This window comes from Nelumbo nucifera, chromosome 1, assembly GCF_055504915.1.
Source record: "Nelumbo nucifera cultivar China Antique chromosome 1, China Antique-T2T, whole genome shotgun sequence".
Classification (NCBI taxonomy): Eukaryota; Viridiplantae; Streptophyta; class Magnoliopsida; order Proteales; family Nelumbonaceae; genus Nelumbo; species Nelumbo nucifera.
In genome coordinates, this window is record NC_142649.1 from 166028583 (window position 1) to 166100671 (window position 72089).

At 38.9% G+C, this 72089-nt stretch overlaps 4 protein-coding genes across 13 annotated transcripts in view; 2 read left to right on the plus strand and 2 right to left on the minus strand.

Moving 5' to 3' along the window:
* LOC104613263 (putative histone H2A variant 3) overlaps positions 1–384 on the plus strand; it is an 8997-nt gene extending 8613 nt beyond the window's left edge. Inside the window, exon 3 of the mRNA XM_010281004.3 lies at positions 1–384. This exon is cut by the window's left edge and continues 150 nt beyond it. Coding sequence (XP_010279306.1) covers positions 1–147 — 147 coding nt within the window. The 3' untranslated portion in view covers positions 148–384.
* A 6449-nt stretch (positions 385–6833) lies between these two features.
* LOC104613262 (calcium-binding EF hand family protein) lies at positions 6834–10018 on the minus strand. The gene is made up of 4 exons (XM_010281003.3): positions 9569–10018; positions 9263–9457; positions 7569–7750; positions 6834–7392 (listed from the first exon to the last, which is right to left on the minus strand). Exons 1-4 carry the CDS (start codon positions 9852–9854, stop codon positions 7075–7077), a joined length of 981 nt encoding a protein of 326 aa, XP_010279305.1. The 5' UTR covers positions 9855–10018; the 3' UTR covers positions 6834–7074.
* An 8794-nt stretch (positions 10019–18812) lies between these two features.
* LOC104613261 (uncharacterized) lies at positions 18813–40291 on the plus strand. 10 transcript variants are annotated; one of them, XR_016080561.1, is made up of 9 exons: positions 18815–20092; positions 34385–34864; positions 34949–35156; positions 35241–35333; positions 35427–35528; positions 35608–35907; positions 36004–36108; positions 36222–36310; positions 36480–36816. XR_016080561.1 is itself a non-coding variant. In XM_088895102.1 (8 exons), the coding sequence occupies exons 5-8, from the start codon at positions 35526–35528 to the stop codon at positions 36546–36548; spliced, it is 477 nt and encodes a 158-aa protein (XP_088751228.1). In that variant the 5' UTR covers positions 18816–20092; positions 34385–34864; positions 34949–35156; positions 35241–35333; positions 35427–35525; the 3' UTR covers positions 36549–36816. The 10 variants fall into 10 exon arrangements, 5 of the variants coding, with proteins under 5 accessions (XP_088751232.1, XP_088751228.1, XP_088751229.1 ...); XR_016080560.1 differs by having other exon boundaries at positions 36004–36310; XR_016080559.1 differs by having other exon boundaries at positions 18816–20092; positions 36222–36816.
* Positions 40292–43822: 3531 nt separating this feature from the next.
* Positions 43823–47479, minus strand: LOC104613260 (protein LONGIFOLIA 1-like). Its single transcript, XM_010280996.3, has 4 exons — positions 47133–47479; positions 45469–46998; positions 45194–45386; positions 43823–44653 (listed from the first exon to the last, which is right to left on the minus strand). The coding sequence occupies exons 1-4, from the start codon at positions 47280–47282 to the stop codon at positions 44079–44081; spliced, it is 2448 nt and encodes an 815-aa protein (XP_010279298.1). The 5' UTR covers positions 47283–47479; the 3' UTR covers positions 43823–44078.
* Positions 47480–72089: the final 24610 nt, after the last annotated feature.

Sequence of the window (72089 nt, forward strand, 5' to 3'; positions counted from 1 at the left end):
AAGGTGAAGCGTATCACTCCAAGGCATCTTCAGCTGGCCATTAGAGGGGATGAGGAGCTGGACACATTGATCAAGGGCACAATTGCAGGAGGTGGTGTGATCCCTCACATCCACAAGTCCCTCATCAACAAGTCATCCAAGGATTGAAATCTTGTTGGGTTCTTCTGTATTTTATTCCTTTACTGAACCATGGTTTATGATGTATGCTTGTATGTTGATGGGGTTGGATGGACTTTGCTCATTGTTAATTTAGTGTTTGTGCATGTCTCTATTGGCTAGAATCTAGTGAGGGTCCTCAACTGTACTTTAATTTTAGTTTTACTGGTAAATTCTAATTTGAACTAATGGATTGTTTAATTAGGGAATGGGAGAATTTATTTGTTATATGGTTTTCCCATTTGCTATTGATGTATTGGGTGGGTTATGCATTTGATACGATAATAGCTAGTTATTTTTTCATTTCTGCTCAAGTTGACAGGAAAAGTTGTCCTTTAGAGAGAAGTATGGTGGGTTTGGGAGAACTGAGAAGGAAAGAGTGTCAAATAGGTTAGTGTGGGGGTGAACTGAATCGAATTTCTTATTTGCTTGTTTTGGTCAGAAATCTTTATTTTTTTTTGTTAATTGAATTTTCAAATGTGAAAACTGAAGCCGATAATTGAAATTCCTAAAAACAAAAATAATCAAACAAAAAAAATTCAATTTTAACCAAATGGTGCTCAACTGCTCATCCTTAGTGAGTGGACTTGATTAGGGACATAAAGGCTCAAAGTATCGGTGTCACAAGTTTTAAGAGATATAATAGGATATAAGAAAAATTGAAAATAGTGAAGAAGTTAAGATGGAAAAATCTATGATGCGGAAAAGATACGATGGAAAGAATTTTGACCAATATAAACACACTCATGAATTTTGATAAATAACACCTTATTTGCTACCACCTTTGTGATTCCAGTTTACTGGTTAGTTGTTTTTTAGATATCATATCTTTTCCATATCATGATTGAATCCAATTAAGATATATGTAAATAAGGTTGGTATAAACACTAAACATAACGCTGGCTTTCATGATTAAGAATAACACTAACCATATGAGAAATATATATTTTGAATTTATGTAAGCTATGAAGGATTGGGATGTGGCATTAAAGTAAAATATGCATGTATGCCTTAACGGTGCCAATATAAATTTCATTACTATCTGAAGAAAATATTTAATTTTAATTTTTAAAAGGTTATTTTTAAAGCATTTATTAATAAAAGGTGGATTAGGAGTTAAAATTTTCTTCATTTTTTTTTAAACTAGTTGTTATGAGGTATAGTAGCAAGAACTCATTTCTCTCGTAGGGGTGGCTTAGGTTTAACTCTGTTTACCAACTTATATCTATCGTAAAAATAATACATGCAGTCATGCACAATTGCTCATATGCAAGGCAGGGTCAGGCCTAAAGCTGAGGCTCAACACTGAAATTTTTGGGCTTTATGTGAGCCTGGGCCTTGACGGTAAACCTAGGCCATACTTGGAAATTCTTGGGCTGGGCTAAAAATGATCACCGCTAGTAATTGGTATCAATATAAATGAAACTAGTTAATGGGGGTGTGAGTGGAATGGAACCCCCTATAGGTGTGGGCAAGATAAACGTGGATGCTGCAATGAGACTTGACTTTGCTTCAATTGGGCTCATTGCTAGAGATTATTTTGGTTGTTTCGTATACCTTTTTGTGGTCCAGTGCAAATTGGAACTAGAGTTTTTTATTTTTTTGGTCAAGGGCTTTCTTTTGCCTGACATATACGTGCACCCATGGTGCATTGGACGTGTCAGCATTTCAAAATTGATCCTAAAGTTAACGGGATTTCATCCGTTATCGGCTCAAACCCAGTCGAACCGGACACAAAAGGAATAACTTCTTTCGGGGGATTTCATTCAAACTCCATTTCATTTCCTCCTCTCCTTCGAGCCCTAATAATGTGAAATCCACCGGCCGACGAGAAATCCGGCAGTAAGCAAAATATATATATATATATATTCTCACTCTCATGAATTTCCTCTTCTTTCAACCACCGCAATAAGTTTTTGCATCACAGTTTCTACAATAAGTTTTAGAGTCAACTTGTGTTGGTTGTGATGATGGATCGACTGAATTTTTACTTGCTTCAAGTTGGTGGGTCAGATTTTGGTGGTTTTATAGGCATAGGGTATTTTCTGGCAGTGGTCCTGCAGGTTCTACAACTGGGGCTTGTTCATCTGATAATGTAATCGTTGTTTGCTGTTTCATCGGGCTTTACAGCCTCAGGTGGAGGATCTGCTAGCAGGTGGGTCAGTTTCGGCTAGCTTCTCAGTTGCTATTTCAACGTTGACGGCATCTGCTGCTGTTGCCTTTGCAGAGGTAGGTGCTTCAACCTTTGGTAGCGGTTTCAATCTTTCAAAGGCACTACAGGCAGCTGGAACTCAGGGCAATTGCAGAGGTAGGTGCTTCCCATTTTCTTAATTTCCGTTTTTTGTGGTTGATTTTACAATTCTATTTAAATGTGTAACACCAAAATGGACCCTCTTCCTTCCCTTGTATATTTCCTCTCATTCAGGGCAAATATCACGTCCTTTTATATTTTGCCTTCTGGTTGGTTGTATTGAAGAAGAAGAAGAAGGGAAGAAGGGGAATTCTTACCTCTAGAATTCTTTCCGCCATCGGTGGCTACTACGTTCATGGATGCCGGTGGGTGGTAAGTGGCCGGTGGGATGCTTCCCTGTGTTAGGTTTCGGAGGAGAGGAAGAAACGGGAGGGAGTTCTAATGAAATCCATTGAAAGTAGGCTTGTAAATGGTATTCGAAAATCCGAATTTGAATCCGAGATTCAGTATAATTGAATCGAATATTCAGTTGAATTAGGATATATATTGATCCAATCTGATAAATATCCGAACCGATTATATAATATAATATAATATAAAGGTTAAAACAAGAAAATGAGAAATGAGTTTTTCAGTCTTTTGAGTTTGAAGTTTGAACCTTACCCTCTCTCCGAAGATTCAACTTTCAAAACCCTAAAACCCTAACCCTCCGTCACTCCCTTCGTTGTCGTCGGATGCCACCCGAGCAACCACCATTAGTCCATCACTGGTCACCGCCCCTCATCGTTCCAGCAACCACCAGCCCTTCTTCGAACGCCATTGTCACTCATCTAGTCATCTTTCCTCTCACCTTTATCTCTCTTCTCTCAGAGTCTCAGTGAGACAGTGACTCGCTGCCCAAGCAACCACCATCATCGACAGCAACGTCAGTGATAGTGGTCGAGCACCGGTCACCAGCCATAGCTCAAGCTCAAAGCGTCGTCTCCTTCGCTGTTGCTCAAGCTCAAGCAACCCTCAACTGTCAAGCATCACAAGTCTTATGTTGCAGCCCACGACTGCTGCCGGGAACCCATTGCATTCGCACCGCCAGGAACCCATGCCGTCACACACTCACACTTGGCCCACTGTCGGGAACCCATGCCTGCCGCCGTTAATCATATATAAAAATAAAATATATATAATGCATATTTATTAATCTATAATATATAAAAATACTAATGAGCAGAAATTTTTTACTTCAACCGTCAGAAGAATGCATATTTATTAATCTATAATATATAAAAAATAAAAAATATATATTATATACATTAATATAATATATATATATATATATATATATATATATACCAATTGATTCTATTAATCATTTGTTTTTTATATTGATTAACGGAAACTGAACTGATACTTTCGATTTTTTAAAAATATCGAGCAAAAATCAAACCAATCAATTCGGTTAACTGAATTTTTAGTTTGATTTCGATAGATTTTCCAATTTTTCTTACTCACCCCTAGTCAGTACATATTACCCCATGAGGAGGTTGAAAAGTTGATTGCATCCTCCCTAGAGTTTCTTTGATATTGCTGATAAGGATATGGAGCGGGTGAATAATCTTTTGACTTGAAATGCGTCTAGGGTTCAATGTACATTAATTAAGTGATGAGCGGATATTTTTGACTTCAACCGTCAGAAGAATGCATTATTAATTTGGTTGATATCAGGAGGTCCGGGGACAGTGGAAAAAGAATGAACTTACATTTGCTGGGTTGAAACATCTTTTAATGGGTGCTCGTGGGCAGATTATTGCATTAAATTATTAGCAAATTTTGATAGGGAGTGAGCCGCTTGGGGCCTGTTTGGCAAGTTCTCACATGTTTCTACTTTTTTAGAAATTTCTGTATTAGAATAAGAATTTTATTTTTTATTCTTCGAAAATAACAGAAGCATTTGACAAATTGTTGTTTGAAAATGGATTTTTATTCTATATAAATAGAAATAACATTTAGATAATGAAACTATTTCTTACCATCGGTTTTGCAAATCCATCCATTTAAGCCTAAAATTAAAAAAAAAAAAAAAAATACATGTGTCACATGGCGGGAGGACACGACAACTAGAAGAATGCTCTGCGATTGATGGGGGAGAGGGACACATGTCAAGGATTGTCTTGCGACGACAACAACAGGCTTTGGGTGGTTAGCGGGTACGGCACTGAGAGCCAAGGGTGATTCAAATCAGACGCCAAAGTGCTACGACCTTGCTCTTGGGTCTTGGTCCAAGCTAGAGGCGGTGTGGCCCTTACCCAATGCCAGCCCAAGGGCTATCGCTGCTACTCCTAGCAGATGCAGATGGTGGTGCTTTGTGAGTGACGGTAATGGAGGAGAGCAGAGAGGGGTTATGGAATATGACGTGAAAGAGAAATATTGGAAGGTAGTGACCTCCATTCCTGATAGCGGCTTGAAATCACCCCCGTGGGTAGCAACTCTTCGAGGTAGAGGAGGAAACTAAGATCGGATCTTTATGATGGGTTCCGACATTGATGGGTTGAACGGTGGCAACAGCTGCTGACTTGTTGATGGCCGACAGTTGAGAGAGACTCAATGGTTATTGAACATGCGAAACCAATGATGGCCGACAGCTGAGATTCAACGTCTGCTGCTGACCTACTGCGCGTTCTCAGGCAACCTCACCAACTTAGCTCCCGCGATGTGTTCTGGTCGATCACCATCTAGTTCTTGACGCAGCAGGAGTTCAGCTCTCTTCTGGGTTGTGCAGCCGCAGTGAGGTTGAACGAATGAGGACTGCTGCATAGGGCTTGAGTTTATATTTTTGCACGAAATTACAATAGCATCCATTCCTTCACGTGGGAACGTCTCACACGTGTTCGTTATTAGACATGAACGTTGTGGGAACTATGCATTTTTAAAGAACGTGTTCTTTGAGAGCATCGATTTGTCACTCCCAAAGAACGTATTGTTCTCTAGTGGGAATGACTTGTTTCTTTCATTTTTTTTTGTCAAATGCGTTTTTATTCTGCGAGAATTCTGAGAACAGTAAAAACACTTTCGTGGAACGTTGCCAAACGGGACTTTGTTTCCAGAACGTGGAACAAAGGAGATATATACGTGGATTGAAAACTCCGTAAGAGGTTCTTGCAATCAGCGATTAGAGTTCTATTTCGCCAAGGGATGTCTTGTAGCTACATCCAACAGGAGGGAAATCACCCTTTGTGTGTCGCCTTCAATGCAGATATGGGACAGGTTCAGGTCCAAGGCCATTTGTGAACTAGCTTTGAGTGCGCTAGCTTATGTTGTCTCAAGATCGCCTGTTTTCCAATAACAAGTTTACATCTTGCTTTCGAACAGTGCCACAGGAGAAGAGAAAATTTGCTGAATGAAGAGATTTCATCCTCGGGGGGTGTCCTTGATCTGATCCCACCAGAAAGAAAGCCATCCATCAAGGTTTTGGTAAATGGAATTATCCATTCTAATGGCCAAGCAAGAGCCAAACCATACTGGCCGAATGAGATTGCAGTGAAGAAAGAGATGATTGTTTCATTTCCTTTCGTGCCTTCAACATTTCTTTTCCTGATTTCCAATGAATAAATACAATGGACGCGCATCACCTAAGTGGCACGAATAGGGACATGAAAGTGGTTTGTTTTTTTTCTGTAAAAGTAAAACTAATATTACAATAGTTAAGGAAGTCAAGAATTCCAAATATGCAATTAAGCATTTGGCAAAATGATAAAACTTCAAATTACAAAAATCTGATGAATTGATTGAATATAAAGAGTCTGGGAACACATCAAAGCGGTGCTAAGAGGTGAAAATGGATATTAGGAGGGTTTGTTGAGATAGATGGACGCTGTTGAAAAGGTAAAAGATGAGCCTGGCCCAATATATGAATTACCAACAAAATCTCCCAACTCCATTTCAAATTGATGATCTAAAAAATATCATTTTCTTTTCCGCCATTCCAAAAACAAGGGAAATGGTAAACAAAGTTTAAATACTCTGTTTTCCTCATCTGATAAGGTGGTTGCATTTTGAGAATACCTCAGAAAAGAAAATATGACAAACTAAAAGTTGTAGTTTTGACTCTCAGTGCATATGTCACGTGTCATGGTATAATGTGGGACATGTATCGTTTGCCAACAAAACTAAATTCATTGCAATAGCAACTCCATGGGCATGATCCATGGAGTTTGCTCAACAAGCAAGGTATATTGCAAAATGATCCAAAATCTACGATGGAGGCCAATTGAGACAATCATGTTTGACAAAGCAGTGATAAAAGAGAAGGAAATCTGAGGACTTGAAAAAATGTGGTTTTTTTAGTAAAAAAGAAACACAACCTAAGACATTTGGCATAATTTATACATCAGGGGAAAAACACATCCTAAGACATTTTTTCTATATTTATCTTCATCATGTAAGGAGCTGCATATAAATAATAATAATAAAAAGGAAAAAGGACAAAATGGCATACTCCAAAATGTCTCCACGTATTGTTTATATCATGTAAAAACCGTCTCCCTGGGTAACAAAGGCAATGCCTTACAATTCTCATTAGATCTAGAGGAATGTGTTGGAATGGTCAAAAGTAACTATAATGAACATATGAACACAAAGTTTTAAATTGTTGTATGATATACTGTAGAAATTATAACAATCTTTGCCAACCAAATGGAGGATATCCTATACAGGAGATCATATGATGACTTGTTTCAACTGTCAAGATCAATAGTGATGGGGTTTCCTTCAAGATGCTCTGCAAATTTCTCAAGAATGTCCTTCACAACTTCCCCAAACTCATTTCTCCCAAATTCAATGCTACTTCTCCCATTATCTACATCGGCAAATACTTGATCATAAAGAAGAATCACTGCTTCATTGGTTTCTGATGATGGTAGCCCCAAATCTGGCCCATTTTTCTGAAGAAAAGCCCGAATTTTTTCAGTGCTCCCTTTTCCATCTTTGCTTGCACATTGATCCTGGAACATTTTCTCTATCACATTGTTCAATTGCTCCTGATCGGCCAACAACTGCATTATTTTTCTCAAGTCCATCAATAATATTTTTAACTTAACCCTTCAATCAGAGCCATGGACAATGTTTCATTGTAAATTAAATCATTACCTTTATTTCTTTAAAAGATCAGATAGAAAATCAAGAATGCCATTTATGACGAAAGAAAGAAAGTAATGATAATAAACCTAACCTTTCTCAGCTTAGAACCATTGATGATCTTGATATTCTGGATGACAACGACATGCTTTTCAGCCAGGGCATCTGCTAGTTGTCGTAAAACAAGATGGAGCAATTCTGCAAATTGTGCCTGACCCACCATGTTGTCGCCCTCTGCTCCATTCTCTTTAAGGAAGTCGTTGAGAAGAGGGAACTCTGTTCAAAAACAGATGGCAATGTTACAGAATTTCTGTACCCAATTGTTTATTGCTTGAGAGTGGATTTTGTTTCATTCGTTTTTTTTTTTGGGGGGGGGGGGGCGGGGGAGGGGGGTATGAGATGTAGCTGACTGTAAATAGTGTGAAGGTATAATTATCAATTGGCAAGCTGAAGATCTGGCCCGGAACCAGGATTATGGGTATTTACAGATCTCTCTTTTTGTGGGGGCTGGAACAGGCAGCTTTTTAGCTTGGGAGTCAGCACCGTGCTAGAATGCTGAGGCAGTGTTACCCTGTAAACTAGCGATTTGAACTTCAGGCTCCATTTATTTCACTATAGGAGGGCTGGAAAACTTTAAAATCCAAAATATTTTAATCATATTCTGCCCCTCTTAAAATAAAATTGTCTCTTCTATATGGAATCAAATGCAGCTTCATCAGATGGTAAACTTGGCAATACATATCTTTATGACTCCCAAATAAGAATTTGACTTTTAATTTGATAAATACTTTGCAGGAACTTAAGTGCCACCAGAAACTTTATATAAATGTTGACATGAGATGCTCATAAGAGCAAACCATAGATGTTCATATTAAAAATTTAATAATTAATTACCACAGAGAGAATAGATAGCAGCAAGAGCAAAAAAGTTGATCTATCACAAAGGTCTACAGTATGGATGCATTGCTTGATATGATGGTAAAATCTTTAGATAATCAGGACCTCCCCTCCCAAATGTTAGAACATACAATCAAGCTTGAGAGTGGCCACTCCTCCTTAGACCCCAGATAACGCGCGGAGCAGGGAATTAGCCTTATTTTTGTAAAACTTTAACTGTGAAATGTGCAAATACAGGTGCAACTGATCTGATGTATTAATCTCTTATTGCATCAACCTGTAGATGGGTGTGGAAACCCCATAACTTGCCACCAGTCCCATGTTTCAAAAATCACTGAAACAGGACTCATTGTCGAATAGGTCCCAATTAAAATAATAGCTGTACCATAAATCAACATAACCGGATGTGTTTAACTATCTTAATTGGAGATCATTTGTAGAACTTCTTTGTAAATTTAAAAAAAAAAAATATTCCCACCATCCATCTTAAGTTTAAGAACTTTTGTTGGCCTTCTTGTTCGATACGGGAAACCCTAACATGGATATGCTAGAATACTGATATTATGTTCCTTCTTACTCACCTGATTCATGCAAATGCAAGAATACTGACACCAATTCTAAGTTCCTAACACATGGCTTTTCATTGAACTTAACACCCCAGGGATCATATCCCATCATTCCGTGTCAACAATTAGAAACATTTGATCCACTGATATATATGACGCAAGCAATTTAAGAACCAAAATACAAACAAAGTCAAGCAGACTAACTTGTGTTATGCAGAAATCGAAGAATCCGTATTCGCTTGCAGATGATTAAATCCTAAGTTGCATAATTAGGGAAAAAAAGATTCACCATTTCTACAGAAAACACGAGAAGGTGAAGGTCAACCTGAAAAAGGAGGAACTCCCATTTCCACTCCCATACGGACAAGACCATTTCTAATTTCACTTTTTCTGATCATCCCCTTATCCTCTTCATCTAATTCAGTGAAGAGATCCTCTGCCAGCATCGCAAAATCATCTTCATCCTCCATGAATAGTTTAAGTATAACTCCGTCCAAAACGGACACAACAAGTGGATCATCTGTGCAAGAGATTCAAACATAAGCAAAACCTTTTTCTGCATTTCGGTGTTATCTGGATTGAAGGAACACAATTTACAAGAAGAAAGAGTAAATAGAAAATTTTAAATTACCTATCAGTTCATCGGCAATGGCGATCACGTACTCTTTCAGCTTCGAAGAAGATTGTTCTCTGTCGAGTTCCGTAGAACGGAAGCTAACGGGATCAATGTTTATCCGTTTAAGTGCGGCGGCCTTTAAATGCTCCGGCAAGGCGATGCCAAACAACGAGGAAGAAGCTTTGGCTTCTGCTATTTCAAGAACCTGAGCTCCAGTAATGGCGCCATCAATTTCTGGGAGTAGGACATCGACGGATCTGAGACTTGCTCCGTCAAGAATCTTCATACCTCCGTCGTTCATTTCAAAGGAGTAGATAAAAGACGAATTAGATTTGCAGAGGAGAAGGACGAAGACGTCGAAGGGGTGTCTCTCAGCTTCGCTTCCGTCGCTTCAGTTTCCGTTCCTTGGCGTTGGAGCGGCAAGACAAGGTAGTCCGTCAGGACTCAAGTGGTCAGGTGGTGTAAACGGTAAAGCAAGCCACGAATATGACCCCTTTAACATTTGGAAATTGCGAAAATGCCATTGCCTTTCATGCAATAATTATAATATTGCTAGAAAGTAGAGTAGAGAGGATCGGGTTGGGCAGATTCCAAGTTTCCAACCCAACCATCCGGGTTGGCACACCATGTCTCTTCGAAACCTGGATTTACTAGGATTGATTTGATTATTCAGTAATCCATATTTTTTGTATTTGACTTGACCCGACCTTAACCAAAATGGTAGGAGTAGGATGTTAAGAAAGTATCGTAGAGGAAGTGGTAAATAGGTAATTTAAATAAGACAGAGAAAGGTAAAACCCAAAGAAAGAAAAAAGGTGGGGACCAGTACCATTGGGAGCGGGGGCCATGTTACAGGTGCACCTACTGGGGACTGGGGACTATAATTTTGGTGCTTTGATTGCCGTTGATGACTCTTCCCACGCGTTTTCTTTCCATAATCTATATATTCAAACTTCTAGGTCTCTTCCTTGCCACTTGCCAGCGTTCGTTTCACCTACTCTTTTCCTTTCTTTTTTACATATAAGGCAATACAACGAACAAATTAAAGGGCAAAACACGTCAGACATATGTGGGGCCACCCTTTAATGTTAGATTATCTCTCATTGGGCGGTCTACCCACCAGATTGCCCCCCCTCAACGTTTTACAATACATCCCCGCCCTCTATTGTGAACATCTCCCAATGACGACATTATCAAGAGATGTGCTATGGAACGTTTCTGGAGGACAATCTTGTGGGGCCAGATTAATGTTTTTAAAAGTTTGGTTTCGGTCCGTTCGAGCAGCTTTTACTGATTTGTACTGAAAATATCTCCATACTTTTTATGGGGAGATATTTTCGATGCAAGGTTGTAAGAAGGCTGTTAGAACTGTGTGGGTGAACACGCGTTTGCCCTGACGGAAGCGGATCTCTGTTAGAACGGTGTGGTTGATCCCGATGGTCAAATTGTTCGAACTATCATCGTTCGATATGATTTTCTAGGTCCGAATTTTTATTTTTAAATTCGAGATTTCAAAAAAAAATGTTGACTTAGATGAAAATCCAATTTGGCTCCGTCAATTGAATCATTGGCCTGTTGTATGAAATCGCATCCAGAAAATTTTGTGTACTCGCCAATAGAAAAATGCAACTTCAAGAAAACTTTTCAAATTCTAACTTAACGGAGTTAATATTGAAGTCTCTGGATTCCAAAAAAAAAAAATTATTTTTAAAGACCCGCTCACTGTCCAGAGATCGGCTTTGCTCTGACTGAATCCGGACTGTCCATCACTTCAGTCCCCTGCTTCTCTCTTCCCCCTCCATTCTTCACATTGCCACTCAAACCACTGCAATTTCCGTCGGCCATTTTTCCACCCACGTTCCTCACTCTCTCCACTCCATTCTTCTTCAACTGAACACTGTCACCGTTGAACCACTGCAATCTCCGCTGACCGTTTTTTCCACCCACGTTCCTTTCCTTCCCCTGTTTTTCTCTCACAAGCTTCTCTCTCTCTCTCTCTCTCTTCTCCATGGCGGTACAGACTTGCTTAAGGGTATCATAGTTCAAAAGTATCCAGATGGAAGGGTGTCGTGGATCCACCAAATCAACCAAGAGGATTGTTGTTGATGACAAGATTGAATTCAACAAAGTATGCCGGAGGACCCTCTCTCCACGTGTTGACCTGGTATACAATCAAAGAAGTGGGGTAGAAAAGAAGAAAGAAGGAGAGAGAGCGAGAGAGCAGTTCGAGGGAGTAAAAGCAGGGGAGAGAGAAGAACGTGGGTGAACACATGTAGCCGGTGGAGGAAGAGCGAAATTGGCAGGGGGGAGAGAGAGAAACCAGTGGACAGTGGAGGAACAAAGCTGGAGAGAGAGAGAGGGAGATGCAACCTGGCGGCGGTGAGGGAAGTGTTAGGTGGAAGAAAGAAGAAAGGGGTGAGACAGCGAGAGAGAAGAGTCAGACAACCAAGACAAGATTGAGCGGGCGGGTTTTACCTTTTAACAAATTTTAAAAGACTTTGGAGTCCAGACGTCCGTTAAATCTGGTCCGTTAGTCTTAAAACTCATACGTGACATGGCATTCTCTCATTCACGTAAGCAGAAGGTTTTCTACAGACTATGTGAACTGCTGTTTTATTTATATGTGTATTCGGTTATCTAATTGAGGTGATCCTTTATGTGTTGGGTAAATTTTTAGATCCATGTCTTAAGGTGTTGAAGGTGCCTTTGTCTAGACCCTGACCTGAATGATGGATCCACGAATCAGTCCAGGGAAAAAAATGTTGAGGAAACAGCGTGCATAATCCTAAACATCTCTTAAAGCATTGGTATTTAGTAGAGCTGTACTTTGTTGCTATTGTTGAATGTTGATACAATTTCTAGTAAAAACCAGTTTGGTAAAGACAACAATACAGATTTGTTATTAAAAAACAAAAGACAAACCAGTAAGATTAAAGGATTTCATATGGTTCAATTAACCAGGATCTGAACCAGAAATGATAACCTAGGGTTCAGTTTAGGAGGAATACAAATACAAATACATATGTACGGTGCAAAATTTTATTTTTTTTTTATATTATTTTACATGTATTTGTACTGTACATATTTGCGTTTGTACTCTTTCTAAATTTAGCCTAAAAAAAAAAACAAAATTACCTTAAACAATATTATAATGGTGCAAGTGCAACATAACCACCATTGACATTAATGGGTGAATACCTACGAATTTCCAAAAGCATGAAACAGGAAAGGTGATTCCAATAATATATGCAAAACCAGTGGTTTACTTTTTATGATAAATTTCAAGGATTCTACAAGGGTGACCAATAGGTTTGACTTGTTCCAGGAATAATGACAGCAATACACACTATGCTCTGTTTGTTTGGAGTGCAATTTCATCTGTTACAAAGTATAAATCACAATAGTGTAAATTTTGGTTCGTTTTTATTTGGATTTTATTTTGTTTTGCTTTGACTTTTACTTGTTTACACTGTAAGCAACAAAACAAAGTATAGTTTAAAGCAAAAAAAAAAAACATATTTTGCATTCAACTCGTTTTAACTCTTATACTATTACACCAATGCAAATGAAATTGCATCACAAATAAGCCAGGACTTAATGAAATAAACTAAAGGAAAAGAGAAAGGGTAGCGTAACAAAGAATTCAGCACCTTGTGCGTCAAGGGTAGAAAAAATAAACATTAAAAACCGGCTTTTCAAATAAAAAAATCAGCAACGAATTTATGGGTCATGGTCCATGTAATAAAAAATACCGCCAAAAGGAAAAAGGTAATAAGGGTGGCAAAGTTGCGATTGGGTAAGTTTGGGCGGGTTGGCTTCAACCCGCCAACCCATTAATTTGTTAAGTCATTAAAAACAGTAAAAATGTTGAAATTATAAAAAAATACATAAATGCAAAAAAAAATACAAATTATAAGAAATATAAAAAAAATATCATAAACATAGAAAAAATAATAATAGAAATTGTAGAATTATAGAATATATAGAAAATGAAAAAATTTAACAAATAAATACAGAAAATTGTATATACATATTAAATACATTCAATTTACCTCTCATTAAATCACACATTTAAGTCATTAAATAAATCACATTCCCTCTCATTGAATCCAACATTTATACTTTTCTTTATCATCATTAAATTTCACTAATAAATCCATACACAATAATTATTAATAGAATGAAATTTTATATTTTAAAATAAACATAGAAATGAAATCATACTTTTCATCTAGGTGGTGGGTAAATAGTTCAACCATTTGGGTCAAATGGATAATTTCATGATGTCATAAATAAATAATACAAGTTTAGAAATATAAAAAATACTTTTGTTTATCATCATTAAATTCTATTAATAAATCCATACACAATAATTATTAATAGAATGAAGTTTTATATTTTTAAAATAAACCTAAAAATGAAATCATATTTTCTATTTAGATCATGAGTAAGTACTTCAACCATTTGGGTCAAATGGATAATTTCATGATGTAATAAATAAATAATACAAATTTAAAAATATAAGAAATACGAAAAAATATAGAAAAAAAAAGAAATTTTGAAAAATATTGGACATATTTATATTATTATTATATATGTCATATTAAAAAATAACTATGATAAAATAGATACAATTTTATTAATGATGGACATCAAATATACAACTTAAAACCGATGGAAAATTAAACCATCTTCCTAATAATAATGGATTGTCATTTAAACAATTATGAAACAGTTTCTAATAGATTAATTTCCTAATTTAATTTTCCTAAATTTTTAATAATTATTTAGTTGAATAATAATAACGGATTATTATATAAATAGTTTTGGAGAACATTTTTCATAGATTAATTTCTTATTTTTTTAATTCTATTAACCATTATTAAAAATGAGAATGATCATTGGCTCTTCATTGAACACCCTAATTTTTATTTCCAATTTTATCCCTATTAATAATACAAACAACCAAACTAACCCCCTGGTTTTTATTTCCAATTTTACCCCTATTAATAATACAAAAAGCCAAACTAACATATACCTATTATATCTACTAACCATTATTAAATATTTAAATAAAAAATTAAAAATTTAAAAATGAAAATGATCAATTCTCTTGGTAGATCACCTTGATTTTTATTTACAAATCTACCCCTATTAATAATACAACTTTGAATGGATTGACAGCCAATCTAGAAAATTCACAAGTTTCTATTTTACCCTTATATACAATAGAGACAAGTACCCTAAAAAGATGAATACATGGACATCCAAATTCTCCACGTAATGGTTACCCTATTAAGGTAGTCATGATGTTGGTTAAATTTTTATCAACCCTGATTTTTATTTCCAATTTTACCCTTATTAATAATACAAAAATTCAAACTAACACATACCCCATTATTTTAAAAATTTTAAAAATAGAATGATCAATGGCTCTTCACCGAACAACCAAACTAACATATACCCCATTATATATTTAAATAAAAATTTTAAAAATGAAAATGATCAATTCTCTTGGTAGAACACCCTGATTTTTATTTACAAATCTACCCCTATTAATAATACAACTTTGAATGGGTTGACAACCAATCTAACAAATTCACAGGTTTCTATTTTACCCTCATATACAAGAGAGGCAAGTGCCTTAAAAAGATGAATACGTGGACATCCAAATTCTCCACGTAATGGTTACCCTATTAAGGTAGTCATGATGTTGGTTAAAGTTTTATCAAATATATCAATGTGGTTGAACAACTCTCATATTACTTTGGATTGTTTTCATGATATTAAATGGAATCAAATCATCATGATAAGTTCAAAATTTCTCCTTCAAGGATAAACTTAATTGATAAGATGAATGGATGTATCTCCTCATTTTTAATAAAAATGTGATCATATTTTCAAAAATCCTCCAAATTTGAACCTAAATTGGGGTGTAGTGTGTTATAGCACTTGAATGTTATTTCATTTTCTTTGGATGCACAATCAATTTAGAATCCAAAATAAGAGTTCACTCAACAAAGTAGTTAGTTTAGTATTTTTTTATTTTGTCTAAAGTTCTAAATTGATTTAACTTGCATTCTCTTTTGGATTCTCTTTTATGGTTAATTTGTTTTAGGTGTATAGCAGTTTATATGAAGAGAGGTGATTATACAACCCTATAACTTGCAACTGAGATAGTGGTTTGATTGTTCACTTTTAAACAGCTTTGGGAAGACTAATATTTCTGTTTTGACATGATCGTTTTGGGCTAGTTTATATAAGGAATGCTTTTGGATGGAAGGAACACCACTATTAAATTCATAGATCAAACAAGAAAACAAGAAGAGGAGTTTTTTTTTGGTAATGAAGAGGTGCTTAAATTGGAGAATGATCGAAGATATTTGAACTTACATTTTCCATATGCGTTATTTTTTCATGCTCAATTGTTAGATGGTGCTGCTGAGTCATTTTCATCATGTTCACCTGCTAGCTTAGTAGCTTTGATTAATTACTGTTCAAATAATGACTATAACACTAAAGTTGGATTATAAATTCATAGTGAATCCAATCACTATTATCATTGCCGGTTGGTACTTGAAAATCAATTATATTTTTTTAAATCACTTCAATTCAAATATGGTATTTTGACTAGGGGTGTTCATTATATGGTTTAAATCGCAAAACTGAACCGAATCAAACTGAATTTGTGGTTTGGTTTGGTTTATACTTATAAATGGTTTGGTTCGGTTTGAGAATTTTCTAAATTATGATTTATAATTTTGGTTTGGTTTGTTGAATTTTATAAACTGAACCAAACTATAAATTAAAATTATATATATATATATATATATATAATGAATATATGATATATATAAATATTATATATAATATATGTAAATAGGATACGTAAAATTATAAATATATAATGAACTCTTTATTTTATAATAAAATAACAAATTAAAGTTTTTAAGTTTTAATTTTTAGGGGAGCTATTTTGGCTTCCTAATTGGGTTAAGCCCAAAAGAACATAAAATGGTCCAAAGTCCCCAAACCGTATTAGAAACCACACCAAACCGTTTTATGGTTTTGTTTCCATACCAAAATGGTTTGGTTCAGTTTTGAAATTTCTCAAACCGTAATTTACCGGTTTGGTTTGATAACTTCTCCAAATTGCACCAAACCGGACCGTGAACACCCTAATTTTGACAACAGAAACATACACGTGCAACACACGTGCACCCCCACTAGTACTTATTTAAAAATAATCATGGATTATTAGTTAAAGAGTTTCCCTAAATTATTTGATAATTGTTAACTATAATTATTGATTTTATGGAAACTAGTAAATTATGCTAATTAGTAATATCTTTTATCAATAAATTGTTATTGTAAAAAATTAACGAAAGTTTATTAAATTACATTAAAAGTTGAAATTTTGAACATTTATTAATAACCAAAAAATATTAAATAATTGATTGTTTATTAATTTTGGTAGATTATTAAATTATTTAATATTTGTTAGATAACGGATTATTTCTGAAATAATTATTTCATAATTTTTGGTAGAATATTTTCCAGAAATTTTAATAATTTTCATAACTAATAGGTTATTTAACAATAGTTTATTATTTAAGAATAGATTATTTAACAATAATGGAAGATGCCATAAATATATAGGAAACATCAAATTCCCCTTATTCCTTTTTCTTTAATTTGCTTGAAATCATGTCTCTAGATATAAATATTGTTTGATTTGGAAAACCAAATATTATTAAATTGTGGCCCTGTTTTTACGGAAAAATAGAGAGAATAGAGGAGAATTAGAGATAGAAGTGAAGGAAAGGATAAAACATATATTGGGATAATTAAGAAGAGAAGAGAAGTTAGGTTGTTATAGAAAGTGAGAGAATGACTTGTAGGGGGGGGGGACCCAATGGGAAGAGAGAGGATTGAAGAGAGAGGGTGTTAAGATGGAAAATTGGGAGTGGTGAGAAGGGGGAGAGGAGAGATAGTCGAGGAGAATGCAAGGTTAGGGTAATGGAGCAAGGAGAAGCAAGGCGATGTGGACCGTCTTGCTATATGTGTGCGTGTGTAGTTGGGCTGGGCTTGGGTTTCCTAAGGGCTACGCCCGGGCATGACCTGAAAATAAAAGAGCCCAATTTCTTGGGCTTGAGGACCAAAAATCCAAGTCCAGCCCATATAAAATTTCGGGCTGAGCCCCCACCCAAATTGCACCCCTATGAATCCATCTTGCCTTAGTTTGTTACTTTTTGGGGGGTAAAGGACTTAAACCTCCCCTAAAGTTTCTTATAAATACTAAAACTTCCCCTTTATTTTCTACAAGGACTTATACCTTCCCTGTTAGAGAGACACGATATTATATCTAACAGAATTAATAAAAGGACTCGTTTACCCTTAAATATTCTTTAAATTTTCAAACATGTTAAATTAACACGGACAGAAACCTATTGGACAATTGCTTGTGTTGGTGTCCCTCGACAGGTTAGTTTATAAGCCTCCAGATAAACATTTCACTAATTGAATTAATTTTGCTAGGCAACTATCATCCACCGTTTTGTATCTTGGTATTGAAGATATTATCAATGGCCGATTTCTTGGTCATAACAAATTAGACCGACCTTTTTCTGTTGACATGGTGAGTCTTTTCTTTTATCCATCTCTTGTCCTGTTGTATATAGTTTAGGATGTATATTGTTTTTTCTGTTGGTCCATACTTCTTCTACTGTATTTGTGGTTTTGAGCAGTCTTTGATACCGAAGAACCTATCCAAACTCAAATTACATAAAGTCCCAAACAAAAAAGATCAGACTGGAACCTACATTATCCACTCCACTATACAAAGCTGCCGGACCTTGGCGACCGATATCTTTTCAAGCTTACCTTTTCTCAGTGAGGGAAGATTCTTGTTATAAGACATAACAAACCAAGCAAGAAAGTAATAGAGGGCAAAATTGGGATTTTCAGAAAGCTTAAACCACACAAACTGTCACATGCTAACAGATATGAATGGAAAGTTAACAGGTGGGGTTTTTGTCTGCTGATGTCACTTGACAGGGAGGTATAAGTCTATTTTAAAAAATCAGGGAATGTTTCAATATCCAGGTGAGATATCAGGGGAAGTTTAAGTCTTTCTTTTACTTTTTGCTAAAAAAAGTTATAATTGAAAATTTCATTTAATTACTATTTAAAATATATATTTATTTTTGTTGGTTAACTAATTAATAATGTCATAACCAAAAAATGATGATTTTGGACTTAGATCGGGTTGGCTCAGTTGAAAGTGTAGAGAGGTGATTCTGCTTCAATTTCAATTAACAAACCCCGTGCATTACATGGTCCCAACTAGTTTGTTCATATTTTAGGTATTTTGCAAATTGGGCATGTGCATATTCTTGCAAATGGGAAGATGAGAAATAGGAGATTGTCAAAACTCAAAAGCTTGCAGTTATTGCAAGGGGAGGCATAGAATTTGAAGACGGAGAGTTTCCAGTTATTGCATCCCATAGTCCTACGGCAGTTCATGTGAGGAAGATGAGGTTTTACTTCCACATTATTCCACAACATTTATCATCGTTGTTACTTTTACATGAGGATCAGAAAAACAAAGCATCTTTCTATGCTGTTATTGAGTTTCACAGGTATTATCAACTTTATTGGCGAAGGCATCTCAGGCCCCGTTTGGTTTGCGGGAATATGTTTGATTGGGCAGAAAGAATGATAGGAATCTTATTCTCATTCATTCATTCCTGGTGGGTGGAGTGGCATTTCCCCATTTGAGGGAATGGTTATTCCCCATCCTTCTCCCTTGAAAATGAAATCCCATTCCTACTGGTTTTAATTCCCATTCTCGTTCCTGTCTGAACCAAACAAATTATGGGAATATGGGAATAGACCATTCTGATTCCAATTCCCATTCTCATTTTAGATACTTCTTACCTATTCTTATTCTGGCCTTTTAAGGTTTAGGAGGTCTACCTTCTTATCTCTTATCATCGATAGTGTTGCTCATGAAAAATACACGCACTTTCAGTTAGAATAGTCCCGGCCGGGTAGGAGAAGTTCCTTACTTTACAAAGCACGGTACAATTCCTCCACAGGATCCATGGTGTAGCTAAAGATGATATACACTTGAGGGCTTGAAGGCCCATTCTTTGTAGACTCCAGTGGAATCATTACTTAACTAGAGGTGAATCTCTTCAGAAGATTGTCCTTTCATGATGTCATGGACTAACAGTACTGTGTACGTGCCATTAGGAAGATTGGCTGTTATCTATACACAAGATCAAGGTCTTGGTAATTTACGTTGGTCCTCAGATCTTATAATTGGAAACTCCATTTGAGATAAATTGTTATCTCTGTTACAAAGGTTCAGATTGACTGCATCAGTGGAATAGATGGAGAATCCCATGTTGTAATAGAAAAAAGGTGGATCGATGAGGGACGAGGGATTAGGACGACCTACATTCCATATGGAAGGAAAGCTAGATCATTTGCTTCCAGTTCCAGCAAGAACACCTTGTTCTGCTGAATTCAGAGGTAATCTAACCAACTCTTTAGCATGTTTCCTATCTAGCAAGGAGCCAATAGAGCTGATCTGTATTTCTTTTGGGGATATGCTAGCTTCAGCTTTAAGTTGGGCCATGTCGATCAGGCTAGCAAGCTTGGTTTCACTTTCTCTCGTAGACCTCTTACTTCTCAGCAAGAAAGTTCATATTGTTTTTTTACCAATTAAAACAAAAAAAAAAAATGGACTAAGCAGTGACCATATCATGCATATGTATCAGAATCTGACATGACATGAATTCTGGTGTGGTACCTTAGCATGCAGCTTTTTTATTTACTTGTTTATGAGTTCCTAGTAGGTTGCAAATTAAAAGATAAATATTTTTGCATATACATGTCTACTTGTTTATGAGTACGCAGGAGAAACAATCACAAGGCATCCTTTACTTTATCTGATAGAATTAATGTTTGCTATTGCATAAAGGTTTATAGTAGTAATAATCTATACCAGTTAGATGTGTTCCCTGTTCATAAATCCAATTGGTTAGATTAATTATGGTCAATTTGACACTTCTCACCTGTGTCAGTTTGTGACAGTATTGTTGTATCAGTGAGACATAGTTAGTTCATAGGGGGCATCACTCGCAATACACACAGAGCAATGCACTTTGCTGTCAGAGAAATTAAGGTTGGGGTAGATTAGAAATACAAATGCAGTTTGATCGAATCAGTGTTTAAATTTTTCCATGGAGGATGAATAGGGTTGATTCTACATATTCCATTGTAAAAGAATTGGATGCATGAGTAGTTCGATAAATATTTCTCCATCTCACTCTCTACAGGCTTTATGCTTTTATTTGCCTTTTTTGTATAAGGTTTGTAGATTGTGACAAAACAGATTTGGGGTTCTTTTTTTTTTAACTTTCCAGTTGCTACTATTTTTTAAGTTTCCACTGTAAACCTTCAAAATGGTCCATTCCTTCAGAGACAGAACTCCTGATCGATGGATGATATGAACTTTAGGTTGATGGCAATATAAAACAGACTTCAGAAATCAGTTGGTGTTCAAGGGTTCTACTCAAGGCGAGGATATATTTTAGCTAATGGTAGCCCTAGAGTAGATCTGATCTCCATGAGAGAAAAACAGTAGGCCCTTCTTATGGGTACTCAAACAGTAGCTAAGCAATCCTGTCGCCTGTATAGGGCTCTTTGGTGTCTTGAATACTTTTTGAATGAGATTTGCAAGAATCTAGTGAGTATAGATGTCCAAACAGATGGATTCTTATAGAATTTAATACTGTAGGTTATAGAAGATGACCCCAACCCTGTGTCTAAAGCTTCTTATTGAGCCATTATATGAACTCTCCTACATGCCTTTGTAGGCTTTCTTTCAAAATGTTTGCTTGTAATGAATTAGTGGGTAAGATTCTTTCTTAAAATTTCCATAGAATCTCATCATTAAAAATTTTTCTTTATCTAAGAAAAAGGAAAGGGAATGTGTTTGGGGTCATCCACCAATATATGCATATAGGATGAAATCAAATAATCAATTGGTTTGGTGCATTTGTTCTTGATTGGGAATGGGTTTGTTTAAAAGTAACTATTAAAACTAATTCTTATTCTGAAGTTGGTTATTGAAGAAAGGATGGAATCAGACGTTAGATAAAAGATGTTTGGTCTTTATATAGTCCACCTCCTTAGGTTAGTACTTAGTAGGGTGGTAAAATGAGTAATGGTACATTCTATCCCAGGAGAAACCAATAACTTCAACCGATGAACTGCTGAACATTTATCAGAACATCTTAATCTTACAAGAATCAAGACAAAAATAAAAGGATCTGGTGAGTCTTTATACAGAAATGTTCACCTCTACAAGAAGCTGGCCTATTCATAGAACATAAAGAACCATTTATCCTTTTTTCATTGAAGAATACAATTTTGTTACACAAATTGGAGAAAGAACTTGTTCACCCTAAAATCATCTGTACAAAGCAAATTTGATAGAAAGTTCAAGACAGGGAAACAAACCCAATTCTACCTGTACCAAGAGTTCAAACTTCCCCATGCGTAAAAGCTACCCCCCCCCAACACACACATGAATAATGAATTTTCATCTACAACATGTACATCACAGAGAGAACACGAGTCATTTTGTGTTGAATGCACTCTCTTCTCAGGATTCACAGAACCAGCTACCCAACCAGTCAGGAGTTGAAAATTTGCATTCTCCTTCAATGGAGTTTTGGCATAATCCTCATCTGAACACTGAACCTCCATATTGAAAAGACATCCAGATCTTCCCACAAGATTTTTGAATGTTAATGATGGGTAGGTAGCATGATTGAAGCTGTTTCTTGGACTTGGGACAGACAGGTACATATCAACCTACATTGCAGAAAATAGAAAGTCAAGTTAGTAACTACAATCAAGAACGTTAACATGTCAAAATACAGTAAACCTAAGCATTTGATTCCTGCAGATAGCAATACAATGTGCAAAGGACAGAGCCATATCCAGTAGATACATCCAGAAACAGGATTGAGCAAAACCTCTGTTTTCAGGGTCCATCACAACTGCCGTGTCCATGCACAATTAAACCATGTACAAGCAAGTCATATACATATATTTGAAATCATTACCTTACTGAAGCAAAAACACACCCAAGCATGTCATCATTCTCCCCTTCCTCCTCAGGTTTCTCCCTCTCACAGTGGCTGCTGCTGCTCTCAGTGATTGTTAGTGCAATCACGGCATTCATCAAGCTCTTTTACTTTACAGTACCCCTCATGAAAGTACTGCTCAAATTCAAGTGGTTCTTGCAACTCCACATGTTCAGGCCCCTTCACAAGAGTGTTAATACTAGAAGCTGAACAATCAGAACTAGCATTCAGGAGTTTACTGGTCCCAGTTTCCATTGAGGGAGCACCATCAATGACATGAGTATCATTGCCCATAGAATGTTCAGAAGGAAATATTTCAACTTGTTCAGAAGCGTTTTGGCTTAGCAAGGGCAATGTGTAGAGAACACTGATGTGGGCCCCACAGCTATGGTCCCACTGTGTTTGTAGGGTAGAATGTGTTCTAGTCATCCTAGGGTTAGCTGGTGGTTAGTTGGTTATTTCAGTTGTTATTTATTTCAGTTTTATTTTGTTCTATTTGTTATGTAAATACTAAGGGCAGATCTGTCCTTTCCATGTAATGAGCATAACCTATAAATACTAAATAGAAGTGACGGCGGCAGAACATTCAGATTCTGTCCCTCCTTTCAACCCTTTGTCTTCTACAGTTCTCTCTTCTCTACACTTTCCTTCTATTTTCGAACCTGAAATCTATTAGGGTTCAAGGCTGATAGCAGTCTTGAACTTCTACTTGATATCAGAGCAAGGTTAGGGTTTCTCATGTGAGTCTAGTCCAGCCGACCACATGAGAACCATCTAGGGCTGGAAGCTGAGAAAGTAGAGTTCGTTGACTGATTCTTGGAGATCGCTAGAGGGTTTAGCAACTGTTGAAGACTTGCCACGGTTGCAAAGTGTTGGTGATTAGGAAGAATCAGAGAAGGCTAGGGTTCGGGTAACCTTGGAAGGTAGCGAACAACATTCTCTTGTAAGTTGTTTTATTTTCTAGGAGAAGTACTATCGGAGAAGATAGGTTGGACCTATCTAGAAAGGGCGGCCGAACCATTCTAGGGTCTTCTTCTTTCTATTCTCTAGGGCTTGATATTGATCTTGCGGCAAACCCTACTAATCTTGCTGCAAACCCTACTGCTGGGCCAAGCCTTGTGATCTACCTGTGAAGCTCTTCTTAAGTTTTTTTTTTTCTCAGCATTGATCAGTTTAGGGTTTCATATTAACCCTACTACAAGTCTTATCTGTACGGTATTGCTTGGAATGTGCGGCTGAGAATTTTTTTTAAGGATTGATCAAAACCCTAATTCTGGTTCAGCATATCAGATCTTTTAAGGGGTGAGAACTGTACGGACTGTGCTGTTGTGTTTGCTAATTGGTTTCAGATCAGACTTATACTGGTTTCATGCACATATACCGTGAATACAGATTAGTTCTATACTGATTTTTGATTGTGATTGATAGTCCAAGTGTTGTTCTTCGACTGTAGTAACCCTAATTTTTTGAGACTACTGGTTCTTGAACGAAATGGAGTTTAAAAATCAGGCAGAAGGCAGTTTTGGGAACAACAGTTCAGGTAGTGTTTCTGAGACGGGTTTTCAGATTACAACCGTAAGATTTGATGGATCAAACTATTTGGAATGGGCCCAATCAGCCATGATGGCTATTGGGGGAAGGGGTAAATTAGGGTATCTCTTGGGAGATGTGAAAGAACCTTCCAAGGGAGACCCCATGTATACCAAGTGGGTCCAAGAAAACTACTTGGTTATGACATGGCTGTGTAATTCTATGCAGTCTCATATCAACCGAAATTACCTGTGGGCAAAGACAGCCAAGGAGATATGGGATGTTATGAAAGAAACTTATTCCCAACCCCTTAATGTTGCCAGAGCTTATGAATTGAAATGTGAAGTGAACACTCTTAAACAAGGAGAGAAATCGGTTTCGGTCTACTTCTCTACCTTGAAGTCCCTGTAGCATGAGATTGATCACTTAGAGACTCTTGAGTGGGAGAGTCCCAAAGATGCACAGACCCATAGAAAGCAAATCGAGACAAATAGGGTGTTTGAGTTTCTGGCAGGTCCTAATTCAGAGTATGATATTGTGCGGCAACAGATATTGACTAGAGATAGTGTGACTCTCTCCCAGGCATACTCCTTAGTGCATAGTGAAGAGACCAGGAGGAAAGTCATGATGCAACCTCAGCCTCTTACACCAGCCCTTGTAGCTATTAAACCCAAATCAGGAGGTGATTCAGAAAGGGACAGGAAGAAGGAAGATAAAAGAGATGTGGTATGTGAGCATTGTAAGAAACCCAAACACACAAAAGAAACATGTTGGAAACTACATCCTCATTTGGTCCCAACAAAGTTGAGAAGCAAGAAGGGTAATGCTCATGTGGCCGTGAACACTGATTCAACATCCTCGTCTGGCACAAGAGGCACACCTTTAGAGACCTTAGCTGCAGTTCGGGCTGCTTTAATACAGTTGGAAAAGGAAGTTGGGAACTCAGCTACCATGCCACCGCAGTCACCATCAGCCCCTGCCACATCTGCTTTCGCACATTCAGGTACACGAGCCTCAGCCTACCATGTCTCAGCTCCAGGTACTACTGCACCCTGTTGGGTAATAGATTCAGGTGCATCCGACCATATGACTAGCTTACCTTCATTGTTTATCACTTATCATTTGTCTTCTGGTAGGGATAAAGTATCTATTGCTGATGGTTCTCTTGTCCCCATTTCTGGCAAGGGTGACATCAAGCTATCGGATACTATCTCCTTGTCCTCTGTCTTGCATGTTCCTAAGCTTGATACTAACCTTCTTTCAGTCAGTAGTATTACCAAACAACATATGAACTGCTCAGTAACTTTCTTCCCTGACCGATGTGTTTTTTCAGGACTTGGAGATGAAGAAGGTGATTGGGATTGGCTGTGAGATGAATGGGATCTATCTGCTCGGGGAGAGTTCTCGTCGGGAAGAGTTAATGGATAAGAAGTCACTTGTTTCTCAGATTGTGAGTCCGGTTATGCTTTGGCATAACCGATTGGGTCATTTGTCTTTCCGATCCTTAAAGAGTTTGTTTCCTACTTTGTTTGAGTCTGTTGAGTTGTCCCAGTTGAAATGTCAAAAGTTGCGAGTTTGCTAAGCATTGTAGAAAATGTTATTCATTGAGTAATAAAAGGAGTAATAGTTCTTTTGATAATGTGCATACTGATGTTTGGGGGCCATTATCACATCCTTTCTATGGGTGGGTACAGATATTTTTTGTTATTTGTTGATGACCATACTCGGTTTTCTTGGGTTTATTTTATGCGTTCACGAGATGAGGTTCCCGCCCTGACCCAAAACTTCCACCAAATGATCCTAACCCAGTTTGATGCCAAGATCAAAGTTTTTAGATCTGATAATGCAAAGGAATACTTTGCTAAGCCATTGGCATCTTACCTTCTTAATCATGGGGTTATCCACCAGAGCACGTGCCCTCATACACCTCAGCAGAATGGGGTTGCAGAAAGGAAGAATAGGCATATCTTGGAGGTGGCTAGAAGTATTATGTTTACCTCCAATGTCCCGATTCGCTTCTGGGGTGATGCTATCCTCACGGCGGTATATCTTATTGATAGGGTTCATTCCCGGGCTCTTGATATGAAATCTCCTTTTTCCCTTCTATACCCAAATGAGGAGTTGTTTACTGTTCCCCTTAAAACATTTGGTTGTACCTGTTTTGTTCAGCTTCTCGGACCCCATCACTCCAAGTTCGAACCAAAGGCTTCCAAATGCATCTTTCTTGGTTATGCACAAACTCAAAAGGGTTATTGCTGCTATGATCCTGTCTCAGGGAAGAAGTTTGTCTCCATGGATGTCACTTTCTTTGAGGAGACACCCTACTATTCTCGGGTTTCTCCCCAGGGGGAGAGCAGTGAGAGTGGGGATTTGGGTCCTTTTCTTCAGGGGGAGCGTAGTGAGGGTAGAGTTAATACTTTTGGGGCTGTTCCCTTACCTATTCCATTGGGTGATGAGGGGTGCAATAGTGAGGGTGGTCAGAGGGATCAGGAGTTGAGAGTCTATCACAGGCGATGCAGGCAGGTTGATTCCGGTCATCAACAGTCCAGGCTAGCTCCAACCTCTTATGCGGCTCCAAGTCCAGGTATTACAGTCCCAGGGCCCACAGAGACTCCTTCCACTGTTGCCACTTCACCTCCTGCAGACGACCTTGACCTTTCCATTGCCGTCCGTAAAGGGAAACGACATTTCACCACATCTACAGCCCACTGCATTTCCCAGTTTTTATCCTATGATCGCCTATCTCCCTCTTACAGGTCCTATCTTACTTTCGTTGCCAATGTCCCTATTCCAAGAACAATGCAAGAATCCCTATCAGTCCCAGAGTGGAAAGGTGCAATGCAAGTTGAAATGGATGCCCTGTTGAAAAATAATACCTGGGAGCTAGTTGATCTGCCCAAAGGAAAGAAACCAGTTGGATGCAGATGGGTATTTATTGTGAAGCACAATGCGGATGGCTCCATTGAGAGGTAAAAAGCTCGACTAGTTGCAAAAGGGTTCACCCAGACTTATGGTATAGATTACTTGGAGACCTTTGCCCCGGTAGCCAAGATGACCACCATTCGAGTTCTATTATCTCTTGCAGCAAGCCACACTTGGCCTTTGTATCAAATGGACGTTAAAAATGCTTTTCTGAATGGAGACCTGCAGGAAGAGGTTTACATGCGGTTGCCTCCTGGATTCTATGATACAGAGACAGGTAAGAAGGTTTGCCGGCTCAATAAGGCATTGTATGGTTTGAAGCAGTCACCTAGAGCTTGGTTTGATAGATTCAGACTAGCCCTTGGGAAGTTCGGTTATGTACAGGCCCAGTCAGATCATACACTATTCATCAAGAGGGTGGATTCCTCTTTGACACTACTTGCAGTATATGTTGATGATATTGTGGTGACAGGAAATGATAGCCATGAGATTGAGTCCCTCAAACAGCTCCTTCATCAAGAGTTTGAGGTGAAAGATCTTGGTGCACTACTGTATTTTTTGGGTATTGAGGTTGCTAGATCTAAACAGGGGATCTTTGTCTCTCAGAGGAAATATGTTCTAGATCTGTTGGCGGAAACTGGAAAGTTAGGTGTCAAGCCTGCGGATACACCCATTGAACAGAACCACAGGATTAGTGCAGAGAGTGGGGAGCCTCTTGAAGACAAAGTTATGTTCCAGCGATTAGTGGGAAAGCTCTTATATCTTTGCCTCACTCGGCCAGATATCAGTTATGCAGTTAGTGTTGTCAGCCAGTACATGCATTCTCCTAGAACCACACACCTTGCAGCAGAAAGAATATTAGCATACTTGAAGAGATGCCCGGGTAGAGGTATACTGTTCAAGAATAATGACCACATGAAGGTGGAGGTCTATACGGATGCCGATTGGGCTGGGAGTGTTGATGACAGAAGGTCTACCTCTGGATATTGTGCCCTTGTGGGAGGTAACTTTGTCTCTTGGAGGAGTAAAAAACAGAGTGTTGTCTCCCGATCTAGTGCTGAAGCTGAATACAGGTCAATGGCTAACGGAGTGGCTGAAATTCTATGGCTGAGATCACTACTTGAGGAGTTGGGTATTGAGTATGAGAAGCCCCTGGTGTTGTATTGAAGTTGATCGACATTTTGTACGAGAGAGGGTCTCATCATAAGAAGTGTGTCTCCCGTACATCACACCCAACATGCAGCTAGCAGATATCCTCACCAAAGCTGTACTAAGGAAGAAGCTAGAGGCGGATCTATCCAAGTTGGGAATGATAAACATTTATTCCCAACTTGAGGGGGAGTGTAGAGAACACTGATGTGGGCCCCACAGCTATGGTCCCACTGTGTTCGTAGGGTAGAACGTGTTCTAGTCATCCTAGGGTTAGCTAGTGGTCAGTTGGTTATTTCAGTTTTATTTTGTTCTATTTGTTATGTAAATACTAAGGGCAGATCTGTCCTTTCCATGTAATGAGCATAGCCTATAAATACTAAATAGAAGTGGTGGCGGCAGAACATTCAGATTTTGTCCCTCCTTTCAACCCTTTGTGTTCTACAGTTCTCTCTTCTCTTTCTCTTCTCTTCTCTACACTTTTCTTTTATTTTCGAACCTAAAATCTATTAGGGTTCAAGGCTGATAGCAGTCTTGAACTTCTACTCAATGAATTCAGTATACTCTTTCTCATGGTAAGTATCATTGATAGTTGGATTCTCATGTGAATAGGACTTCATGGTCGTCACTTGATCTAAATAAGGTAAAGATTCAGTTGTTCTCAATGACCCTAATGGAGAGAAAAGAACCAAATAAGAGGTTGTACAATTTTTTTTGTTGATTATAGCCTAGATCGATGATTAAACACATTAATGCATCATCTTTTCATAGCTTCACATAGAAAAATGGGAATGAGTATCAATTATTTCAAAGAAATTATGAGAGGTTAAAATTTGTCTCTAGTTACCTCCATCTGAGCTTTCCACAGATCCAAGACAGGCTGGCTTAGTGTGGCAGGTAATAGTCTCTTCTATGAACTTTGTCCTATTTCCAAGAAGATCAGAAGAAGAAAAATTTGTACATCTCCCCCTACAAAAAATCACAAGAAAACTCACCATCAGGGGTCAGAGTCCAAAGTCTACTATCCCTTCTCCCTAGGTCCAAGATCACCCCACCCAAGGTCTGAATTAAGGCTGAAACATGGTTGCTTCAGCATCCCCAAGGCCCCTTCTCAGACCCAAATCCCAGTTAAAGCATCGGAGGTTTCAGTGATGTGTACCTCACCCTTGATCTGGACTGTCTTGTCCGCAGCCGACCCTTTCCCACACTCAAAATCCACTTCTTTGTCTGGCACCGCACTAGACCCTCCCTCAAACCTTGATTTATCTGAACTAGGCAGAGCTCCTGTCGTTGTCTTGCTTCAACGCCGAGCTCACTTCCTAACTCTGGAACTTAGCGATGTTTGTCTGGTCCTAGCAAGCTACTGTCGCCGTCTTATTTGTTTTGTCTGACTTTCCTCCTCCCCTTTGATCGCTAGCGCTGTCTGCTTCTAATGAGTTCCGGTTGCTCCTCTGTACTCTGTCTTCTTTCCCCCTCGAACTGAGCTATCTTTGGTTCAGTGGAACTATAATTATCTTACAGAAATTACATTAATTTGAATTTGATTCTGTGGAATCTGCTTTTGTTGGCATGCTGATTACTTTCCCTGGATGTAGCATACAGCTTAGAGAAGGGGTGAATAATCTCTTTGTATTGTGGAGTCTATTCTCCTAGGTAGCTTGTAAGCTGCTATCTTTGTAATGTACTTTGTTCTTGACTTTTGGTGATTAGACTGTGATCCTACCCTCCTACATTAAGGGTTGGGTTGTATCAGGGGTATGTTAGTCCTTTTCCTTTAGGCTATGTATATAAAAGGTGTATCCAGGTATAAGGGATATAGCTTCCTTGTTGTTACAAAATAATTAACATAATAAACATATTAGAAACTCACTGTCTACTGATCCATCTTGATTCATTCCCTTGTCTTTAAGGTTGATTCTGTTACTTTTTCTTGAAATTAACTCCTCATCTTTGTCTGTTAGCATGTGGCATAATGTGCTGTTTAAGAGAGTTAGAGAGGGAGAGCTATTTCAGATGTGATGTTCCTCTGTTGAGCCCTTCAAAATTCATAGTTCTGATTGCAATCCCTGATGGTAGACAGCAGACAACATTGTGGTGAAGCCATAATAAAAATAAGAAATTTAAGTTTTTGGATGCTGAATTTGAGAATAATATGCAGATGTGCCTTTAGCTTCACAGGAGACTGTTAAACCTTCTAGTTGTATGCTACTCATCAGGCACTGGATGCCAGTACTTTTCATCTACCATTACCATACGGTACCCCTGACCAACCATGAAGAATTGTTCTCCTTAATCTACACACACAACTCAAACTATATTACCCCAAAAAATAAACAATTTCAAAGAATCTCTAGGAAAATCTACAAATAGCATATTCCAAAAGTAAGAATAGCAAAATTCTTCAACAACAAACCAGTTCAAAACATTACAAAATGCATAAACCAAGTAATAGTAATCCCTCCCACCTTTCCATGTACTAAACTAAATTCAACTGAACTCAACAAAGCCTTCTTCCAACCTTCTGGGTCAGCTCATTGTATGATGTATATTCCATTATTTCACTCTATTCAGTGCCATGTTCATTATTAAATTATGGTCTCTGCATTTACATCTGAATAAATTTTGTAGTTTCGTGTTGAAAAAAAATAAATAAACAAAATAAAATTTGTCCCATCCCCTGTATGGAAAAACAAGATTCATGTAGCTGACTCCATATGGTTGGGAACTTGGGATAAGGCAAGGATGATGATGATGACATGTCAAAGCAGCCTCTGAAAAAACCCATCCAGGAGCAGAAGCAGCAGTGAGTAGGTCCCCCAATAAAGACTAGGAAATTCAAGATTTGAGCCCATAGACAGACTCTCATGATATAATTTAGTAATCTAGAACTCAGGTTTTAAATTCCACTTTGGTCCTAGCTATCCGGGGTCTTAGGAGGGGTCGACCAGATAGGACCAAATCCTTGGCATTTTTTGCCGAAGTGGCTTCTATTAGATCCAAATCTGCTTCTCCATGTTTTTCAGTATGAAATTTTACCATTGTATCAAGCACTGGCCCCTTTTACTACTACATTACATGTAAACATGATCAAAACACCACAAGCAGTGACAGAATACAATACAAGCTTATACATGAAATCTCAGGACCAAGTCCAGTTTATCCCTTCAGATATTCAGCTCAGATATAGAGCTAGCTCTTACTCCTTTGAGAGTTACAACCAAGGAGACCTCTCTGACAGTTTGAATCTCTTACGGAAGAATTTCCTACCTCCAGATGGAGTTCCTCTGCCCAGCCAAGTCTGCCATTCCAAGAACTATTTTCTATACTTAAGGTGGCTCCTCTTACCAGCTTATGACTATACTCAAGATGTTCCCAATGTACAGCTGTAGTATCCTGTGGGTAGGAGATCTGAATTGAATCATACCCTGCCTTAGGGAGTGATTGTATTCAGTTTCCTAATAAAAATTAAGGAAACTGAATGTTTTAAGTAAACCTTTCTGATTTTCTTTATTTTTTAAAATAAAAAGCCTTAAAATTCTCATGGGGTTGAGAAGCAAAAGAGAACAAGCTGATGTGGAAATAATGGACTTATTGTTTCCTTAATGACTATGGCTGGAATTGGATTGATTATTTATTGTTTCAGTTCAGCCATTTCATCTGTTAATAAATGGCCCCTTATACCTAAAATGCCAAGTGACCATCTCAATTACTGGGTCATTGGCTGTGAGTAATCTCAGTGACCCAACCCACTGATTTCTACCTTGAATAGAAAGTCTTTTGAGATCAAAAGAATTTCCTATTGTTCTGGTTAGCATCATTTTAACTTTGAAATTGGCTTGTTTTCTTTTACTCTAATAATGCTAAAGAGAACTCAAGCTTGAAATTCTGACACATCCATACAACCAGCCAGAGAACACGTCAGTTGGCATCATAATAGATTGATATAAATAGTCATTTAAAAATAGAGATTTTTTTAAAGAAATTATATAAAAGTTAATAAATGGCCCCTCAGTTCTTGCTTCCAGGATTCGGAAATTGGAACCCACTCTACCTCTCAACAGTTAATGCTCTATTGTGGGCAGCAGCTTTATATAAGTGTCTTACTAAGGCAAATCTGATCAGAATGTGTGTGTATAATTAAAAAAAAAAACAAATCTTTAGAAGCATGGATTGGCATCAAACTGCTATGGCTATATTTACATGGTTGGAAGATTTCAACTGTCAGGTTTGATCATCCAATGCAGAAGAATAAACTGTTGGCATAATACAATAATAAGAAAACATACATCTTTGAGAAGTTTTGTTGCATGTTTGTCATATGTGCCCCCCCCCCCCCACAAAAAAAAAAAAGGAAAAAACAAACAAAAAGACATGCTGTACGTGCAACATATTTGCTTACATTCCAGACTGTCTTAGTGCTTGAACTTCTTGGACAGGTCTTGCAGTATCTTGACTCTTCCTTTGGCACTAAGATACATTCTTGTGCTATGATACACCTAGCCACTGATGGTTTCTTTACCCTAGACTTAGGCAGAAAAGACAGAAAACTTCCTCCTGGAGCCCATTTTTACTAACTAACAAGAAAGACTAAAAGGAGCCTTTGCAGAAATATTCAGTGTCTGCTAAAATCCATCCAACCACCAAAAAAAATCTGTTGAAATAGATATGACAGCATCTGTGCCTGTCTCCAAGCTCCAATGGTGAACTCAGGAGCATAAAAATAAAGCCTCAGGCCAAAGAAGCCCAGACATAGAGCCCTATTGAACCAATTCTGAGTTGGCTGCTAGTGCTGTTGATAGACTGGGTCTGATCTTGGTCAGGGTAGAATCAGTTCTGAACCAATAAGTAAACGTGCAGGACTAGTCCCAAACCAGACCCTATTGGGTCTTTAATAACAAACCAAAACCAGCTCAATCATTAATTGGAATTATTGGATCTGGCCCTAAACCCAATTACGATTGACAGCCATCCTTTTTACCCTTTATTTAACAATAAACTACTCATTTGTTATTGAGGAATGTGGATATGATAATATGATAATATTACAAGTATACTACAAGAAAGATAGATATTAGACTGGGGTATCTTTGTAATGTGCTAATATACATAAAAAGGCAATCACCCAATGTTGGTCCCAGCTATCTGAGGTCTTGGGAGGGGTAGACTGGTTATGGTCCTAACTTTTGGTACTCATTTTTTTCACACAAAGTGGCCGTCCACAGACTCGAACCCACATAATGCTCACTTTAACAATAAACTACTCATTTGTTATTTTTTTTACATAATGCTCACTTTTAGTCCATTTCTTTGCTTATCAATTCAGCTTTAGCAAGATTTATCCTTATTAATTCAAATTTTACTTATTCTCCTTTTCCTGCTAGGATTGGAAATCCTGTATTTTACATATCCATACGATTGAGTCCTTGGGTTTCCGAAATAGTGTAAAAAGAAGTGCTTCGAATCATTGCTATTTGACTCGGACCTGTTCTAAAAAAGTCGAGGTATTTCGAATTGTTTGTTGACACGGACAAAGTCAGGGAAAACCTCTGAAATGATTTCAATATTGGACCTTGGACATATAATAGTTCCGAATCGAATCTCTTTAGAAAGAAGATCTTTTGTCTCATGGTAGCCTGCTCCAGTCCCCTTACGAAACTTTCGTTATTGGGTTAGCCATACACTTCACATGTTTCTAGCGATTCACATTCCTGTGTATGCATAAGTACTATTAATTTCCGTATGGTCTTGATATTCACGGTAATGTCAAATTTTGTAGTTAGCTGCATCATATTATAGTAAGAAAAATGTAGGAATCTTCTTTTCTAAATTGTCTTTAGCTGCATCAAATTTATGTGTATGAATAAGTACTATTAATTTTTTATTTTCAATTTTGAGTTTTGAACTATTGATGGATCTTATAAATGTGTTATGGTGCAAGTAATACCAGTTTAGCTAGGCGTGGTTGGATTTCTGACCTCTTCTAACCTTGAATCTTGAACAATGGATTTTGAGTTAAGATGAATTTATGGGTTTTGAAGCTCTGTACCCTATTGGTTTGTAACAGGTTAAAATGAATATATCGAAGAAACTTAAAGAAAAGGGGACATGATCATGAGCAAATAAATCAGGGTCCCGCCCGACCACTAGTAACACACCCAATATAGAAGATACACGGGCACATGCATGTCAATCGATGGCTCATACTGGGTCAACACCTGACGTAGATGATACTACATCACCAACCCAGTCACCAAACTTGGGAAGGCATGAGGAGTCCTCTAGTGGGCATGTTGGAGAGGGGTCTTCTCGTACAACACGTAGGTTAAGAGGCCCCACTATGGCCATAGATATATGGAACATGCTTGAAGGGGAACAAATTGAAGTTGGGTTCAATGAATACAACTAACTCAATGATGAAAAAACAAAGGATTTAGTTAGATTTTTGGGTAGGCTTGCATGAATTCCAAATCAGTTGCCCATAGACATAGATGATTGGAGAGGAATTCCTATAGAGACAAAGGAAGAAATATGGAAACTTATCAAGGTATTAAATTCATTATTTTTTTGTTTATTTTTTAGACGTTTCTCTTATGCAAACATGATGGTTGGTTTATTATTTTGGTTATAGAAAAAATTCAAGGTGAATGATGACACGAAAGATTACATAATAGTCATTGGGTAAAAAGTGGAGGGATTGGAAGTCCAATTTGAAGAAAAAGTATTATGACCCTGATCCGGATAGTGCAGATGCACTATCAATTGAGCAGCTTGAAAGTCGGGTTGATGCACACCAATGGAGAAATTTGGTACAGTTTTGGAGATCTGAAAAAGGGACTGTAAGTATCTTAAACATTTAAATATTTTTGTTTTTTTGTTTTATTTGAATGAGTGAAAAGTAAATTATTTGTATTTTAATATAGGCAAGATCCACAACCAACAAACCTAACCGCTCCAAACAAACAATCAATCACACAACAGGAGCAAAGAGCTTTGCAAGAGTACGCGAGGAATTGGTAATATACAAATTTGATTTGTTCATTATACATTCTGCATTCATTCATGTTGTATGTGTTAAAAATAATTACATATTGTCTTCATGGTAACAGAAAATAGAGAGGGAAACTGATGTATCACGTGCGGAGGTATTTTATGCAACACACAAGAGAAAGGATGGAACACCTGTAGATCCAAGATCTGGTTCTTTAATGGTATATTTATTCAAGTGTATTAAATGGTATGAATTAACAAGTTGCTTTGAATTACTAATAGTTTTGTATAATATCCAAGGAGGAAATGCAAAATTGCATGTCTCAAGAGGAAGACACTCAAAATGAGGGCAGTGAACAAGGACACGATGATGTCTATGCTCGTGTGATGGGCCAAGAACGTTGTGGCCGAGTGCGTGGTCTAGGTTTAGGCCCAACACCATCCAGGTTCAGGGGCCCACGCCAGAGCCATGAAGATGCCTTGAGGGCTGCTAATGAAGGTAAAAGAGCAGCCGAAGAGCATTCACAAAAGCTGGAAGAACAGATTGCATCTATGCGAGAACGGATGGATGTGATGGAAGCTCAATTGCTTAATAGACAGGTATCACCCTTGTTTATATATATATATATCTAAATAATTTATACTTGATTGCATAAATATTTATTTGATACATATGTTTCATTAATTCTATGCAAGGATCGATGTGAATCATCCCAATTGCGAAGACACTCCTCCGCACATGCTTTTCAAAGTCCCTTTTATCATCAATTTAGCTCCAACATTGAATCACGGGTGTTTTTAGTAAGTGTCATTTGATTTAAACACAAATGAGAAAGTGTAAGGTGTTTGTTGACAAGGACAATTACATTTGCAAGAAAATACAGAATGTAATTTGTTGACTTTCATGCAAGGAGGATTTGTATCCATTGCCAAAGCAACCATTACAAGTTTAGATCCTCAGAAGATTGTGGGTGGTGTGCCACTTGGTTATGGATGGACAGAGGTCGTGATCAATGTTCCAATTATAAGTGATGCACCATTAATGCGCCCATATGGACGCTATAGAATAGTTGGAACCGCTGTTGGTGTTCCAACTTCTTCATAATTCAATACTTGAGTTCTTAGAATTTTATATACCATATTGATCTTACTAAGATAATTTCTCTTTGCAGGGTTTACATCTGGACAACATTCTTGTTGTTTTTTCTTGCCATATTCAATGCTTGCATTGCCATCACTAAATTTGGAAGGATTGCATGGGGCATTTTGGCATGTTAATATTATAGTTGTTCTTTTAATCCAAGAGGCCATCAAGGATTGCATTATATTTTGCATAGGTAATTTGCAGGTTTAAGTGGATTTGCATTGGAAGATGTGCTACATTATTTGACAAATTGAATGTTTCTGAAGTCCTTGTATTTTTTATATGTCAATTGGATATTGTATTTGAACAATTTGTTCTGGATATTATAGCAATTAATTTTGTAAATTAATAGGTTTTGCTTTAAATTGCATTTTTTTATTTAAATTGTTTATAATATATCAATTGTCATGAGATTTGTATTAAACATGTATTAAAGTGATGAATGTTGGAATTAAAGTGTAGGTACAAAAAAATGATGCAATTAACCTAGTATAAAAATAATAAAAAAAAGAAATATCAAAGCTGGCGGTCATCCAACTGCCGGTTTAGCCATAAATAAGACCTAAGGCGGCGGTCATATGAGATTTAAGCTGGTGGTTTAGACCAGCACTTAAAAACCCAAGCGGCATTTGACAAAACCTAAAGCGGCGGTTTAGGCCGCCATCAAAAGATGCAATTTATGTTTGACAAAACCTAAGGCGGCAGTCATCTAGGATCTAAGCCGGCGGATTAGACCGCCACTTAAAGATGCAAACGATGTTTGACAAAACCTAAGGCGGTGGTTTTTTTCATCTGAGCCGGCGGTCCTGATCTAAGGCGACAGTGGCTTAGGGGGTGGATGCCTGACCGCCACCTTAGATCAAGGGCGGCGGTCTAAAGGCCTAAGCCGAGACTACTGGCTTTGACCATTTTTCTTGTAGTGAAGGTACTGAATAACAAGTATACTTGCAGATAAATAAGGTTTTCAACCAATGTCTGGGCTGCCTTTCGTAGGCAGAATGATGCAATCCACTTTTTGGTGCTATGGAAACTTTTAAAAACTCAGAGTCCGATGATCCTTTGTTTGTTTTTATTGGTGAAGTTGTAGACTTGAGCCATTTAGATTTGGATCTCTGTGGTAAGATAGGTGATTTACTTTAAGGTCAGTAGCAGATAATTTTGTTATTCATACATTTCATGAATGATGTTAAGAACAAACCCCTACTCTCCAACTCTTTTTATTAAAGGTAACTGTCATTTTTTTTTTCTATTATTTTATCAGGATGGCATACTTTTGCACAGCTTATATATATATATATATATTGATTCGACTAGAAACTCTTCCTTCTAAACTTTAGTTGTTAAAATGACTGGTGGATCATTGAACTAGAGGATTTCTGATGTTAGTATTGCACTCAGAATAGACTCCATCTTGCAAAGGATGCAGTACCCAAGTAATCATAGAATGAACTCCATCTTGCTATAGAATAAATAGCATATAGCAACAAATTTGAGTATGCAAATGATAGAGTGGACAAGAAATGCTTTGCAAAACTAACTGGAAAAAGGAAAGGAGAGCAGGATGTCAGAAGAAGGGAAAGTAATAAGAAAGGCATGGACAAATATGATGAATAATTTCATAATCCATATATTTCTCTTCTATTTGGCTTTATAATGTTTATCTGTATTCATTAATTTAGAGTATTCTGAGAGCTGGAGGAAATGCAAAATTATTTTCTGCAAACTGATCTGTGGTTCCATTTTCTTTCTTCCACCCATTGAGGAAAAGTAATGATTATGTATTATATTAAAAAATGAAGAGTACATGCTCTGTGGAATTTATTTCTCTAGGAATCCATTTTCTCTCTTTACGTACTGTCAAGCTTGGCAAAATTCTCTGGACCTCATTTAGAAGATATTCTAGTCACCGCAGACCATTTCCCTCCATTTGAGGCCATCTAATGATGTTTCCCAATCTCATTATAAACAAGGGATTTTGGGTTTCAGTCAGCTATTAGTAATTGAAGATGGGCATAATATCAACCACCTGAGCTTAATGTCTAACTAACCTGTGAATCCTTGTAACAGAGTATCCATTGGTACTTGGTTATGGATGGGTTAATTTAAAATATATTTTAAAGGCTCTGTGGTGCTTGTTGCTTGCAAATGACACGGTTTTAATGAACTACAGAGGTCATAGAGGAGTGATTTAGAATCTGGAAATTTCAAAATAAGCTTAGCTAAGAAAGAAAATTTAGTATCAGCAAGCAAGCCATACAATTAATGGTGTCAACAAGCGTACAGTCAGCTTACTAGGTTCAAGGTAGAAAACCCTAGATATTACTAGAGGAGGAATTAGAAAATTTTTGATGCAGCATTGATGTTTAGATGGCTAAAGAACATGAGGTTGTGTGACGATGTTTATGTAAAGCCCTACTGATTGAATTTTCTAAATAATCAAAGTAGCTTGGTTAAGTAATTCATTCTCCAGGTTCAAACTAAACTATAGATTTTCCAATTATTATCACCCATAAATTTATCAACCTTTTTGCAAACTGGTAAAGCATGATTTCACATTGCTACTCAAGGATTGTTAAAATTTATAGTTTCTAAAGATTGGCTCTTACTCCCAAATTCAAGAATTCATTACATGCCTTGTTTCCCCAATTTTTGAGTTTCAAGTGTTTTTGTCTATTTTCTTCTATTAGGTAAAAACTGTTGAAGGAGCCAATAGATGGAAAAATGAATTACTTTTAATAATTTGTGTAAGTGGAAGATGCAAAGTGCAAAACAATCACTTGCAACAATGGTTATACATTTATAAGATCTTGAAGGAGAAGTTCTACTTATGATGAAAGACACTATTTACATTTAATTGGTAATTCAGTCAATCTCCAGTTTTTGCAAGATAATAAAAAAGTATGAACTGTATTTGCCACTTACTGACATCTCCAAGTAGTGAAGACCACGATTTTGGTTGAAGCCATTGCTTAGGCTTTCTAGCTGTCAGTAGTACTTTCAGCATTATCTTTGATTGAGTATATACCCATTTGCATTGCATCTTGTTCATAGGACAAGACTGGCCGGGCCAAAGTAAAATGTACAACTTGTAGATATCAGAACATTCCATGATGCATTTCAGCAGGAATCATGTCTTGAGTTGAGATCCATGTTCAGACTCCAATAACAGATTCTTTGTGGTACTTCGTATCATCCCAAGATGGTTGGGACAAGGCTAGATGATGATGATGATAATGTATATCATCCTAAGATACATGTATGATTTTTGTTTTGAGTGTTGAATACCTCAACAATGTAATGAGATGATTTAATTAGGTTGTTTTCTGCTTGGTCATAACAGGCATTTCCAATTGTTGACGGTGGGAGGATAGAGTACAGTTTCAACTTTCAAGTGTAGATATGATAAGAGAAGAAACACCATGATCAGAGATGGAGGTATTGAGGCCAAAAATGGAAATAGAAAAAAAACATCATCCAAAAGTTAGATTCACCAACTCACCAGACAGTGTCAAGAATGCCAAATGATGGTGAATTAGTGGTTGCAGTGGGATCCAAAGCCCAAAGGGATGATGAAGATAAATTGGCCCCAGTATGCAGGGCCAGGAAATTAACTTGTTTGGCTATGTTGGTGGCCATTGTTCCACCAATCTAAAGTATAAACAATGGTCTTCATGCTATTGGATGTAGCATAGGCTCAGTTTAGGAATAGAACAAATACGATTGTGTACAGTGCAAAACCTTGTATCTATCTAAATTGAGCATTGTTTTAATTTATTGTGTGCATTTATTTATTTATTAATTTTATAGACATAAGAGGGATGAGATAAGGCTTTGGGATCATTTAAAACATTTCTGTATTGGTGTGTTCCTTGTTTGGTTAGCAGCATATGACAGACTGAATAAGCAAATTAAAGATGAAAAGTTGAAAGGAAGCTAGAAATGTTTTCAGGTAAGCATCCATGAAAATGATCCATGTAATAGCTCAAATGGAGAACATTAATGATTTTTGTCATCTTAAGTGAAAAGTGAAAGTGATGATAGGTAAAATATGTGGAGTCATAGAGATCCTCTGACTTCATATTGAAATGACAATATTAATTATCAAATAAATCCCCCACTTCACCCACCCATGCAGTGAAAAGTGTTGTTCATTCCAGTTCCACTCATGGGTTAGGGGCCGGGAGATGTACCCATGAGTTAGAAATAATCTTGGTTAGGTCACCATCGGGAAAGAGTCCAGTTAAGGAGTAGACACCAACGATGACGACAAGGACAATGATTGTACATAGTTAACTGGCCATGAAGAGGTGGTCACAAGTTGTATCCCTCCCTCCCTTAGTCCCTTACTTGAAACCCCTCTTGGCTTTTTGGTAGTAAAAGAATGGAAGAAAAAGAAATGTGTAGATTGGGCAATACAATAATAAAGTCTCCACAACAACACCATGTGGCCAGTGGCAAAGGTACAAACAGTCCTGCACCCACAAACACACCATCAACCTCTCTAATCTGTAGATAAGTTTGTGCCCTCTAAGGATGACAAGGACCCCCCCACCCTACTTACCCTGTTGAAGAAATTCGTGGTCCAAGTTGCTTCTGAAAAGTTTTTAAGGGAATAAGGAATTAATGAAAGAAGCAGAGAGGAGGCAAGCAACCCTAGTAAATAGTATTAGGTGGGCATACTGATACTCATCTTGTTAATTACTTGTAGAGACATGACCAAGTGATAGAGGGGTCACAGCTCATGTCCCCAAGGAAACGGTGACAACCAAAGACCCACTTCTTGAGAGGAAATTGTTGCATTTGCATAGGCTCGACTCTTATCCCTTCACTTCTCTCCTAATCTATGGGCCCATTCTCACCTTTCAATTTTCAATCAATCATACTGTTACTGATTTTATATATATTTAATTTATTTTTTGGTTGGGACTTGCGCGAGTGAAGGATCAAAAAACACATGCAGAAGACGTGACCACAGCCCAAACATATGTGATGTCTTCAATATACTGTATGAGCCTCTGTCGTCACTCGTGATGGAAATTTTACTTATCAGATTATCCAAGAATTATAAAATTACTGTGTTTGTCCGGGTGAGGTTGGTTTGGTGATCTCTTCCCAATCCCGGTTTAACTTCAACCTGCCATTTTTTTTTTCCTCCAAACAAAACGCTATCAGACGACCCATTGTAAGTTTGTAACCCTTAAAATTTTCTGATTTATCAGGAATCAAGATGAAATCAATGTTCAAAATATGGTGACGATTTTTGAACTTTGGGATTTTTAAATACTAAAGGAATTAGGGACAGTAGGTGTGAAATAATGGTGGGCAGATGGTTATTAACTGAAGGCTAATAAAACTGCAACTATTGATGTTTTTAGTTGCTTGTTGATATTTCATACTTTTTTTATTAAAAGAAAAAAGGGTATGGAGGGTATCAATACTCTGAGCCTTGGGTGGAAGACATACATATGGTTTAAGGGATTCAAAGAAAAAAGAGTAAAAGGAGGAGTGAGGGGATATTAGACTTTGGACTGGACTATCAATGTTGGGGAGGGAGGGGAGTGATTTGAGCACATCAGGTTTTTAATAACAGCTGCCATTACTTGTTTTAGATTGCCAAAATACTCCCAAGTTTTTTCTTCTTATAACAAACGGTACACACTGATTTCTTCGTCCTTCCACCAGGAAGATGCTTGTTTTAGGGATGTGCCCAAATCATTCTTTTCCTTTAAAAAGAAAATTGTGAATCAGCTCAGAAAAAAAAAAAAAAAAAGATGTACAAGTGGAACAGTTGTTTCATTCCTTTGAATAATAGTCAATTTGTGCAATGGATAAAGGTTTATGTCATGTCTTCGTTCATGCTTGTGTAGAAACTTTTGCACATGATTGGGTCCAAAGGACCTCGTGAACGGACCCTACCACATCCACATGATAGTTGATAAAAAAGTATGCCCTTGTTTCTATAGCAACAGATAAATAATAAAAAGAACAACAATAGTATACATCATTATATCAACAGTACACGTGGTTGTCCCAGTCCCACTTTATCTCAAAGCTAGACTGTATTGGGCCTGCGGGCCCACATGGCGCGTAGTTGCAGCCTGGGCCCCTCATTACTCTGTTACACCATTGGATTTGCCCCATCTATGGGGGGAGGGGGCCCTACCCCTCATTGCTATCTATGAGAAGGGGTGCGGGCGGGTAATCTGTAGAAATTCCAATAAAGGCCAATAATACGACTCCCTGGAATTGGAAATCGGTCCTTAGATACATTGAATTACTGTCATTGTTTGCGTCCTTTGGATCTGTTCCTCATAGAGCGCATCTTACACCAAATCCCAAACTACCCAGAGCATCGTGAACCGGGTCTGCCGGTTAAACCACAAGGACCAAAAAAAGGAGAATCATGTGAAAATCGTAAACACCGACCAAAATAATGAAATGGTAAGTCATTTTTAGTTTGGAGAGTAGGAGATTAAAAGGAGAATATCTGACAAAATAAAGCTAAAGGCTGCCACATCTTCAGGCCTTCCAAAAAGAACTAGTTAGGATCAGTCGGGTAGTTTTAGTTTGCTGGAGCCTGGACTGAGATATGTTTCTCATCAGTCACCGCTAGCTGAGCTCAGTCATAACAGCAATACATCACCAAAGTCCAGTCCCAGTATTTATACCTTGCATCACTTCAGTACAAGTAACGTACAAGGTTCCATGTCCTCCTCCCTGTCCCATTGTCCACCACTAGTATCTTTCCTTCTTATATGTATCTAACAACTATGAGGAGCGCGTACAGTAGGATTACCCTTTTCTTTTTCAATATATATTTTTTTTTGGTTTCAACTTCACGTAAATCCATAAAGAAAACCTCGAGGCGTACGACATTGATGAATATTTCCATCAATCAGACGAAGCCAGTGGGCCGGCCATTAATGGTTAGACCTTTGCTCCCGGCTGGTGGGACCCGAGATCAAAAGATTGTAATGAATAAGTATCCCATGAACCTGACCGCTGTGATCAAACAAATGTACATATAGTCAACTTGTAATAGTCATCCAGTAAGTAAGGCCCCATGATTTATAAGCACTAGGCCTGTGACCTACAACTGCCGGTCCAAGTCTAGAAGCCCATTGACCCTAATTCTTAGAGCCGTATGATGATGATTATTGTGTTAAATACCGTTTTATTTATTTATTTATTAGATATACGCTTCACAAGACATAGTTAGATAGATAGATAGATTAGATGGGATACATAGAACATACGAAGATTCTTGGGACTGGATTTCTTTCTTTACAGCTTACTTACACCGCTGCTTTACACATTTCAGCGAAAGCGAAAGTTAGTTTTTTCGTATTTTCTCTTTGATTCTTCTGCTTCTTACTGGGAGTGTCGTAGGACAAATCATTGCGCGATATCTTGCTCTTACAGCGAAAATCTTCAAAAGGCAACCGGCGTTTAAAAAGGAAACTCGTTTGGGTGGATGCCTGGATGGTGAACCAAACGACGACGTTTCCTACACATCTTATCCTATATATTAATTGCCCATATTTATAAATTCTATATAATTAAGAAAGAAACAAAAACAAAAGAACCATAGGTCCGAGACCCAACGAAAGGAGTAGCGCGCTTCCATTCAAAATACCAACTTCCTTCGAGGAGGCGCCGGAACTCTGATTTTCCCGGCAAAGGCAGCGAGATCTCGGATAGTCTCCGCCACAAGATCCTTGAATATCATCCGTTCAATGTCCAATACCGCTTCTGACATCTCCTCAGGACAATCTCCCCATCCGTTGACCGCGTCTCCAGCCATGTCCTTCCGGAGCACCCCGCAGATGACCTCCACCAGGTCTTCCGCAGGATCTCTTTCTCGGATCCTCCGAAACTCCGACCATACTTGCTGCAACGATGCCTTTCCGATTACGGTAAAGGCCTTCCACGGCGGCAATTGTCTCTTTCTGTCCAGAATTTCAGTTGTTGTGTCAAAAACAAGCTTCCGATGGAGAGCGGAAGCCTTTGACGACGAGTCCCCCTTGTAATATTGTTTCTCCAACAAAAGGAAGACATCAGAGTCCTCGGGTAGACAGTTTGAAGCTCGGAGCATGTCCGAGATGTAAAGGAAATCGGAGTCATCCGTTTTATCTTCAAATTTCAATCGGACGGGCGAAACCACCGGGCTCCAGTTCTCATCTTCCAGCTCTCCTGATTCATCTGTGATTCACTCAACAACGACAAAGCAAAAGAGACATATTAACAAAAAATGTCCCTGTACTGTAATCCAGCATAAATGAATGCCCCAAAGGGAAGCAAAAACTGATATTTAATAAAGTTCACGAATTCACCCAGACGGATGACGGCATGGCCGGTCCTTATCAGATGTGATTTTAATCAGTAATTCCTGGGTGGTTTTCAGGCAACATGATCCACAGAGAGGGTGGTTTAGGTCATTTTCTTATTTATTTCTATTAAAATCAATCACGACGGTCTAACAGTTAATCAATGCGGAAATCTAATACCCTTCAAACAAGGACAGTAGATCCAACGGCTTTCGATCAGAGGACTCCGGTTTATATCTAATTAGTATCTAACATCACCGTACCATCGGCTCACGTTAGATTTTCCGCCCACTACGCCACTAGCATGAGCCGGAATCAAGGTTTGGGTGCCAAACCGGAATCCCATGTCGCAGCCGGAGTACCATGCAAACCTAAGAACGAAATTCCGAAAACTAGTTTTCAGTGATAGAAATACCTTTGAAATCGATGCACCGTTTCAAGACGGGCGAAGGTGACGACTCGTCCTTGTAGAAAGACGAGTCAAGGACTGAGACGGGGCTCGGCTGCAACTCGGTCGCTGTGATTTCAGCTATGCTGTGAAGCAGCTTATCGCATCTTTCTAAGAGGCTCCTTCCTTGATTGCAAGCTTCCATTTTTGATCTTTGTGACTGCATTCCCTTGAAAAGTGAGAACACAGAATGGAACTCTTAGAAAAGAAAAAAGAGAAAATTAATGAAGTCTCGGTCGCACCTCTGCGTCTACCAGAGAGGACGTACTGATGCTGCTCTCAGAGATAGTGGATGACTGATCCTCCGTGGGACTGCAAATTCTCTCTTTTGGGGAAATCTCGGGCGTCCTTTTCCTGTTCCTCGGTGATCTACTCGTCGTTTGATCCGATCCGACTTTCTTCGAATTTATTTTCGGGGAGTGAATGGGAGAGGTCCTCCGCTGCTGCTCCACTGGATCATTTGCTCTCCGCTGGAAATCAATGCTTAGTGGTTTTCTCCGTGCAAGAGAACTCGGACTTCTTGCACTGCTCTCGTTTCGATCAGGAGACATTGAACTTCTCGCTTTCCTTTCATTTTGCAAGTTTCGATCCAGTTCCGGCCGACCTCCTCTCGGTTTGACAGGCGGCGATGCCTCACTAGCGAGATTTAGGTTCCTACGAAGTCCAGCTTTGGATCTGAAATTCTGAGGAGGTGATTCCGCTGTAGTTCTTCTAGCACGATTGGTCGAAATTGGTGACCTCGATGGCTTCATGACGACAATCGGGGAATCCTCGGCGTAAAACTTCCGATCATAGATGAAATTCCTATGCCCGATCTGTTGCTCTGCCGATTTCTTAGAATGCAGTAGCCCTTTGAGTTGCAGAGCTTCGAGAATCTGCTTCAGCGTCTCCAGATCCTTGGCTGGTTCGTCGATTCCCCGCATCTTCAACCGTTTCTCGATCTCTCCATATAGAGAGCCCGTCTGCTTTGGCTCCGGAAAGAAATCCTGTGCATCAAAAAAACTCTTACGTTGCTGGGGCGCTTTCCATGTGGACGCGGATTGGCATCCGCTCGGAGATTTCGGTTGCTCGTGTTTCGGTTTTCTGACGCAGAAGTCCATAAAATCCGGCGTCCTAACGTTTGATTTATTATCTCTTATCGCATTGCTTATGACGTTGCTTCCGAAATTCGTCTGGCAAGGCTGCTTCATCTGGAAGTTGTTTCCGTCTACAAAACGATACTGAAGCAGATCTCTTGACACCCTGGACTCCGAAGCAGATCTCCTTAGCTCAGGCTGCTCAGCTTTCTTCAGAGGTTCGCGGCCGGAGTCTGGCAGCACCTCGAGGCCCATAAGCCGTGCGATGACGCTGGGCGAACGGCGCTGCTTATCATTATCATCGGCAGAGGCCGCTTCTCCAGAGTTTACGCTGCATTGAGTCGCAGCGAAAATTGCTGCATTCGTTTGGATCTCCCTCGGGTACAGTTTTCCCTTTCCATCAACAGTAGCTCTGCTATCCAGAGAAAGCCTCGGTGCTTCTTTGAACTTCCACGAGGATCGTAAACCTTCCTTGAAATCGAACACTGGAAGAGGAAGGGGCGTTTTCACCGGAGTCTCAACCGGAGTTGCAATTTCCGGCACCGGATTACGGATTTCCGGCGTGGAATGCTTCACGTTTTCTGGAGATGGCCGCACATAAAGTTGTTGTTGTTGTTGCTGCTGCTGCTGTTGCAGGTCGCTAGGGCACGCTGGAGATCCCAGGGAATTCTCCGACTGCGTTGTAGAATCGACTGCCTGAATTTTCAATAAAACGTATCAAAACAATTGAATCTTTTTCCTTCTATTAATTTTGTCATTGGTGCAGGGAAAAAATGAAGTGAGAAATGGAAGAGAGAGTGAGTGAGAGAAAGAATGGTAAGGAATCTGACCTGGGAGGGAGGGAGGCGTTTGGTGGAGTAGAGGCGTTTCCCTGCGAGCAGCTGATGACGATCAAAGAGCTGAAGGAATCCAGCCATGCATCCCATTTGCTTCTCTATCTGCTTCTCCAAGTTCTGGTCTTGGATTATCCCGGTCGTCATTTTCGGCGAATCCCGTCACTTATTCCCTCGATCTCTCTCTCCCTCTTTGTGAACGCCTTATTCCTTTACTCAAATCTGCACTTCTACATTTTCTTTTCTCTTCTTCCCCCTTTTTTCTGTCTCTCTCATACAGTCGGTGTATATTGTAACGCGAGCGGCGAGAGCGAGAGCGAGAGCGAGAAGAGAGAACACCGTTCGCGTCGACTCCCGCTTAGAGTCTTTTAAAGCGTAAACGAGGTGGAAAGGAGACGAGGAGTTAGGACCTGGAAACGAGATACCCTCGACTTTTATAAGAATGACGAACGTGTTTTGGTGAAAATGACAACTACGTCCTCATAGAACATTAGTACATGTAGTTACAGATAGGGGATCCAATTTGGCGGTTAATATGGTCTACGTGTCAGAGAACTACTCCCTTTGAATAGACGAGGTTTGACCGTGTTCTAACGTTAACTCGATTTTGGTAGGCCATAAGGCAAATGAGATACACAACCTCAAGTCCTCAACCAGATTGAGAATTTGAGATACCCTCCCACACTCCCATTCCCATAGTCCCATTGATTTATCAAAAAAATAGACACTCCCACAAACCCCAAGACCCTGATCCGGTGAAGGCGGGATTCGATCCCAAGTCTCTGCTACGACCTGCCTTATCAGCAACCTTGTTGGTACATTCTGCCTAGTATAATCTCCGGAGTGGAGTATGGGACTGTCATTGAATCCGGTCTGTTCTGGTTCTGGATGGACAGATCTATCCTGACTCCTGACCCGATGCCGATGGCAAAATCGCACTGTATTAGTCCTTATCGGGTTTCGCTAGACAAAACCTTTGGTTTGTAATTTTGTTCACAATAAATCTGCCAATTTTTCCGTCTTCTATATTTTCGGTAGGATAGATTTATTATTATTATTATTATTATTATTATTATTATTATTATTATTATTATTATTATTATTATTGTTGTTGTTGTTGTTGTTATTTAAAAATCAAACTGTATTAAATGGTCAGATCAATTGACTCACGAATCGGTCAGACAATCAGTTTCATTTTACCCTAAAATTGCTTTTGATCTAAAACCGTTGATTCGGTCAGTAACCCACTGACTTGGATGGTTGAACTATCAACTTGTTGACTTAAACAATGTTTTTTTGGCCGTTATTTATTTATATTTAAGTCAGAACAAGTCATCCATTTGAACCAAACAATCAGATTATTCAACCAGAACCGGTTCGAAAAAGGTGTCATATCCAGTCTGATTTTTAAACCCTTGGTTGTTGTTATTGCTATTTGAATAGTTAGATGAAGTTGAATCTGGATTTACTACCACAACGCCCACCCTAAAAACATTTACATTCAATCGTGCATTTGGAATATCTCCCATACACGTGTATTAAATGCATAATGTCTACATGGATGCCATCAAGAGTTGTTATTCGGAGGAGATCTTGTGTCGTTTGATAACACCTTCCATATATCTAACGTTTGAAAAAATAGATACACGTGAACCCTTTCTGTTTATGTTGAGCATAAATTGTTATGAAATAAAATAGGTATGAAATGATAAGACATGACTCAATTGCTTAAGCCATAATTGATGAGAGGTGATTTGGCACTTTAGTGACATCATGATACATGGCAGATGGCTCCATAGAACCGTTAGACGAAATCTCAACACTATGTAAGCAGACTTCAGGAGCATTTTGGACACCTTGCATTTGTCGCAACCTCCTTGGCCCCACCTCGGCAGGCTGACTTATGGGCAAACGAGAAGATATTAGGTCAGCGTAAGATGTGATATGCCTCTGTCGACCTAGTCAAGATTCAATTAGAAACCTGCATGGCACGACAAGCGACCTCCTCCTCCAGCAAGTTATTGTCTCTAACTACCTCGGAATCACGACACCACATTGACGAAGCTGGTTACCGCCTCGCCTCCTTCAGACGTAACCGGATAAGCATTTAAGCGGAGTCCGTCTCCAGAAGAAAAACCACCACCAAATTAGACGAGCTAGAGATCTTGGACGCGCTTTGTGGAAATCATGGTTGTTAGCCTATATAAAGGTGTCCTCCTCCTTAGAAAAGGTACATGCAATTTGGCTCTCAAAAATCCTACTAGCTCTCTTGCTTACCAAACTATAGAACTCTTCGTTGACTTAAACATCAAAGTGCCGACCCCTGGGTAAAGCAACCTGAACACTTTGATACTATTCTTTTGCAGCCCAACTAAGCGACTTACTAAGTTCAGTGTCCAAGCTGTTTGCTAGTAGAGAGCACTAGATCACACATCATCAATTGGCATCATCTATGGGATCATGGTACACGAAAGCCTATTTCTCACTTGTCTCCTAAAAAACTCAATGGCATCTTCAAGCAACATCCCTATCCCAACTGTTACAATCAGGTAGTTCATTGTCCCCTTGATGTTACCAGGTATCCTGGACACTGAAGGCTAAACCTCCCATTGCCCACCATGAACGCACCTCTTTCGGCAATTGAGCCCTTAATGGTTCCTATTGAGATCGATGGTCGCCAGTTTCACAAGCTGATGCAATACATCCATGGAATAGACCTGCAGATGCAGAGCTTGGAGGGTCATCTCGTAGTAGTGGTTGGAATGCACCCACAACAAATGCACTAGTAGCAGCAGCAACAACAATAGGTCACTAGTTAGGTCCATGCGCCAACATTGAACGTGAACTAGCACTTGCAGCCCAATGACCTGAGCCAGAACTCAGTGTTAGATCCTCCTTGCCATCAAAACGGTCAGAATCAGGCAAGGACCCTAGCTATGTGACACAAGAAGAAACCAACTAAGCGACCACTTCGGTTGGGACCGAGACCACTGGTTCCACTAAAGGGTCTAAGAGAAGGCGTCGTAGACGTTCATGTTGCACCACAAGAAAGACCCGCTTCGTCCCAAAGGGTGAGGAAGAGGTGAAGATGAAAGATGGAAAGAAAGAAGAGGCGAGCAAGATCGCCACCTCGTTTGTGCAGCCCGTGTCTCACACATCTCCATTGGCAGTTGAGATCCTCACAGCTCCTTGGCCCAAAGACTTCAAGGCCCCCCACGTGGAATCTTACGATGGGACAGCCGACTTGGTCGACCACCTCGATAGCTTCCAAGCCTTGGTGAAACTTCATGGGGCCATTGATGCAAGCCTAGCATGGCCTTCCCGACCACTTTTTGAGGCATAGCTCAGATGTGGTACTTGGGATTGGCCACGGGCTCAATTAAGAATTGGAGTTAGTTTGCAACGAGTAAGTGGTATCCAAAGTCAACAACTAGCCTCCTCAACGTAGTCCGACGACCCGACAAAAAGCTCCGAAACTACATCAAGCGATTTAACATGGAGCGGTTACAAATCCCCAATCTCAACCTAGTCATTCAGCTCACCACGACAGTCAACGACGTTCGGCACCCTGACTTGCGTTGGGAGGCCAATTTGAACCCTCCAAACACTATGGAGGATTTCCTTGACAAGGCTGCCAAGTTTACAAAGGCCGGGAAAGCACACAGGTCCATGTTAGAGTTGTGCGGAAAGCGAAAAAGGTCGGAGTACGACTTGGGAAGCAATAAATAGAGGAAAAAGAGTAGGTCTTCAAGATGCAACAGTTTGCCCCGTAGCCAACACAGTAGATCACTGTGTTGCTGAAGTTGGTCTCCCTATAGGAGTAACAGGTTGTTAGGTCGGCACTATCAGGCTCTTCTCATTAAAAACAAGAATTACACTACTTTGAACGCAAAGAGAGGAGAGATCCTGATGCAGATTAAGTTAGCTGAATTCGTTAGATGGCCATCGTGGATGAGGGGAGACCTAGCTAACCGCAACCCCAACAAATATTGCCACTTCCATAGGGATAGAGGGTATGATACCGAAAATTGGTGTAAACTTAAAGATGAGATCGAGGAACTAATTAGAAGAGGTTACCTTAAGAAATTCATCAAACAAGAGGATCATGACCGACCTACCAACTAGCAAAAGAAACAATCCACTGCCAAGGAGAGATCAACCTCTATGCGACCCACCACTAGAAGACTGACCCCTCTGTGGCATCATCAGTATGATCATGGGCGGGTCAATAGTTGCATGCTATAGTACCTCAATAGGCAAAAATTTAGTCTGAGAGCTCGTACACAAAGAGAACCTGCCGAAGCACCCTCGTGTTGAAGAGGTGATATACTTCACCGATGATGATGCACATGAAATCTGATATCTGCACAATGACTCCCTTGTAGTCAAACTAGTAATAAATGACTTCGAGGTAAAGTGGATTCTAGTTGATTCCAATAGATTGGAAAGTATACTATTTTTGGAAGCATTCAACCATATGGAACTAGAGAGGAAGGATATGCTTCCGATTGACATCCCTATAAAAGGTTTTAGTGGAGAAGTGGTGCGGCCTCTAGGCTGAATTAACCTGCTAGTGACAACAGGCTCTGCACCAAACAAAGTCAGCTTCAACCATGACTTCCTAGTTGGGACTACAACATTGCTGTACAATGCCATTTTGGGCCAACCTATCCTGCACGCCCTCAGAGCCGTGGTGTCGACCTACTATCTGGTGATGAAGTTCTTGATGGATTGCGGAGTAGGCGTAGTGCATGTTGACTAGTTGGAATCGTGAAAGTTCTACGTAGTAGCGCTGAATGGGAAAGGAAAGAAAGACGTCGATATCGACCTTGAGATGCCCTCGGAGAACAACGAGGTAAGAGTTTACTGGATGGAAGACATTGTCCTGGTATTGGTCTTAGATACCGATCCCTTGAAGATAGTGTAGATTAGCACACGCCTCTAAGAACCACTGCACTCCAAATTGGTAAGTTTTTTAATTAATAATCTAGATATTTTTTCTTGGGGGGGGGCAATTGATGTGGGATGATTTGGTCCTCTAGTGATATCATGACATGTGGCCCCATAGAACCGTTAGACGGAATCTCAACACCACATAAGCGAACTTGGGGAGCACTTCAGACACCTCGCACCCGTCGCAACCTCCTCGGCCCCACCTCGACAAGTCGACTTTCGGACAGATTGGAAGACATCAGGTCGGTGTAAGAGGTGAATTGTGTCCACTGACCTAGTCAAGATTCGGCTAGTGACCTACATGGCACGATGAGTGACCTCCTCCTCCAACGAGTTATCGTCTCCGACTACCCCGAGATTATGGCGCCACGTCGATGGAGTTGGTTACTGCCCCGCCCTCTTCGGACACAACCGGATGAGCAGTTACGTGGAGTCCATTTCTAGGCGATAAACTACCTCCAAATCAGACAGGCCGATGATCTTAGATGAATTTCATGGAGCTCACGGCTGTTAGCCTATATAAAGGTATCCCCTTCCTCAAAAAAGATACACGTAGTTTAGCTCTTAAAAAGTCTACTAGTTCTCTTGCTTACCAAACTATAGAACTTTTCACTGATTTGAGCATTAGAGTGCCCACCCTGGATAAAGCAACATGGACACTCTAGAATTATTCTTTTGCAGCCCAACTAGGTGACCTAGTCAGATCGGCAATTAAAGTGTCTAACAGCAAGGAGCACCGGATCAAACATCATTAACAATCACACACGTTTTACATCCCAAGTAACATTTTAAATTGTCTTGAAACGTTTTAGCTCGTGTTGTCTTTTCTCTTAAACCCAATTCAGTTGTAATTTGAGCTCTTTCCTCTTCAACAATAAAAAATAGAACGTCTTCTGCCATCATCTACCTCTATCACATTTGTATTCTGTGATGTTTGGAGGTTGAAGGGTAATGGTGGCTCTGTTGTAGTTTGTCAATTGAGAAGGGAAAGAAGAAGAAGAAAAAGAAGAGGAGGAGAGAGGGGAGTGAGTGAGTGGATGTCAATAGTTAAAGAAGAAGAAAGAGAGGATAAGCCCAACAACTTGTTTTTGGAGGCAAATTAGTAAACTAGATAGTTATCAAGTGTTGGAAGAACATCATAACACACACACACACGTATACTCTTATATTTTAATAGGCTCCAAAAATAGAAAAGTATATCTATCATTTTTTAGGCTTCAAACATTGAAGAAAAAAGCATTTTAACTTCTCAAACACCAACTTCATAATTATCAAATGCCACCTTGGTATTATATATTTAATTAGCTTAATTAATACCTCCCAAATCCTCCTTACTGAAGCTCTTCCGTAGTATTAGCTCCGTACCATCATAATGAACGTACAAGTTAACCCTAGCTTTGATCATTGTCTCTAATTTATGGTTTAAATGGGTGCTGACATATATCTATTAATAATTTTCTGCTTATTGTTCCCTTTTTTATCTCAATAATCCACATCAACTGCACTGATGGCTGAGCGAGGGATTGGAGTGTTTGTGGGGCTAAGTACACTTTATAGCTGAAAATGTGGGGCGTCATCATGGGTCAATCGGCTTCTAACACAGCCCTCCCAGGAAGCTAATCCAAACTATATATGTAAATAGAGTTTTTCTCTAATTATCATATAATTGATGATGCTACAAATGGTAGACAGGGTGCAACTTGGGCTAAGTTTTTCCCATCCAAACCCAACTCCTACTCTTAACCTTTGTCGGGGTTAGGGTCGTTAATTTGTGTGTGTGAGAGAGAGAGACAGGGAGAGACATCAAAGTACCATAAGTGTGTGTGACCCTGGACATGTGATAATGGCAAAATTAGTTGAGAATTCAAAACTCCGGTAAGGTTAAAGATGTTTTTTTTTTTTTTAAAGGTTGTCCCAACCTGACCTAATCCGTAGGGGCCACTACTTGGGCCTTGCCTTCGTATATTTTTAATCTGGCAGAAATAAATTATTGGCATCCTCAACAGTGTTTTCAAAAGTGGGCGATTCGGATCAAGCACTATCAACGTCTAAGTCAACCAAAATATTTGACTAATTTCAGCCCGTGAAGATGTTGACCTAGACCAAGTCAACAGATCGATGGACCAGTCAAAATAGATCATTGTAGCTCAATCAAGAGGACGAGGGAGTGGGAGATGAAACCAACCCCTGAACAAGCTATTGACCTTGGGGTTTGATTTCTTTTCCATCTCCATTACATGTCATGGTTGAGGCCTAATATCCCAGCATGGGATTTTGTTTGTGATTAAAAATAGCAGTTTGTATTATTAAATAAACGATATGTGTCTTTCTATTTAATTGTTTGGATAGTGGTATGCTGCTATTTCAATCTGATTCTTGTACAAACCTAGAAGTAGCTTTCTTGAGTGATAGCCAAGCGTTTTGGTTGTTATATGAATGCAGATTTATAAAATGTGAAAAACAGTTGCACCAACCTTAGAGAAAAAAAAATTAGGGTCCATTTGATTCATAATCTCAATTGAAATCACTATCCCTCAGAATTGGAATCCAAATGGTCTATTCCCATAATTTGGTTCAAACATGAGTTGTTTGTAATGGGAATTAGAATCAGTTGGAATGGGATATCATTCCAAGAGAAAGGGAGAGAATGGCATTCCATCATGGAATAGGATTCTGGTTCTGCCTAACCAAATAGTTAGAACCGAAATGGTCCATTCCAATTCCAAGTCCATATTCTTGTGAACCAAACAGACCGTTAGTGTGATTGGATTATTTACCAATATATTGTCGAAATTTCATATTGGCCCATTATAATATTATATGAGTATCTTGGCTCTTTTACATGTGATGTGTTCTATCGTGAGGTGGCATGTTATTTGGCAGATAGAGCATTAAAGTGTTGGAAAAAACTAGTCAGATTCATCATTAGTGAACGGGGTCTTCTGCGTAGTAGTCATGGCTTGTTGAAACGGGTCCTATTCTATTATTTGCACAACTAGCAATTGCCCCAACCATGCTGCATGCAATCATTTAGAGACCCAAATAGCAGTCTAATTGTGAATGATTATTGGCCGTTGAATAGTCCTCATCTTCCTCGTCTTTTCCTTCTCTTTGTTTGGAAGTTGGAACAGATATCGGGGTAACCCGGCTCACATTGTTTTTGCATTAAAAACATGGTCTAAACTATAAAGCCCACAAAATAAAGAAAAATCCGCCTTGCAATAATCAAAACCTGTGTAGAGTATAGACCACCAATTAGCTGATTCCCTGGCATGTGATGTGGGTTCGAGGTATGCCACGTGATCTCGTAGAGAAGGAAAATAGACCATGTATCACGCGAATCACGACGAGAGTTGAGAAAACGGGTCTAAGGCTTGCATTGGTACCGTCACCCCGTGAGCTTTGGAAAATGACTTCCCAAAAATCGTTTTCCAACATCTACCGTTATCGTGGTCCGGTCTATGTATTTTATTCGGATTCAGCCGGACGGCATGAGCCTTCCATGAGTAATCAGTGTGAACCCAAAAATTTGAGGAGTTAACGCATTTCTAAGTGCCTCAGTTTTTGGGCCAATTATTGACGAGGGTTTCACGCTATTTACACAGTTCCCCCCTGCATTGATCTTCATCTCTAGACGCGGTTTACCGTCGCTTATCTACCCCGCACACACGCTCGCACTGGCCACGTGGCTAGAAAATTCACCGAGTCGTGGCAATATGATCTGGCAAGCCAATAAAGTTGGAATACGAGTAATCGACGACGGATACATGGATGGAACTATATATATCGTATCCCTCGTGCCCTCGTGAAAGAAAGGAAAATAATAATAAAACAGCGACAGCGTGCGATGAGGTGAAACTGTTCTCCGACTTTAATGTTTCTTCGGTTCTCGGCGTAAACGATCATATAAAAAAAGGAGGGGCCCCACGGTTTCCAAGCCAACTGTCAAGCAAACAGTGATCACTGTTACTTGCAGGACCTTTTGGGTACATCAATCAATTGGGAAAAGAAAACAAAGATGCAACTATTTTACATAAATGCCGAAACTACCCTCCCGTGAAGCCTTTTTTAAGATAAAGCGAATTCTGAGGTTTATTTTTATATATGTAAACTACACATATAGATTTCAGGGTTTTGGCAGGGGTACAGGTGCAACAGGAACAATGTTAACCTTAAAACGGAAATCAATCTATGGAATCCTCAAAAGAATGGATGATTCCCGGTAGGTCCCACAAAATCAAGGTATAGAGATCCCGGTATCTCAGCTTCCTGTCCAACTAGATTTAGAAGCATCCCTAATAAGTAATAATACATTTATGACTGTGAGCTGGTGGCCTTTTGTTGTGTTTGTGTGAGAGGGAGGTCATAGATGATAGATAGATCATAGGGAGGAGAGCCTGGATCTCTGTTTGTTGGGCCTGATGACTGATCCTGAACCGAAATGAACCGAGATACTACGCATTTCAGTCCGTAGACTCCAAACAAAAATGAATCCTAGTCGTGGTACTATACCAAGAAATAACTAATATGACAAATTATACTATAAACCAGTACAGTTTGGAAAAGATGTTTCAGATTAGGGTAAACTTCTTTTTCACCATTGGTAAAAGAAGAAAAACCGAGATTGGGTAAATTATTTAAGCAGGAACTCAAAGCCGATGGCTAAATGACTAATGGCTCTACCCTACCAGACAATTAATCCATTTGCTAGTTTTTGTTTCCTTTTTCGTAGGACCATATATTTATCTTGACTATTGTTCTTTATTAAACGGGGCCGTTACGTTGAAATTATGTGACAGCGACGGGGATATTTTCGGTATATAACAGGGCCGAGATCTTAGTATAATTAGTTAGGGCTTCTTGGCTTTTGGTATTACTTTCTTCGCTTTCGCTTTCGCTTTCTGGTTTGCCCTCGCATACGACGGAAAAAGTGAAGAGAAAAGAAAAAGAAGGAGCGGATGCCTGGAGGTGAAGAAAAAGAATGAGAGCATTGAGCAGATGCACACATCAGAGTAGAGAGGGTGGCAGGAGGCAAACAGACGTCCTGGATCTCATGAGCGTATGACTGTTTGTTGACTTGTAACTTTGTTAACGAATATCGGAACCCTAATATAAATATATATGACTATACTCTGGAGGAACACCTTTTCGAGTTCTCTTTCCAGTGTCAGCATGTAAGTTCCCTTTTCCAGTCTAATTTACCTGCAATTCAGACGCTGGAGCACATGCAAGAAATCAGAACCTCTTTCTCTTTCCCTTTCTCTCTCTCATTAGATCAGTCTTGTCAAGACTTACGAAAACATAAGGATCTATCATCAACTAGACGAGAGATCCAGTTGCATTAACAAACCAAATGATCTCTCATCAGTAAACGTAGCTCCATTCTCTACGAAGAATAAGAATTAATGACCAGACCTACGTCTCTGGCTATAAGCCTACTTTGTATACGGTTTTGATCAAAAACCTCTCCTCTTTTTGTCTATTCTCCCTTTAATTTCAACGATAATCATTTTTACGTCAGAGTCGTGGGTCCCCTTATCCTTGCACATGCGCCACGTATACAAATTCATTGAGGTTATTTTGTTGCAAGCACCATCCCATTAATGGGAAGTGTTAGGGTGGTCAGAATTCAGAACTCAGAAGCTGAGCCATGCAGACACACCCGGCTCTTCCGCACCTGCCTCCTTCCCTCCCTCACAGTCGTAGTCGTAGTCGCAGACACACAGAGACTCGTATCTACTTTTACATTCTAGCAACATGACACCCTGACTCCAACACACACTCTCAAGTCTCAACTCTCAACTCTCAACCATATATGAAACTTACGCTTGATGGCCCGGCCCCGGCTAATCTCAACCGTAAATCATTAAATAGCGGGGCCACCTTTGCTTGGAGTTGGATGTTTGTTGTTCCACTATCATTCATCACCAGTCACCACCACACAGAGCAAACCCCAACATTGATTTTTGATTATTATGACAAGGCAAATGCAACAGAACGGTAGGAAATGGCCGACTGGATGGGATGGTCTCTCTTCTTCCATCAATCTCAATCCCAATCCCCGAATTCACGGCGTGGTTCAGAGATGGCAAGCAGAGTGGAGTGATGGCCTAAGGGACCCACCACCTAATCACTCGGTCCAAAATTACTGCAGAAGACGATGAAGAAGAGAATGCATGCGTCTCCCAGTGTACTGGGACTCCATCCCATCCATAGTCCGTTGGATATGGATATTGCGAATGTTAGATCCCAACATGGAACGGACATGGCATCTACGTATTCTCGAGTCTCGATTCGATAGCAACAGTTGGCTATTGCCCAATGGGCTTCTCATCTGCCTTGTCTATTGCAGTAGAGTACTTGATTTCTATTTTCCATAGCAGTTTTGTCCCCTCTTAATTGTACTGACATTTGTCAACAAACTGTAGGACTAGTTTTGAGTAACGGTTGGATAATTGGATTAATTCTCCGACTCTCCGGTCTCTAAATAAGATTGATTCTACCACAACTTCGTTTGGTGTACAGTCAACGGTCAAAGTGTATCTTGGTCTTGACAAGCTATGGTGGTGATTTCAAGGATTTTTCTTTAATTAATTAATGGTATTATTATTTGTGCTTGAATATTAGCAACACAGACAGAGACTACACCCCAACACGTTATTGGTTCCATCCCTCCTGACCAAAATACCCTTCAGGATGGCACCAAGAATTGAAGAGTGAAGAGCCAAAGCTCTCTCTAATGCCTAGCAATCGATTACCGATGGGACTTAGCGACCACTAGCAGGAGCCAGCCAGGTGAGAGGTGCCGATGTAATGTATGAGAAGTGGAACATACACCCCTTCGAATGAAAGAATGAATGAATGCAACCACATGGCCTTTCTCCTCATAAGAATCCAACTCTCTTCCCCGAGTCCTGAGAGAAGTAGAATTGCCAATAGAGATCACCCCACTTATACGTAGCCCTTGATAAGTGGCGTAGGGATCTAAATCCATAGACATTGAACCCCATCATTATTGGAAATTGGGTTCAATTTAATTCGGGTTTATACAATTAATACCCCATTAGGAATCAGGTCCAACTTTACACCAGTCTAGCATGGGAACTGTAACCTCTTATGTTTTTTTTTCCCTTTGCAGTTAGCATATACAATTTCGAACTCAGACCTGATCTTTCGAGGCATTTGAGGTGGGCTCGACCCAATAAGGGTTAGGCAATGGCAGCCAGGCCATGTGGATAGTGGACTGTCTCCGTGACAAAAAAGTCTATGCTGGCTGCTCCATGTGGGTCTATACGCACTACCTACAACCTGGTGTGTAAGGCATAACCTGAAGCAACTCTTCTTGCATGTTGTCTTTTCCTTGTTCTAATTATTAGAGGAAAAGCATCCGGTCTCGTTTCCGCCTTTTACTTTCATATGACCCCACATGCAGAGCTGCAGGTCTAGTCCTCTCGGCAGACGGCAGTCGACCCCCACTTTCTCTTCCAGTCTTCCTTCCTTGGTTTGCTTACGGTGAAAATCAAATAAAAGAAAAAAGAAAGGAAATCTAACCCATCCCATCTGTTTTGATTACAATAGTATAATAGAACGGTCCCGCTCCTTACAAATCTCAATGGCCTAGTTAATTGAACGTAGACTGCAGAGAGATGCACGAATTCCAACCCCAATTCCCATGTTCTCTTCAGCTCCTCCACACAGTGACCCCTCTTCTTCTGCACTTCTGCCTGCCCACATTCTCTGGTATTCTAAAATATCTTACTGGATTTCACATTCCATTGTACGTACCCATGATAAATGTTAAAAAAATACCTCTCACATTCTGTAAAGAACCTTTTCCGCCTAGCTAGCCTAAGGGCTGAGATTGCAGATTTCCCTTTATTCTATATCATCTTTTGGTTCATTGCATTTGCACTAACCAGATTTGTTTGGGATAGGCATTGATCAACTGTTTGAGGCTTTGGAATTCTCAATCAATCATGGATGCATGGGATTATATTTCCTCACTTGGGGTGGGTGTCACAAGTTGGGCACCCGAACCACTTGTCTTTGTATCTTAGGCTCAATTTGGAAAGAGTACAAATAGTGTAAAACCTTGTATTTGCACAAATACATATTTGTATTTATATTTTCCCAAACTGAGCCTTAAGGTTTTAATTTAAGGGAATTGGAATTCCATTTAAATTAAACCATGAGAAAGAACAAAACAAGAACTATAGTCCTCTAATCCTCATCAGTGGTGGGCACGTCGTTTTTATTTTTCTTTTTTTTTTTAAAATAAATAAAGATCTTCTTAATGAATCCAAACCACCAGCCAACAAAATATATTCCAACACCTTCCCAACATCATCTAACACCATATATCTCATACATGATGGGACCCAAGTCTCAAATTGCCCGATCTGTTGGTAGGTTGTTTGAATGTGTTTTGTTGTCAGGAGATCCCAACGGGCGTCCCCCACTAATTTCCTATAGACTTGTAGCACGTGAAGACAACCAATTAAAATACAGCCAGTCATGGTCATGGGTTGGAGTTTGGATTAACATCTTGCCTTGCCAAGTTATTCTCTTCTTATCTTAATGTCATAGTGGAGGCATTCCCTCTGGCCCATATAAACAAGAGGGGGCCTTACTGAGTCACGCATTTTGGTTTCATGTGCCTAGGCAAATAAATCAGAGATTAACAACATGCATGGTTTAAAGGTTGTTATCACAAGGGTTCAGTTCATGCATCATAGTATTATTTAATATTTAATTGATAAAAGAGTTACTTGCTCTAGAGAGAAATTTTAGTTCAACTTAATTGGGATTACTGGTTTTGTATACGAGGGCTTGAAATTTGGATCAGCATATTCTGGCTGTAGAGAATATTGGATCACTTAGACACCCCCAATGATTTCTCGTAATTACTAAAACACCACTGCATAAGTGCATATTTCAAAGATATTATTTGCACCTGAGCTCTACTTAGCATGTGAAGCTTGTGTTTTCTTTTTCTGATTAGATTGGTCAAATTTATGTAGGGTTAAAAATAATTTTACTCTTCCATCTAAGAGAGTCAATGAATAAATATGCAAAAATAAAGGGGTATACTGGTAATACAAATTAAAGGGAGTGTTTAACTAAAGGGGTATACTGGTAATACAAATTAAAGGGAATGTTTTCATAAGTATGCAAAACTAAAGGGGGTGTTTAAGTAAATAATCTATGCTAGTGTAGTCGAAAAGTAATTGTCTACGTCAGCATATTCTCTCTTCTCCTCATATTGCGTTTGACTCTTAATTAGCTGCACTTGCTGATGGCTGTGTTAGAGGCTGTTTAACCAATAATATTTCTCCACATCAGGGGACCTTAACACAACCATCAATTGCAGCTAATCGGGGCTTCTTGCTTCCCAACCCCTTAGAATTTTGGTTAAAAAAAATAAATAAAAAGAAATCAAAACATTGATTTCACTCACAACCAATTCGTTATTTCTATTTTATTAGGGAACTGATAAGGCCAAAACCGACCACTAGTTAGAAACCGTCAAGTGACAGCATGTTGGGGGGCAAAGTTGTTAATTAACAAGCTATAAGCTTACTTGGTTGTGATGAAGTATGAGCGGATCTGGTCGTGATGAGTTGATATGAAACCAATTCATAATATACACAAGCAATACGTAGTTGAGCTCTGACCACGTGTGAGAGACGTTTTGGTTCTTGGATGAAGCCCCTTTTCTATAAATAGGTGAGTCCCTTATTCATTTGAACACAACTGAACATGGTAGTATGCTAATATGAACAAGACGCATCAAACACCTCGGCACATGGATCTCTCTAACTCCCCCTGCAAGCTCTTCAGCTCATCACATATAGCTCTCCATTTCTCCTCACGAGCCCTCTAACTCTCCACACAAGTTCTCACCTCAATTCATTAAGCTCTTTAGCTCACTTTATTTTTCCTTGGCGATTACTAACTTAATTGCCGAAATTCATGCGCCTCGGATCACCTGGGGCCTCTAACATCTCTTATGGTTGTAGGTTTCTCATAGTAGCCGAGGTGACACTCCGAAACGAAGTGACACCCTAGTCCAGCAACTTTCCATCCTTGCCCTTGTGGTCAATTTTGACCCTCACCAGGAATTGAATCCGAATGTGGCCACCCCCGTACAGAACTTGGACTTTCATAGGTCCCTTCTAGTATTTAGTTATTTTCTATAATACACAAGTATTTTTATTTTCCGGATCCCCATTTCTCCTCTCTCTCTTGTATACAACTGACAATTTAAGATTAAAGGTTTATTAAGAGAACATATCAGCATGTGATCATGTGAAAGAGGGGATGCTAAATTGTGAATCGATTTCCAAACCTTGAATGTTCCTTTGTATTTAACCCTAATTCCAACTCCCTTTGTCAGTGAGGATAATGAATCTTAATGCAGAGTTACAGACGTTGTTGCAGTCGTGGTTCAAACCAACAGTCAAGTGTCTCAGGAAACCAAACACAGATTTCGAATTTCTCTTGTTTCTAGGGTGTCTATATTCACGTCTGTTGTTGAATGAAAGGGAATCTTGATTCCTAAACAGATTAGATGGGTGCTGTATAAAAAACACAGGATACAGTTTTTATATGAATGAAAATTCTCCACTTCTTCCAAACAAACCTCAAGTCATAGATATATTATATATTAGCCCCAGTTAATTCTGACATTTAGAACAGATGCCTCCTTGGCTGATGACAATTTAGATATCCACATTGTTCTTTGAGTTTTTATTTAAAAAGAAAATAAAAACGGAGGAGCGTTGTGGTCCTGGGGTGACATCGTCATCGTGGTCATTTTTATTAATTTATGTAATTTTTGTTACAATAATGATCAAGATTCAAGAACGACGACGACGACGCACAGGCTAACATGGCTGCACCTGCACATGGATCTCCAAATCATTTCGTTCGGTCAAGTCCCGTCTCTCCCTCTCTTTATCTGTCTGTTTACTACTACTAGAATCATGTTCTCTTTGCATAGCATAGACATCAAAGTAGGACAATGAAAGAGTTAATATCCTTTTCTTAATCATGGATGAGTTCACATGGAGTGGGGGACCGAGTAGACTTGTTATCCTTTGATTAAAACCGTTAGATGAAGTCGTTTGTATCTGGGATGCACAGAATATATAATTCAGCTTTGTTGCAAACCCTAAGATTCTAATCCAATGGCATGACTTTGGTTGGCGTACTAAAACCATTGATTCCTGCATTATATATCTATATCTACACATTCAATCTCCGATGTACAAGAAGACGGCAATCCAGCGGCTTTAACCTGGATTGGATTGAGGAGGTGGAGAACATGGGGTGAGCACTGCTACCCTCAGTCCCTCCTCGGGACGCAAAACGATGTATTAAAAGGAAGAGTTGATTTGTTTGTGTTTGAATTTGTGACTCTCTCTCTCTCATGCATCCATCACATGAATTATTTGTTCCATTAAATGGCAGATGAACTTTCGCCCACACAAGGACATGCTTAAAAGAGACGTATCATTAAAAGTCACAAAAAGATGCTTACAAAAGAGGCCTTTATTTTCCACTACTTTTTTCTTTTTCTTTTTTATTATTATACTTCAACGTTTATATATATATAGAGATGAAAATTACTATTCGTTAGAGTATCTCAATAGTTATGATAGATTTGTAACAGGGATTGTTATATCTGATAGCTATCCTAGATAACTGATCACCTTTATCTCATTATCATGTAACTTATCCTCTAATAATTTCTTAGATAAACTCTAACCCTATAATTGTTATATTCTGTACATAGTTATCCTCTTCTAACCAATTCTTTATTTAAATGACTCAAGAAACCAGTCATTCTTGATTGAGTCATTCCCTTCTCATTGTTCTAGTATTACTCTTATATGGTATCAGAGCCATTTGACAAACGTCATGGCTTTAGAGACAAGCACCACTGCTCATGCCATCTAGAGACAAATGCAATTTGGATTGATAGATGGTCGAACCAATATGGTGGCCTCCCTTTCCAGTTTTATGAATGTAGTTTCAGTAAAACTGGACCGTTCTAACTTCCTACTTTGAAGCTCTCAAGCTACACCAACTCTCAGAGGGCATCGTTTATATGGCTATGTGGATGGATCTTTTCCTTGTCCTTCACTCTTCTTGGAAGATGGCAGTAGCTAAGGATCCAACCGTAGCAACCTGGATCATGCAGCATGGATCGAACAAGGCCAGCTGATCATAAGTTGATTATTATCTTCATTAACAGAGCTAGTTTTGGCTCAAGTAGTTGGCTGTAAGACATCCAAAGAGGTATGAGATCGACTTCATGTTCTTTTTTCTTCTACCAATCAGACTCGAATCCATGATTTAAAATTAAAATTAGCCTATCTAAAGAAGGGTACTCTCACTGTCACTGATTATGTTCAGAAAATTAAAAGTTTATCTGATGCATTAGCTGCTTATGGACACTTTCTCACTGATGTTGATCAAATTCATTATCTTCTTGGTGGCTTCTCTATTAAGGATAAAGCAACCGGGAAAATTCTCCTCCAAGGGGCGAATAAGGGAGAGGGTTCTATCAACTGAAGACAAATTGCACAATTGAAGCTCCATCGACATTCATTAGTGAGAAAGTATCGGTTTCCGTATGGCATCAGCGACTAGGACATCCCAGCAAGCGAGTAGCTGCCCACATCTTATCTTCATTTCAACTTCCAGTTTCAAATAAGGACATATCTTTTTGTCCATCTTGTCCACTAGGCAAGAGTCATCCTTGTCATTTTCTAATAGTACTTTTGTTGCAAAGTATCCCATTAAAACTTTTATTTTCTGATGTTTGGGGATCAACCCCTGTCTCTACAAGACATGGTTTTCGGTATTATTTGATTTTTGTTGATGCTTACAACAAATACATATGGATTTTTCCTATGACCTCTAAAACTCAGGTTGTCTCTAGTTTTGCTGTTTTTAAGAAGAATGTGGAGAATTTATTGAACACCTCTATCAAAACTCTGCAAACAAATGGAGGTACCGAATATAAACTATTTCTCCCTATTCTCTCTGATTCAGGCATCACTCATTGTCTCTCATGTCCTCATGTTCATAAACAAAATGGGGTTGTAGAACAACGCCACCGCCATATTGTTGAAATGGGTCTCACCCTCCTGGCTACGACTTCAATGCCCAAACATTACTGGTATGATGCCTTTGAGACTGCAGTTTTTTTAATTAACTGGCTTTCTTCTCCAATATTGGACATGAATTCTCCTTTAGAGTGTCTCTTTGGCACTAAACCTGATTACACTATGTTGCGCACTTTTGAATGTACTTGCTATCCGCATTTCAGACCCTATAACCGCTCTAAGCTGGACTATCGCTCCAAATGTTGTTTGTTTCTAGGTTACAATTTACATCACAAAGGGTACAAATGCTTGGACTTAACATCTGGTCGTCTATATATTTCCCGTAATGTGTTTTTTGATGAACATACGTTCCCATGCACTTCTGGCAGCACAATTCCACTTCCCAACTTGGCTACCAACATTGTGATTGACCCTCCTATCATTACATATCCATGCCCTTCTCCTCAGATCATTCCCGTACCCACCGGCACCACCTCCCCTAGCCCACCTATTATATCCACTGGTGTTAGTTCTACCGAATTGATCCCATCATCATCAACCTCATCAGATACACCCTCTTGTTCCACTGCAACCCCACTTAATGCTCATCCCATGATGACATCGAGCAAGAGTGGTGTTCACAAGCCAAACCATTTGTATGCTTTGGAAGCCTCTGTTGACACCGATCTTGAACCCTCTTGCTACATTATTGCCAAGAAAGATCCTCGTTGGGTACTCGCCATGGAGGATGAGTACAAAGCTCAGTTGCACAATGATACTTGGGATCTTGTACCTCAACCTCCTCATAAGAACAATGTGGGAAATCGATGGGCTTATAAGATTAAGAGACGTCCGGATGGGTCCATTGAAAGATACAAGGCGCGATTGGTGGCTCAAGGGTTTACTCAACAAGCCGGTATTGACTTTGCTGAGACCTTTTGTTTGGTTGTTAAACCAACCACTATTTGGTTAATAATATTTCTCATAGTTCACTATGGCTGGAATCTTAGACAACTTGATGTGAGCAATACCTTCCTTCATGACTACCTCAGTGAATAAGTTTTTATGAAACAGCCCATGGGTTTCGTTGATCCAACATGGCCACATTTTGTATGTCGTCTTAAACGTTCCCTTTATGGTTTGAAACATGCCCCACGGGCCTGGTTTACTTGATTAAGGGATCATTTGGTTCACCTTGGTTTTTTGGAATCCCAAGCAGATAGTTCTTTATTCATGTGGCAGACTGGTACTGATGTCATATTTCTTCTTGTATATGTGGACGACTTATTGATCACTGGATCTTCTAATTCTGCACTTACTCAACTCATCTCTCAGCTCTCTTCCACCTTTGCTCTTCGAGATCTTAGGGAAGCTCATTACTTCCTGGGTTTGGAACTGCATCGCAGTTCAGATGGGGTGCACCTATCCCAACGTAAATATATTCATGATCTTCTCTTCAAGACCAAGATGCATGAGGCTAAACCAATTCATACACCTATGGCGGCATCTACCAGACTTGATGTTGCACATGGTTCTCCTCTTCCAGATGCCATTGAATATTGCAGTGTGGTAGGGGCACTACAATATATTACCCTTAGTCGGCCAGATATTAGCTTCTTAGTTAACAAAGTTTGTTAGTTTATGAAAGAACACACTGATGTTCATTGGAGTGTAGTCAAGAGGATCCTCCGTTATCTTAAGTCCACAATTGATCATGTCATTACTTTTCGTACTTCTCCCGAATTGGCTCTCGAAGCCTTTTCTGATGCTGACTGGGCTAGTTGCCCTGTTGATCGTCTCTCCCAAGGGGGCTTCTGTGTTTACCTGGGTCGTAATCTGATTTCGTGGAGCTCTCGTAAACAGTCCACGATTTCTCGCTCCAGCATAGAATCAGAATACCATACTCTTGCCTCCACTGCCGCTGAAATTCTTTGGCTCCAGATGTTACTCACGGAGCTTGGATTGAAGCTCCCTCACCCACCTGTCATCTAGTGCGACAATTTGAGTGCGAAGTTTCTCTCCTCCAATCCTGTCCACCATTCTCACACCAAGCACATCGAATTGGATGCTCACTTTATATGGGAAAAAGTTGCAGCCAGCCTTCTACTGATCAATCACATTCCCAGCCATGATCAGATTGTAAACATTCTTACCAAGCCTCTGCCATCAACAAGGTTTCATGACCTTACAACCAACCTTATCGTCTCTAAGAGACCGCTAAGCTTGCGGGGGGATGTTAGAGTATCTCAATAGTTATGATAGACTTGTAACATGGATCGTTATCTCTGATAGCTATCCTAGATAACTGATCACCTTATCTCATTATCATGTAGCTTATCCTCTGATAATTTCCTAGATAAACTCTAACTTTGTAATTGTTATCTTTTGTACATAGTTATCCTCTTGTAACCGATTCTCTATTTAAATGACTCAAGAGACCAGTCATTCTTGGTTGTGTCATTCCCTTCTCATTGTTCTAGTATTGCTCTTATACTATTAAATCGGAGAAGTAATTAAATCACTAAATAACTAAAAATTACCTCAGAAAGAAACTTTTCCCTGCATTATTAAGAAAAACAGAGTCGTGTGAGACTGAACACTCATGCTGGATTTCTTTATAGAAAAATACTGTTTCTAAGGATATGTACAATGTGAATGATAATTGAGTAAAAATGCAGTGGGAGGACATGCAAGCATGTACCTGTCCAACTTCTCTCTCCCATAAAATAAAAAAGAAGATTAGGGTTTTGTGGAGAGAGGCCAATGGGGACAAAGTGTTATTAAAGAGAGGAAGTGTAGACCTCTTGCCTCTTGTTCTTGGCGCATGCTTTGAATGTGGGTTCAATTTTCATTTTCATGGGTTGAGGGTAGATTCAGGGGATTGTTTTCAGTCTGCATGGGGAAGTGTAGCCACACTGCCAAAAGTAGTGGGCTTTTTTTGTCATCCAAGGATGCCCAACCCACTGTCACATGGCCTTGGCCTCTCTCTCTTGGATGAGGTGACGTTTCCCAACATAGCCCTTCCTTAACCCATATGAATTAATTATGAAGCCGCTCCCACTTAGTGAAGCAAAGAATATTCTTCTAAATATAATAATACAAGCTTACTTAACCCTTGTGTCTATCTAATTTGTCTGCTACCTCACTGCTATTAGTCTTTTTAGTTTATTACGATGATGATGCCGACGAGGCAATCCTTAAAATCTTACTAGTTTTCAAATTAATTTTTATTATTTGTTTTAATCAATTGCATATCTTTTCTTGGGGAATGAAGCGGAGCTGCATATAGGAATTAATTATTGGTATTGGGAGTTGCACCGGCGGGGACCAAAGCTCTGGTAGACAATTTCAATGTGTAAGAAAATTGGCTTTATTTGATTTATCTTCTTCTAAATTTGGGATTAAAGATATATATATATAGGGCACGTTACGTCGTTGCTTTATTGTTTTCAGTATCGCATCGTGGCCGCTGAGTCCTGTGGTATTAGGCCTTTTTTCAAATAATAATAATAATAATAATAATAAAAAAAAAAGAGAAAATCGTTGTAATTAAGAGAGAGGATTCCTTTTTATGGTTATAGTTATAGGGTGTGAAATTGAGAGGTTGATGTATGTTTGTTGACTTATGAACATGATATGGCAACTAAACAAGTGCTTACTGTGCTTAGGACACAACGGAACATGATAGGCCCAACCCAACAGTCTTTTGAGATTTGGGCTTTATACCTCTTGTTATATTTTTGGACCAGAATGGCACAAACACATTTTAGAAAATGTTGGGCTTGGGTTGAAATATCGGCCTACCTAGCCCCAACAATCCCTTCAAGTGAAGAATCTGGGGCCATCATTTAGACTTCTCCTCTAGATGACGTAACTCCCTTCTTACTGCTATTTTGCTGTTCATTTTCCTTAATTTAGTATTAGTATATACTTAAATAATCAATAACTAGAATTTCTTGTGAAAGCAAGAAGCTGACTTCAGCACATCACTGTCACCCAACAGAGAGCCAATTTGAGGACTAGTCTAAACTGGGCACGTCGTTCCTCACATGGCCCCAAAAATCAATATCTGGATCTGGGCTAAAGGTTTCATTCAATTTTGGGCCTGTTTAGATACTTGGATCTATAATTTTCTGGTTAGAAATATCATCACAATTACATACTGATGGCCCAATCCACCTGGACGGAATATTATACTAATTCCATTGCCAAGTCTTGTCTTAACAAAGATCACCTCACCAACCATAAGCCCATAAAACTGGACAAGCTGATTAGTGAAACCAGCCTATTCCTAACCATTTGATTACTGCCTTAATTGCTTGTTTTAAAGTCAACGACAAAAGTTGTGGGTAAGATGTTGGTTGACCTGTGAGCCTTTCAAGTGGGACAAGTGGATTATCCTTGTAATGCATAAGATGAGTGTGTGAACTGGAAATTCAAAAAAAAAAAAAAGAATGCTAATGGGGTGGGCCGTCCCAATGATCATCTTGACATCTGCACCTTACGTCAGGATCACCTTTTCAAACAAAGGGTGCTAATGGGCTGTGGTTGGGCGGACCCTCGAACTGGGTTGGGCTTGGGTTAGGGTTTATTAATTCCTCAATTGGGGCTTTGTCTGATCAATGATTAAAACCCAACTTCAACTGAGACTCAAAATCAGTTTCATCTAGACGCGAACACGACGCAGGAGGAACGAAGGTAGAAATCTATCATAACTCATTATTAGTTGTGTCTATTCTCTCTATTATTGTCACTATGAATAATAGTTGTCTCCAGCTACCGATATCACATCGTATGACATCTCTCCAGTGGTTATCCATGCAGCCCTTTGTGTAGCTCAAGTGGCTAAGGCAAACCCTTTTGTACATAAGGAAGGAGAAAAAGGAGGTGTCTCCTTCTCACTTTAATCAAGACAAGGAATGCTTCAACACCGTAAATTCTAAATAAACGGTTTGTTCCAGCGAAATGGGCCCAGTCTAATGAATTGTTGCTTAGCCGTTCTTGATCTCAAGTTCTCAACTCATAGAGTTCGGATCAGCTACCACTACCACAGGCTGATCTTGGCACCCCTCCTACTGTATTAGCATGCTTCCCACATTTTAGCAAACCCTATGGCGCCTTCTAACTCATTCTTTCATCCTTAACAAACCCTAGCTGCCCCTAACTGCTAAGTCCTCCCCTTCCATCCTTTCTAATCTCCACCATCCATTCTAGGGCACTCCCTTTTTAGCATTCTAACCCTAGGAGCCACCTAACTTCTAATCTTCACCATTCAGCCTTTAGCCATTAAATCTCAGCCTTACATAATATTGGGTGCCTTCTCATTTTCTTCTCAGCCTTAGGATTATCCTAGAACCATCCTAACCATTCATTCTAAACCCTAGGGCACCCATATTTTTGCTAAAACCCAGTTGTCTCCCCCTCTTTCTCTCTATTTTGGTTATATCCACCATTCTTTATAAAAAGGACCCCAGGGGCCCTAGAGAAGGGGTTGGTCAATTCACCCAGTTAACAAGGCTAAGGTTTCTTGAAAAGTTCGAGGGTTATAGAAATGATGGATGTCTGATTCTTGTCAGGAGAGGTTTATGCAAGCTGTCTGGTCGATCTGTAGCTACCGCCACCAAATCCGGATTCTGGATCATTTTTTTTATTTATTTCTTTTTTTACCTCTGTTGATTCCCATACTTTATTAAATTCTGATTTTTATTTATTGTCTTGTTTAAATTCGAAACATTTAGTTTCAGCAATAATAGATTTTATTTTCGTATTTTCTGCCATTCCCGATTGCATTCTCTTGTTCAGATCTAAGTATATATTAATTTTTCACTTGCTTCCCTGTGGATACGACCCGTTCTCACCCATTTACTGCGTTTGTATTTGTTTGAGAAAAGGTAAAAATTATAAATGTTTAAACTGGTGTTCCAGAGTGTTTAACGACGTGCTTCCGGACACCAAGTTTTTGGCGTCGTTGCTAGGGAAGCAACGGAGAAAATTTTTTATTTGCTTTATCCGGATTTATTTCATTATTTTTTATTTTTTTCGATTACTTGATCCGTTATCTCAATTTAATTCTTGTTTCTCTTTGATTTTGTAGGACGGAATAGCAAAAGGTGGGGTACTGGAGCATTGCGGGACTATGGGACGGAAGAGAAGAAAAGAGAAACTGTATTGCGTTTCAGGTGTAGTCGTTCTATTTTATTTTTAATTTTCTTATTTTTATTTTCAAACTCTTTTTTTTTGGTAGAATAGTAATTTTGAAAATTTTTTAATTATTTTTTTCCTAAATCCAATTTATTTTCTTCCAATATTATTTTTCTTCAGTTTTGTTTCTAGATCTATTTTTCTTTCTTCATTTTAATTTCTTGTGCGAATTTCTATTTTATTAGGTTTGTGTTTTTCTTTTATTCGAAAAAAAATCATTTATTTTATTTTATTTTATTGCCACATAATTTTCTTTTATTTATTTTATTTTTTATTTAATTTTTAGAATAGCAATTTTCTTGTTAGGATTTATTTTGGCAGTTTTTAATCTTTTTAGCATAACTATTTCTTTTATTTTCTACTTGTTATCATTATTTGTTGCCTTATTTAATTTCCTTTTTATTAGCGCTTTAATTGAATAATTAATTGTTAAAGAGGAAATTGTTTAAATTTTCCAATTTGTATTTTAATTTAAATTTTAATTCAAATTTGAATTTGAATTAAAATTTAATTGCTGAAATTATTTTGTTAGTTGTGAATGTGCTAGGTTTCTTTTTATTTTAATTTCTTCTTGTGGTTAGTTTATTTTATTTTTTTATGTTATATTGCTAAATTGCATTTTAGAAATAATTGTTCATGCATTGTAGTTAGTTGCATTTGTTGTATTTATTTTGTTTTTGTTTCC

Coding starts and splice junctions, on each gene's coding strand:
- LOC104613262 (XM_010281003.3), bottom strand. CDS start 9,854: ATGAACGACGGAGGTATGAAGATTCTTGACGGAGCAAGTCTCAGATCC. Junction 9,458..9,568: donor CATTGCCGATGAACTGATAG/GTAATTTAAAAT, acceptor TCTCTTGCACAG/ATGATCCACTTGTTGTGTCC. Junction 7,393..7,568: donor ATGGTTCTAAGCTGAGAAAG/GTTAGGTTTATT, acceptor AAAATAATGCAG/TTGTTGGCCGATCAGGAGCA.
- LOC104613261 (XM_088895102.1), top strand. Junction 35,908..36,003: donor CTCAATTGCTTAATAGACAG/GTATCACCCTTG, acceptor ATTCTATGCAAG/GATCGATGTGAATCATCCCA. Junction 36,109..36,479: donor TTGAATCACGGGTGTTTTTA/GTAAGTGTCATT, acceptor TTCTCTTTGCAG/GGTTTACATCTGGACAACAT.
- LOC104613260 (XM_010280996.3), bottom strand. CDS start 47,282: ATGACGACCGGGATAATCCAAGACCAGAACTTGGAGAAGCAGATAGAG. Junction 46,999..47,132: donor AACGCCTCCCTCCCTCCCAG/GTCAGATTCCTT, acceptor TTGAAAATTCAG/GCAGTCGATTCTACAACGCA. Junction 45,387..45,468: donor CCTCTCTGGTAGACGCAGAG/GTGCGACCGAGA, acceptor AAGGGAATGCAG/TCACAAAGATCAAAAATGGA.